Genomic DNA, 72,089 nt, shown 5'->3' on the forward strand with positions numbered 1-72,089 from the left:
GGCCCTGGGGTCTGGGTGGCTCCCATCATTATCTTTTCTCAATGCCCTGGGAAGGTGACTGCAGGGGGGGCTGGGCGAACTCCTTGCCTTGTATTTTATTATTGCCCCAGGGAAGTGATAGTCCCCAGTGCTGCAGAGGGGCCAGGTGCCCCTGTATTCTATTTACTTAATGCCCCGGGTGGTAGTGGTCTCTGGGGCTGGGGAGGGCCAAGCACCACCCCACATTATCTTTAATCAAAGCCCCAGGGAGATGGCAGCCCCAGGGCTGCAGGGGGGCAGCACTATCTCCACATTCTATATTAATAATGCCTTGAGGAGGTGGAGGTCCCAAGGGCTGCGGGTCCACCAAGCCCCTGAATTATCTTTACTTGATACCCCGGGGTGGTGGTGGTCCCTGGTGCTGTAGGGTGGCCGGGTAGCCCCCGCATTACAATTACTTAAAGCCTCTGGGAGTTGGCAGTCCCCGGGACTGCGGGGGGCCAGGTGACTACCCATATTGCCTTCTATTAAGGCTCCAGGAGGTGGCAGTCCCTCGGGTTGCAGGGGATCTGCACAGCCCCCTGTTCTATATTAATAATACCCAGGGTGGGTGGCAATTCCCGGGCTGCAGGTGGGGTTGGGCCACCCCATTGAAAATTATCCTAATGAGGCTGCTGGATTCAGGCGGCATCATCAGCTGAATTGTGGGGAATTGAGCCCCATCCAACTCCATGTGACAACGGTCAGCCTAATCCATTTCAGGCGAGCTAGCAGCGTCTCATCTCTACTCAAGAGCAGGGATGATTTGTGGCAAACGGAAGCATGACCAAATGACCTCTCAGGGAAATCATGGTGTATCACATCTCATCATTTTCTCTCAGTTACATTAGTCTCACACATGCAAAGACAAACAGCGGAAGAAAATGGTTCAATAAGATTTATTGAAACAACTGTGTCTTAGATCAAATGCCATGAATTGCAATAATTAGAATGATGAAACATGCTAGAAGCAAAATGGTGACAAGAAAATTGCAACACAAGAAAAGTCCCACCATACTGTCATTGTGCCTAATATATGCAGTTCCTTCTTAAACTATGTTAGAGCAAAGCGTGATAAGTCCTAATCTGGCCTTCAGAATTCCCCTTGGGAAGAAATCATCTCCCATACCTGGTCAAGGAAGCCAGTTGTCTATAAAGACACCATCCCCATGTAGGCCAGGGAAACGGTAGTCTCAGGCAAGCAGCTGTGCAAAGTCAATCAGCATGTGGTCGTGGTCATCTGGCTGGAGCCTCCCTCTAACGTGCATGGGACAGAAAAGTGTTTTTATAATAAAACAGCTGAAGGTCTGGGAAAATGTCCTCACGTAAGGTTATGTGTGTTTCTGTGAATGTTGGAGAGGCAGTGTACCACTTTGTCAGCAACCATATCTCGCTGCAGCCTTAAGGAAAGTGCAAAGTGAAAAGAATGTCTTGCTAAGAAATGCAATGCTTTCCTAGGCGAAGGATCAACTAGAAAAAGACAATAAAACAACACCACGAATGTGGCTGATTCTGAAATAATACAAATGAAGCAGAATAAAGCATAGCTGGGCTAAAGGGCACAAGCTGCAGGCCTAGTTGCTAAAATAGCATGCCTAGAGGCATCTCTGAACTTGCTATACAACAGGCCCACCCAGGGGCTTTGTACAAAACAAATGAGAGATCTGCGCCAACATAAAAAAAAAATGCTTTTTAGCTCCAGGGGGAGCCATCTGGGATCCCAGCACCAGATCTAATGGGCCATGGTGACCCTACCATGGCCCCTTTTATTTTTTCAGAGACTTGGCTAAAGCCAAGTGCCAACATGGCTACCAACACTTCCTTGTTGAAGTGTTGGCAGCCAATCAGATCTCAGCACAAGATCGGAAGAGTTCACTGAGCCTTCACATCCCTATATACAAGTTAGATTTGTTTTTAATATTTCAAAAACTACTGAACAGATTTACAGCAAATAACACAAAATGTGCTTTCTGGACCAAGAGCTACCTGTTTGCCAAATGTGGTGTAGTTCCGTCCAGTGGTTGGGGCTGTAGACCTGTTCAAAATCCCTATGACAATTAACACTGGAAACGCATCTTTTTGGACCCTTTCTTTCTCTCTACCCCCGCTTGATGGATCACCCCAAAACTTTCCAGGCAGCAGCTGACGTGACTTTCAAATTTTTGGGGAAAATTTAGTGAAAATTCGCCAAGCATTGCCAAAGATATAGGCAAGTCAAAAAACACTTTTTCTATACAAACTAGGTCCTAACTATAACTACCTAGCGACGACCACCGCTAGGTAATATGTGTTTGTATGTGTGATATATATCGCGTAAGTGCATATATAGTGAGTGAGGTATATTAAATATATAATAACAGATATTTTAGATTTTATGGTTTGTCCTCAAAATTCCTTGCCATTGAAATTCTTGTTTGAACTTAACTAGTTTTTTTTATGGTGTGCATTACGTAATTCACATTCAAGGACTTATGTTAATTGTATTTTTAGCCGCTCAGACTGTGGAGGGACAAGAATCATCACTTCAGATTTTGATGCAGCTGATGGCTCAGTTTGCAGAAGTGTCAGAGTTTGTCTTTGGCTTACCGTCCAGGCCAGAGGGAGATGGCGTGCGGCCTTGGTTCTTGCAAGTCCGGCTCTGGCCGAGGTAGGGGCGACCCCTTCCGGTAGCCACGGTGCTGCTGACAGTAATACGCCACCACAGTCCATGCCCTCCAGAAGGAGTCCCAGAGGAAAAACTTCGTAGGGAAGAAACCTCCAGACAGGAACTCCCTGGAAATAAAGGAGGACACAAGAAAAATCAGAACATCCATGCCAGGAAAAACTCAGGAGGAACAGAGGGAAAATCAGGAGCAAAACTGGATTCTGAATAGAAGACTAGCCGGAGTGTGACCACCACAGGAGAAGTGTTGCAATGCAAAGAGAAGATAATTCAATCTCTTATATACCCCTAGACAGGAAGTGACAAACAGGAAGATGAAAAACTGCCATCTTGGATTGGGAAAGGTTTAAAGAACTAGATAGGAAAAGCACTATAAAAAGAAGGGAAGCAGATTCATGCAGGGAACAAGAAAAGAGAAAGGTGTGCTGGGATAATAGGAAAAAATGGCTTCCAGAAAAAAAAGAAAAAGAAGAAGGCCATGTAATGGGCACCAGGTGAGTGGAAGGCCGAGGGGGGCCCAAAACTAACATTTGCGCCTGGCACAACGTGAGGCGTGAACCAAAGCCCAATTCTGGGCCCGCCGCAGCAGAGAGGACGGCGCGAGGTCCCCGCACCGTGACAGCAAGTGGCCAATACATAAAACCCACCCAAGCTAAATATATTTCAAGGATAAAAAGGTTGGCAGTGATCAGAAAGTGTCAGGTAGACAGACAAAATTCTTTGTGCTAGTCTCAATGGCACCCTACAGCAAAGCTACATTTCCCAGTCAACTCTCACTATTTTTGGATGTGGAGTTGTTTATCTTGGATTATCATTTATAATTTTCCTCATTCTTCTTAGGAAATTGTGATAAACTATAACTGCAACCACATGCTTGCTTATGGATTCATGATTTGTTTTGGTAGAACAACTATTTTATTGGGAGTTTGATGATGACAGTTTGAATGAGGAGAAAAATTCTAGAAACAAAGTCATATTTGAAAACAAACGTTGATGTATTTGGGAACATTTGGGTTTAGTAGGTAAAGAGTTTAGGATAGTTTGCATTATTTTAGGTTTTTCCATGAAGGAGTGGGAAGGTCTTCAATCACAAGTTGTATTACATATGGTATGACTATATGAACATGTAATTTAGAAAGTAATACATGGGTTGCTAAAACAGGTACCACAGAATAATAATGAATGTTCATTATTTTCCCAGTTGCACAGAAGACAAGCCTGTCATTATCATGAAGTACATTAATCATGTTGGAGCTAGTTGTCCAGACAATAGAGAAGAAGAGTTAGCGAACACACAAATAGTTGTTTCTTTTGGGAAACTCAACTTCATACCAAACAACAAGAAGAGAAAGATAGTTGGTCATATAGAGATTTATTTAAGGTATGTCATTTCACTTTTAAGGTTGTCTGCAATGGAGATCCGAACATTCCAATGTTCTAATATCCATTGTCTCAGTAGTTTATTTTATCCCAGTCCTCACTACTTCTTTCTATTATTGCCAAACATTATATTGTGTGTTGTCAATGGTGGTTTTGATAATGGATAGATCCTTTTGAATCCAGAGTGTAAGTTTAGTGCTTTCTGATAGTGATAGGCAGTTGCAGTGTTTCCTTCATGGTTGGATGGTCTTAACTTTGAATTACCAGCACAATAGGAGATAATTAATATGGTGTCCTGAATGTTGGAATCAATGGCAAAGTATCCTACTCTTGTGTCTCTGAGTTCACCAAGAATTTGGCCTCTGCCTTTCTTTGATGTACCGCCACACCTTCCACCGTTTTTCCTTTTCACTCTCCCATTTCTTTCTGGTACAGTGCACTCTGACTGTTGAACTGCTACAGGCTTTTACAAAGTTTCACATTGTGATAAGACCTTTAATAAAATATAAATATGTTATGCATTACAGAATTACAGGTGCAGTTTAGAATACATAGTTCAATGTACCCTCTTTATGAAAGTGCTCTGTCTTGGGTTGATTCCCATTCTGCTTTCTTAAAAAATAGGGTTTTGTTCACTGTTGTCCAACAATGGAAATACAATGCTTGGTACTAGGTGAATGGTTGTTGGTAAACTATGACTACATAACTATACAGTCCACTAGGGAGCATTATTTTTTTCATTACATGCCAATGTAATAAGCAAATTAATCTCCAATTGAAAGTAAGAAAGATTATTCTGTGCCAAGGTGTGACGCTGATGATGCAGTTAATGTCCACAAATGATTCGTCTGTGGTCATTTAGGCAGAGAATTGTCAAGCAACATTTAAACCTTAACAATGTCTAGAATTTTGAGAAATTATGAAAATGCACTGAATTATATATAATTTCTAATATGTATTACATATGGACCTGATTGTGATCCAGATGCCTTTTCTGGTGCACTGCTCCCTCTACCAACAGTGAACAGCCCAATATTATTACTTATGTGGCATTCTAAATTTGATGGTATACTCTACTATTCACAGATCAGATAATCCTCCTTATTGTTCTTACAACTAACATTATTTAAATTTAGGAATAGTAACAGTTATTAGGTATTTAGTGATTTTCTGTGAATCAATGGTAAGAAATGTAAATTCTCTTGTGGTCCTGAATATATTTTCTCAAGGTTTGTTGGTTTTCTGTATTTTTCATTGTACATAAAGACCTTCAAACCTCATCACCTGTTGCAGTGTGGTCATTTTTATGTATCCTTTGCGCGTTTGCTTCTGGCGTTAGGCCTTTGTGCACTTTGCCCTGGATGTATTTTATTCCTTTGCTTGCAGCATAGAGCCTTTGTGCACTTTGCTCTAAATGCATTTTATTCAGCTTTGTACTGTTATTTTTCAAATAGCCAGTTCTACGGTCTTGTTTTATTTTTCATATCACACTGTTTAGCCTACCTCAGCACTGGAGTTCTCAATAACACATTCTTGCTCACTCTGTGCTTCAGTCAAGGATACAGTCTGGTACATTGCCGATAGACGTGGTAGGAGTTTAGTCTCTGGATACATTCTTGCGTAGGGACGTTTTGTGATCACACTGACATGTTAGTTATAAAAATACTTCCTTGTCGTAATAGAAGGGAGAGGGATATTCCGACCAGGGAACCACAACTAGACGCTCACTGCCTCGTTGCAGATGCTAAACCAGATCACAGGCCTTTGCTCACGTATGAGGGTTGATGGCTTCCCGGGGAATCTGAAAGGCAAGTTAGTAGCTTAACATGCTGTGCTCGAAATATAACTAACTGAGAGAGAGAGAATAGAATCCATTAACACCATGATAGCGTTGTTTTTATGTTTCACTCTCATCATGACTATTTCAATCCTACTGTGTTGTATGGTTCTGGTTATTGCGGCTCATGCCTTATTATCTAAAATGCAGTTGTTTTATTAAAAGCAATATATAAAACTCAAACTGCCTTTGTCATTTGTATATGAGATCATACTGTAAATGAGAGAGCTGGTTTGGATCTGAGTGACCACGACTTCCCTGAGAAGTTCCAAAGATGTCATGCGTTCGGCTGCCCAATCATCTCTCCCCCTTGGGAGAAATGAGGCACTGCTAGTTAGCCGGAGCAAAACCAGATTGAGGGTGACAGAGGTCCTTCCAAGTGGGTCAGACTCAGTCCCCCACACCAGGAACGATCCTGCTACCTAGAAATCCAGTAGTCTCATTTAGGATGAGAGCCCACGCTCTACACTGTATCTGTGGATGGTTGTCAACCAGAGGGGTAAGCCTGCATTTCTCTGAAGTTACAATCAGATGGGTGTTCCTTTTACTAAAGATTTGATTCCTGCTTTGGTTGCTTAGTTTTAATACATATAATGCATTCCCTAGCAAGAATTTGCTTAAATATGTCATGGTTCAGAACGTTTGTGTTGTTCTTCACACAAAGACTGTTGGGGGGATATGCTACTCTGAAAATACCATGGTGGAGGACATTCATAAGAAAACTGAGTTGTCAGCAGGTGCCAGTGCGTGGTGCTTAATTTGATTTCCTGAAACATAACCACACCATTAAAAATGTGAAGGGTATTAATATTTGAATCTGAGGAACAATTAGTGAATCATAATGATTGGATGTCTAGTGCAGTAAAACCTCTTCTACTGTTTGCTTTGATATTCTCCATACTCCTGTCTTCTCTCAAGTTTGTAATGGATGTTATAAATGTATTGCTGTGGCCTGGTTATAACCCCGCAAAAGTAGTTTTTAAGTCCCTCTTTTCATATTCCCGTCTTTTTTTGTTATGTGAATGAGTTCAAAAAGTGAATGGATCAATATGCGTCGATCATACATTTGTGTTTGTTATTGCTGCAGTTAGCTTTTGTGATAGCCTGCGATTTTTAACTCAAACCGAATCTGGTGTGATCTCGGCTAAGTGGCACATGTTCCGATGAGTAACATTTTTGTTGATTGCTATAAGCTTGTATTTGGATGATTTCAAACTTCACTGTATTTTCTTCCTTACTTTCTTGTGTTCTATAACAATATTAACAAAAAAAAAAAACATTTGAATTAGATGACCACTGTCTTCTAACCAACACCTCTTTGAAATGCGTTGAAAAGACACGCTCACACACATACACACACCTTTTCATAAGACCTATTGTCAGTAGGATAATGCATACACATTTAATGAAAATAATACTGCTCTGAAAATATAAGATTCTTCATCGCTGCTTCAAAACACATTAAATTCGGATAAGGGCAGAAGATTTTTTTTTTTTAATGAATAAAAGCAAGGGACTTTTGGAGTAATATAACTTTTTAATCTTATAAATAATCCTTAAATCCAGTTTTCTCTGGCTGTTGTTCGGTGATGTGAAGTGCAGTGTTAACATTATCATAATCCCTTTCACCTAATGATTTTCTGAACATTCTTGCAAGATGAGTGCTGCAATAAGACTATGCACATGCCCAGCATCGAATGTGCAATGCACTGAGCCAGAAAATAACAAATGATAATTAAAGCTAGGTATTTTAACTTGTACACGGTTGTAGAATAAACCATGTTTACTTTATAAAAGTCAATTTACATCCTCATTTGTACTGGTTGATGCATATACTGTTGTCAAAAACGGATGTCTGCATAAAAAGTTGAAAAAGAAAACAAAACAATCCCTTTTGTCCCATCTTCCCTGAAAATGTTTATTGGTGGTCTGATAATCTGCTGTTTTCAGCCCAAAGCAAAATAAAACATGTTATCTTGTAGCTCTGTAGAAAAAGATATGTATCTTCCACTAACTAGGAGCCGGCTTCTGAATTGTGTTGAATAAGATTATAGCTGAAAGTAAAAGTTCATTACTGTGCCCTTATTTGGAAAAAAAACCTTCGAAGGAAAAATGTCACCACTCATTTTATCACTGAACTATTTAGAGTGTTTTTTTTGGAGGCATATTTTTAAGACTTAGATTAGGATAGAAGAATTAAGTTTTCCATGGAAGGTGTCAGGAGCATAATGTGAGAAATAACCACTGCATTGGTAAAACCATTAAAATAATTGGTGACATTTTTCCTTCGAAGGTTTTTTTTCCAAATAAGGGCACAGTAATGAACTTTTACTTTCAGCTATAATCTTATTCAACACAATTCAGAAGCCGGCTCCTAGTTAGTGGAAGATACATATCTTTTTCTACAGAGCTACAAGATAACATGTTTTATTTTGCTTTGGGCTGAAAACAGCAGATTATCAGACCACCAATAAACATTTTCAGGGAAGATGGGACAAAAGGGATTGTTTTGTTTTCTTTTTCAACTTTTTATGGCATGAGATGGAGAGTTAGGAGGGGTTCACCATACAGCAGTAGTGTATTGCATGCATTACTGTGACAGGACAGTGGGGATACAGACACTGAGGTGAGGAGGATGGTGATTGGGGTCTTTTTCAGTCAAGGGCCTGCTGATAAACATTTCTGAAGCATTGCCTCATTGCAGATAGTAGGGAGAGGGGCAGGAATTAAGAGACTGTTTGTGCAAGGTGAAGGGGACCTTTCATGGAGACTCTGCCTTTTTTTCCTTCTTGATCACAGCCAAATGCAGAAACGCACATCCTGTAGTGTGTGCTCCGGGGGTCAATGTGTATTGTTGGACTCAACATCACAGCTACCAAGGCCCATCAAATGCCATAAGTCGAAATGGTGCCTGTAGGTCTTTCAATATACAAAAAATCAACCCAGGGCTCATTGTATTACTCAACATGTAAATGTATGCTCAAACCTAAATGCAGTCTGCCTACAGATATGTAATATTCAATATTTGTCAAGTGTTGTGAAATAGAGGGAGTGGCCTGACTGCAACTCCCACATGGCCCTATGTCTGTAATTCCAACCACCAGCCCAGTGTTCACTTGCCCATATACACCTGTTGGTGGTTAACTCTCAATTGAAGTTTACTCACCTGGGAGGATCCTATTTGTCAAGTGTTGGGAAGTAGAGGGAGTGACCTGACCTCAACTCCTAGGAGGCCCTGTTCCTCTAACTCTATCCGCCAGCCAAGTGTTCACTTGCCCATACACCCCTGTGTTAACTCTCAATTGGGCTTTATTCACCTGGGAATATACCATTTGTCGAGTGTTGGGAAGCAGAGGGAGTAACCTGACGGCAAAGCCCAATAGCAAAAAGAAGAGATGATGGACGGAATGCAGAGCAAATCAAACAAACACCTCCAGTCACAAAGATCTGGATTTAATCCATCGTTTTTTTGCTCACCACACCACCCCAGGTTGGACCCAGCCATATGCAAATCATTCTTGACCCTGTTCCTCATGGGAACAGTCCAGCCCGAACTGCCAATGCAGGTCCTCCCTGGACCGGAAACAAGCATCCTAGGACCGGTTTCAGGGTATCACCCTTCATCAGCTAGGCTAGCTTGAATCCAGTAGCACAGTGAGCACGGGACCCACATCTGGGCATACCCTTCCCACTTGGGGCGACAAATGCAAAAAGAAGAAATGATGGATGGAATGCAGAGCAAATCAAATATTCACCCCCGGTCACAAAGATCTGGGTTTAATCCATTGTTTTTTTGCTCACCACGCCACCCTAGGTTTGACACAGCCATATGCAAATAAGTCTTGACCCTGTTCTTCCTGGGAACAGTCCAGCCTGAACTGCCAAGCCAGGTCCTTCCTGGACCGGAAACAAGGTTCCCAGGACCGGTTTCAGGGTATCACCCTTCATCAGCTAGGCTAGTTTCAATCCATTAGCACAGTGAGCACAGGACCCACGTCTGGGCATACCCTTTCCACTTTGGGTGACAAACGCAAAAAGAAGAGATGATGGACGGAATGCAGAGCAAATCAAACATTCACGCCAGTCACAAAGATCTGGGTTTAATCCATTGTTTTTGTGCTCACCACGCCACCCCAGGTTGGACCCAGCCATATGCAAATCAGTCTTGACCCTGTTCCTCATGGGAACAGTCCAGCCCAAACTGCCAAGCCAGGTCCTCCCTAGACCAGAAACAAGCATCGTAGGACCAGTTTCAGGGTATCAACCTTCATCAGCTAGGCTAGCTTGAATCCAGTGGCACAGTGAGCACGGGACCCACGTCTGGGCATACCATTCCCACTTGGGGGGACAAATGCAAAAAAGCCCAATAGGCTCTGTTTCTCTAACTCCAACCATGAGCCTAGGATTCGTTTGCTCATAAACCCCTGTTTATTAACTCTTAAATTAACTTTACTCACCTGGGAGGATACCATTTGTTAAGTGTTGGAAAGTAGAGGGAGTGACATGACTGCAACTCCCAGGAGGCCCTGTGTCTGTAATTCCAACCACCAGCCAGTGTTCACTTGCCCACATACCCCTGTTTACTAACTCTTAAATTAATTTTACTCATCTGGGAGGATACCATTGGTAAGTGTTAGAAAGTAGAGGGAGTGACCTGACTGCAACTCCCAGGAGGCCCTGTGTTTGTAATTCCAACCATCAGCCTGTGTTCACTTGCCAATATACCCCTGTTTGTTAACTCTCAATTGAAATATAGTCACCTGGAAAGATACCATCTGTTAAGTGTTGAGAAGGAGAGGGAGTGACCTGACTGCAACTCCCAGAAAGCCAAGTCTCTCTAACTCCAACCACCAGCCCAGTGTTCCCTTGCCCAGGTACCCATGTTTTTTAACTCTCAAATGACGTTTACTCATCTGGGAGGATACCATGCAGACAACCACTACTCCCCTGGATTAGGGCCTCACTGATGACAACACCCCTGGACTTGTGGATGTGAACGATGTTGGGAATCAGAGGGAGTGACCTGACTGCAACTCCCAAGAGGCCCTGTATCTCTAACTCCAACCACCAGCTCAGGGTTCAATTTCCCATATTCGCTTTTGTTAACTCTCAAATGAAGTTTACTCACCTGGGAGGATACCATTTGTTAAATGTTGGGAAGTAGAGGGAGTGACCTGACTGCAAGTCCCAGGAGGCCCTGTGTCTGTGATTCCAACTACCAGCCCAGTGTTCACTTGCCCATGTACCCCTGTGTGTTAACTATCAATTGATGAGTACTCACCTGGGACTGAACAATATACAGATCATGCTCAACTCAGAGGCATGTCTGTCTACCTAGCCCCATCTTGATCTGCTAATCCAAGATGAAACTATTGAGGAGGGGAATGACACCTTATCAAGTGTGTACAACAAGTATTCCTAAAGCCTTAAGCTGCATCACCAGATTGGTATCAGCAGCAAACACATTGACACAGCACTGCATACATGATGACTGCACTCACATATAGAACACAGTTCTGTGTTTGCCTGTATCTCACTCAACTAGGCCTCCAAATGGACAAACACATATGTTGGCTCTCCATTGTGTTGACTTCACTGTTGGTAAGATGTCATTTTCATTCCATCATCCAAAGTGCAATTCATGTGCACATCTCATCGGCTGCTTGAGTCTAATAGTTTAGGGAAGCTTACATTTTTCATGTCAAATACTCCAATACTAAGGTAACATGGCACTATAGGCTAACCTATAACTTAAGAATGTCCAATAGCTCTGCTTACAGTAACACACAACCTTTGGAGGTAGATGTCACACTTCAACCAGTAACAATGTACTTCTTTTATCAGCAGGTCGAGCTGCTACTGGGCACATAGAGGCCACCGAACAAACAACCACAACCCTCTTGGATTAGACCCTCAGTGACGATGACACTCCTGGACTTGAGGATGTGGAGGGTGGTCCTGGTACATCTGGGCAGCCTGGTCACCTCCCAGCCTTGTTGCTTCAACGTCACAGGCAACCATCAGTGTACCTAGCACAGTTTCTTTCACTGTGCCCCCCCCCAATCCTTGACCCTGAGGTGCAACTCGACACTCTGGACACTGAGGGTCTAGGACCCAGTTGGGGAGGACACCATGTGCTAAGGGCACAGGCTTGTGGGGGTAGGGTGCATTGGAGGAATGCTGTGGGCTGAGGCCACTGGGGCTGCTATCAGCCAGGACACCATCAGCCACATCTTGGGGGTCTATCAGAAGTCATAAGGAGTGATGTGCCATGTGTTAACAACACTAAAGGAAATGAAGCAGCAGCAGAGGGTCATGATTGACAAAAAGGATGCCCATAATAATGAAATGGGCACTTAACATGGGCACTGAAGGAAATTAACACCACCTTGAGCAGGGATTTACTCCCAACATCTACCTCTTCCTATGTGGCAACTACATCATACCAAACTACATCTGTGGCAGACACAGGAAGGGAGGCCTTGCCAGAGGCACAGACAGCCCAGACACCCCTGCTTCTGTAACAGCTGCCAACATTAATCCTCTTCCTCAATGTCACCCTTTGTGTGTCACACATACACTCTGTGGACTGATCCTGAACCACATTCCATTTCCAATTGGAGGAATACTTTTCGACTTTTGACTTCCAATGGTGTGGAATGCACTCCAATGGTTTCATTCACCATTACTGACCCCTTCACATTTCAATTTGTGTTAATTTATGTCACAGATATTTTCTATTACTTGTAGCATTGCAATAATTCAATAATTTCACCTGTCACAAACTCATTGTCTGCTGTCTACAATTTTACAATGTGCCATGTAGATATGTCAGACCATGAGAACCCTATGATGATGATCCAAGGTGCTTGTGCAAGATGGAATATGTTGCATCTACACAGTGTCCAGATAAGGATCACAACAGTTCTACAAAAACACATACTTACAAGTGTCTTGTCAAAGAAGACATTTTATTACATTGTTCAGCACATATGTCTCAAACATAGCTAAGTATACGTGATTGAATTATACTGGGTAAATGAACACATTTACAGGTATAGACATCCAGACTAAAGATGGGATTTGTCAGACATTGTCCTGTAGAATAGGCAAACATTAAAGAGGTTGATGTCATCAACTGGAGCCATATTGCCTACAACACAAATGTAAGCCAACATCATATTACGCAAGACTAAGACAGATGGCAGTACAACAGTTTCTGTCACAGGGTCATTACAATCCTGTGCTTATGCATCTGGTGGTATGACTCAAACAAATGATAGTGATGTGGCCCAGGCACCTTGGCCTACAATGAAGGAACACATCAAAAGCTATACGCAGGTCATACAAAAAGACTGTTTAGCCAATGTGAAAGGTAACTAACATGATTGTGGCCTACAGCGACATATTTCTACACCAAATGATGACACACATGATGCATCAAGGCCACCACACAACAAGGAACAAGTCCAATGGAGTCCTCTAACCTTCCATCATTTCACTGTGCAAGCTGCATTGCCACAGGTCTCCTAAACCTAAAGTCTGGGGCCTACATTCCCTGGAACAATCCATGTCCACTTCGAATGTATGAACAACATCATGTACCAGCCAATGTCACAGCTCTGAAAACCCAACATGAAGATGTCATGGTGAAGGTACCTGAACAAATAACAATACAAGGCATACAGGTATGAAACCATACCTACAATACGTCACATAGCAAGAATCTGGAAAGCAAAGTACATTGGAATAGATCTAACACAAACAAAGCAACATCAGGGGGCGTGGCCAAGATGGCGACGTGAAAGGACGCTCTAAAGTGAGCTCCGTCCACAGCCAGCAAAAGATCCTGATAAAGCAACGAAATCCCAGATATTGCACATGAAAACTGCTGTAAATGAGCGCAATATGGAACACACAATAGGTAAGACCGAACAACGGAAACCCATGACACAGTGAGCGCAGACCGGACGACTCGCAAAGGAGCCGATGCGGCGCCAACACGCGGACCTACTCGAATCGGGAGAAATCCGACCGACGGAGCGGGACGTGAAGGAGGTGAGGAGCGCACGACCCCGAGACATATATCGGGGCCCTGACTCACACCGCTACTAATGCCACTACCAACGCCGAGACCACTTGCGGAGCTAGGCCCTGGATGAGCGGAAACACCTAGCGACGAGAGCTCAGAATCGCTTAAACATGGACGTGATTGGCGGGGTGAAACGGAGCAAAGGGCCTAAAGAAACGATGGAGGTGAGATCGAGCCCCGGCCGCTAAACGCGCTGAAACCCGTAGACGACGCCGACATCGGTGGACGTGCGCAATAAGCACCAACGCTTAAATCAACTTGATAAATCGAACGAGGCATGCGGCGCCGCTCCACTATAGTTGCGCATTTCCACAGTTCTTCTACGGCTGACACGAAGAGGCTCACTAGTGTAGAAGTTGTCGAGGGGCACGGGCCAGATGTCACAGGATAGACACGCCTGAGAGGGGAGCGGGGTGACCGCTGCATGCACGCGTGGAGTGGCGGGGATCTCGACCTCTCCTAGCCCAAAATCGGTACATAGCACCAAACACACGTGCAGTCACAACTATAAAATCAAGACCACCGGATAACGCGACGTTGTTGATCAACGGTCCCATGAAGGTTGCTACCGCGGAGAACAATCTGCACAAACATAGAATCAGATACTGACACTTGAACTTAAGGATAATATAAAAATGGTGAAACCGAAAACACAAAAAACACAAACTGAAACTGGACCCTCATCAGCCTCAGAAATGGACATAGAACCTCACCCAAATGTCCTACACAGAGTAACAGAGACCTTAGCCGCCCACTCCGTGCAAATGGAAAAGGTACTCCAAGCAATACTTGACACCAAAACATCGTTAGAAGGAAAAATAGACACTGTAGTGGCTGAAGTCAACACGCTTCGAATGGAGCAACGAAAACTCACAGAAAGGATTGCAACAACTGAAATAACCCTTAAATCAACACAACCAGACATATCAGACCTAAAACAACGGCTTCAACAACAGGAAACTGAAATACTACGCCTAAACAAACGGGCAGACGAGGCGGAAGGACGCTCTCGCCGCAATAATGTGAGATTCCTCAGTTTCCTGGAGAAGATCGAACTCCCAAACGCAGAACTATTCCTGGAGCGCTGGCTTAGTGAAAACATATTTACAAGCGACCCCCCACCACTGTTGGTGGTGGAGCGTGCACACCGAGTTCCAGGGCCCCCCCGTCCGGGAGCCCCACCAAGACCCCTAATCGTGAGACTTCTCAACTACAGAGACAGGGACCAGATACTACGAAACTTCCGCACAACAGGCCCAATAGACATAGAGAATACAAAAATCACGGCCTACCCAGACTACACAGCTGAAGTCCAATGCAAACGTGCTACCTTCAACACAGCAAAACAAATATTGAGAGAAAAAAACTATTCATACTCATTGATGTACCCAGCTAAAGTGCGGGTAGTGTACGCTGAAAGGTCGTATATATTACCAACATCAGAAGATGCATGGACTTGGATACACGCGAAAGGACTGATAGACCCTACAGCTGAGACCAGAAAACAAAAAGAGTGGCTGACTCCACAACCGCGACGCAAAAGAAAATCAACACGTAAGACAGAATCGGGTCCAACGAAATCGCAAGTAGAGGCGGAACAACTCCAAGTCTTAAAACTGGCAAACAGGTTTTCATCCATTCAACCACGATCCAGCCAAGATACAAACAATTAAGAGTCCGTCTCAACGAACAGTCAACAAGGCCTAACTGCGTCAGCACTCACCACGGGACCAACGTCTACCCCACGCTCGGCGGATGACCTTTAACTCTGTATTAGTAGGACTTCCTTAGTGCGCACTTAAGAACTCAAGGAACAAAAGCAGAATAATGAAAATATCATAGAAACTCTTCCCCCAAAAATCAAGTAAGCCTGGAGCAACAACCAGACTTGACACAAATAGAACACGTGAGGGGATGCAAGTACAAACAACCGGGCTGGAAATCGGAGACACTCTGGGAAACAGAACAACGCCCCTTCCCCCAACCCAATGGGTAATCGAAAGGACCTTGTAGTAGCAAATGTAAAAAGTTGCACCAGTTGTGCCTTGCAGCCCCCAGTAAGATTAACCAATGTAAGTTCTACTCTCTCTTTTACTTTTATTCTCTCCCACAAGATGCTTAATATCCCAGACAAAGGAGATTTTGGGCGTAGCGTGTGTAACAGCCTGTGATCCTGGACACGTGAAACACACTATACTAAGCAATCCACACAAAATGACGGTATATAATATAGTAACCTGGAATGTTAGGAGACTAGCAAATATGACTAAAAGACATAAGATACACTCAAACCTTAAACGACACAAAATACACATAGCTATCCTACAAGAGACGCATGCTACAGCACACGAACTGCGTGAAATAGACAAAAAATGGTCGAGAATAACACACAGAACCAAAACCTCGACATATGCGAAGGGAGTATTAATATGGATAGCTCCGGGTGTACCTTACACAATCAAAAATGTACATACAGACAACAATGGAAGATACACTAGTCTAGATGGAGAGTTAGACGGAAAGCACCTAACGATAATTGGACTATATGCACCCAACATGGGACAGGGTGAATTCCTCCGAACTATCACCACGCAAATCCCATATGACCCGACCATACCCACTATTTGGGGAGGTGACTTTAATAGTGTAATTGAAATGTCATTAGATAGATCACACACCCCAATGAGAGACACCCAGTGCAAGACACTGTCCTGTGCATTCAATAAATGGATACAAGAAAGAGAACTACAAGACATATGGCGACGCTTACACCCGACAGATAGAGAATACTCTTTCTACTCACCAGTACACCATCTCCATACGAGAATAGATTTATTATTATGCACTAACGGGCTAGCACATATGATACATAACGCAACATACCTCGCCAAAACCCTATCAGACCACTGGCCGCTACTAGTAACATTAAAATGGGGCAGACAAACAACATGCATACCAACATGGCGCCTACAACCCACCCTATTACGTGATCCCCCTTTCTGCGCTAAAATAGCAGAAGAAATAGAAACATACTTCGCAATTGATACAAAGACAACAACATCACGTGCTGTAGAATGGGACGGTTACAAGGTAGTTATAAGGGGCATGTGTATAGCAATGGCAGGTGGGGTCCGCCGAGCATTAAGTGCAGAACTACACGAAACAGAAAGCAAAATTCGCAACACAGAATGTGAAATGGCTCTGGGAAGAGGCAATAGTAACAAACTAGCTAAGCTCAAAAATCAATGGAACGAAACCCAGACACGATTGCGTAAATTCGATCATAAACACTACATAGCATATCTACACGCTGAAGGCGACCGCTCTAGCAGATTGTTAGCGTGGCTAGCAAAAGGGACACAGAAAGTCACTCCCATAAACGCTATACGCCAAGACACAGGCACAATGATAAACACACAACAAGAGATTAACGACACATTCAAACAATACTATAGCACACTGTACACAGCTGAACCTCCCCCACATCCGACACAACTGGCAAAGTTCTTTCAACAAGCCCCAATGAAAAGACTAAGGGGGTCATTCTGACCCTGGCGGTCTTGGACCGCCAGGGCTACGAATGACGGAAGCACCGCCAACAGGCTTCAATCCCCATTCCGACCGCGGCGGTAAAGCCGCGGTCGGATTGCCGGGGCCGCCAGTCATCCGCCGTTTTTGCCCCGGCTGGGAGAATCCGCCAGGGCAGCGCTGCAAGCAGCGCTGCCCTGGGGATTCTGATCCCCGTACCGCCAGCCTGTTTCTGGCGGTTTTCACCGCCAGGAAGAGGCTGGCGGTAACGGGTGTCCTGGGGCCCCTGGGGGCCCCTGCACTGCCCATGCCACTGGCATGGGCAGTGCAGGGGCCCCCTAACAGGGCCCCGGCCTGCTTTTCACTGTCTGCATGGCAGACAGTGAAAAGCGCGACGGGTGCAACTGCACCCGTCGCACCGCCGCAACACCGCCGGCTCCATTCGTAGCAGGCTCCTGTGTTGCGGCCTCATTCCCGCTGGGCCGGCGGGCGCTAACTTAGTTAGCGCCCGCCGGCCCAGCGGGAATGTCAGAATGGGGGCCGCGGAATTTTCGCCACGTGGCGGCCAAATGGCGGTACCGCCGCCCGCCAGAGTTGGAATCACCCCCTAAATGCAGAACAAATAACTAACCTTGATAGACCAATCGAAAGGGAAGAGATACTACAGGCATTAAAACAGTTGGCACACAATAAGACTCCAGGAACAGATGGTCTCCCCATCGAATACTACCAAACTTTCACACCACAGATAATCACATCACTCCAAATTATGCTACAAGAAGCATATGAAAGAGGACAACTCACAGAAACGCAAAGGGAAGCGACAATTGTAGTCCTACACAAACAAGGTTGTGATCCTTTAAACGTCCGCTCCTACAGACCCTTATCTTTATTAAACTCGGATTATAAAATTCTGGGGAAAATCCTAGCCAATCGCCTCCTGCCGCTAATGACTACCCTAATACACCCAGATCAATCTGGCTTGATAACAGGGCGAAATACCGCTATTAATATAAGAAACTTAATACGCATTATGTCCATGACTCAGGAACTGGATCAATCCAGCGTAGCGGTGTCACTAGATGTGGAAAAAGCCTTTTACACTCTGGGCTGGCCATTTCTGATGACAACGTTACAAAAAATTTGATTTGGTGCTGGCTTTACACGCTGGATATCCATAATATACACTAACCCCAAAGCACGGAGTAAGACCGTCGCAATCATCTCAGAGAAATTCGACATAGGAAGAGGAACGCGACAAGGTTGCCCGCTATCACCACTACTCTTTGCACTCGCAATAGAACCACTCCCGGCAAGACTACGCAATGAAACAGTACAATGGGGTATCCCAGATGGCGAAGAATTCCGCATAATATCACTATATGCAGACGATGCACTAATATATTTACGCAACCATACAGAATCTCTACCACATGTATTACAACTACTTAACACTTCGGAGACTTATCTGGTCTGCGTGTCAACTGGTCAAAATCATGCATATTCCCCATGTGCCCGTCCCCAACACCACACACTGAAACGTCAACTGAGGATACATTACAATGGGAACATACCGGTTTTAAATACTTAGGAGTCCACATCTATCATAGCGCTATAGACCTAAAGGAAGGCAACCTGGACAGAGCCATCAGATCAATCAAAAGCTCAATACCCTTCTGGTGCTCACTGCCCCTCTCACCTATGGGAAGAGTGGCTCTGGCCAAAATGATAGTACTACCTCGACTACTATATTACTTCACAGCACTACCACTAATATTACCAAAAACACTCTTTACACAATTAACCAAACTATTGATTGAAGTGATATGGGCGAATGGTCGCAGAAGGGTAGCTATTGAAAAACTCTACCTCCCAATGGAAAAGGGAGGAATGGGGGTGCCGCACCTCGAGCATTACTATGCAGCAGCACAGTTACATTGGATCATGACCTCGCTACAAGACCCCCCAAGTCCGGAGGGACATAAAGTGAGAACACAATTAGGGAGAACAAAGATACTAGAATGGCTCATAGGTGGGACACACACCTCACATCACAAAAACGCACTAATGACAGTTGCCGTACGCACCTGGAATCAATATGTATCTCAGGGAACCTGCGCACCACAATACTCACCAAAGATTCCCCTACTAGCCCTACCAGGAATTAATAAACTGCACGAAACACTGTATCTAGCGTCGTGGATAACAAAAGATATACAGCAGGTCGGCGACCAATATGTAGACGAGCAATACATAACATATACAAAATTGGCAGAGACATACAACTTAGGACCAGGGGAATTTTTAACATACGGGGCAATCAAAGGACTGATACGCAAAGTATGGGGTCAAGGCAACTCAGAACCACCAACAGCCCCCGCCCTACACGAACTACTAGCAGATATTAACACGCCACCAAGTATATCTCTAATATACCAAATACTACAAGCCTACCCTGCATAAACACAAGCACAAGCCAAATCGCACTGGGCTAAGGCTCTGCAAACACCTCTCACAGAGCAACCATGGACCATGGCCCAAACGACCACGTGAGAAATTTCTTGCAACGCCCGCTTCAGATACACCCAACTAAATTATTTACACCAGACATATTTAACCCCACTTCGCATAAAACGCATGTTCCCACAAGCAACATCTGAATGTCCACGTTGCGGAACCATGGAAGCAGATTTTTGTCACATGACCTGGAGCTGCCCACCACTACTTCGTACATGGCACACTGTCATACAACAGACAAATAAATGGACGGGACTAAAGCTGAATCCTACACCCGAATCCTGCATATTGGGCATACGATACAGACGCAATAAAGACAGGCAAAAACATAGATGCGCAGATCTAGCGTTTATTATCTTTAAACGCCTCATCGCAACACATTGGAAGTCTCCTGGCACCCCGGATATAAACAGATGGCATAAAGACCTAATACACTGGGCCAACACAGAAAAACCCGTATTGGACTCATTAAAAGATATAGGGACTGTAGTAAAAAATGCGGAGACATGGGACACCTTCCTAGAGCAGTTACTCGAAAAGGATGATACCCGCCCACCGTAGAAAAATGTTGCAAGATAACGGCAAATGACTGTTGCAACAAGACACTACAACCGCAAACCATATACAAGTACTCGCAATACTCCTCTAAAAGAAACACCAAGACTGAAATATAGAACCCCCCAAACCCACACGGACCACGGCAACTTAACAAACATCCACAAAGAAACCATCAACTCCCCCACCAACGCATCTTTATCACTAGCATCTTTCCCACCTCCCCCCAACCCATTACATATATAACCTTGTTTCCACAGCCCCATTCTGGCTTCTTTATCTTTTGTTTTCCTCCTTCCAGTTTTCTCATTACTTTTACAATGCTCTTAGAACCAAATGCAATAAAGATTCTATCTGTAAAATATGTAGAACAAAATGTATAAAATGATCAGAAGTAAAATAATGGAAAAAAAAAACCTCACAATTGCATAAAAAAAATACACTGTTTATTAATCAATGTAAGAGCTGCTAACTGTAAAATTCAATAAAGAGATTAAAAAAATAAAACAAAGCAACATCATGAAGCTGTGAATGTGTCAAACACTATCTCATCAAACAGCCTTTGGCTGATTTTCTCCGAGCATCAGCTCCCTATTTCAAAAATGTACTACACACATCATCACATCTACAGTTTATTGTACAGTCCAAATCATGACAACACATGACATTCATATACTCATGAGAAGAAGCTGTTGATGAGACCTTGTCACTTGGCAGCTCCTTCCTTTTCACCACTATTATCTTCATTTGGAATTTCAGGATCCTCCCCCAGAGGCACTGCAGGCTCCCCCTCCTCTATGATATAATGGGTATTCCTCCACAGAACGATATTGTGGAGCATGCAGCATGCCCCAGTCATCCCACACACTTTCCCGGGTGAGTAGAGGAGGGCTCCTCAGACATTGAAATCTGGCCTTCGAGATCCCAAATACCCAATCCACTGTCTGCCATGTTCTTCCATGGGCCTCATTGAAGCAGACTTCCCCTGGCGTAGTTGGATTCTTCAGCGGCATCAGTAATAAAGGACGACTTAGATATGCTGAGTCTCCTGTTTAGAAATGAGACATAAGTGTAACAATGAGTCAGTCACTTCATGATTGTAGCACCTGACATCACTTACACAAAAACAGGACAGATGTGACTTACTAACCAGCCAGACCCTCTCTGGTTGCAGTTGTGACATCAGTTGAGCTATGGTGCTGTTCCGCATCACAAAGGAACCATGGGCTGAACCAGGAAACCGGGCACATACTTTTGAGATGTAAAGATCTGACAAGCAGACTGCTTGCACGTTGATAGAATGGAAGATTTCCTGTTGCAATAGAGTTGTTCACTGGCCTACGGTGACACCGAGGCAACATGTGTGTCATCAATAGCTCCCACCACATGTGGGAGGTGAGCAAAACCAAAGTAGTCAGCCTTCACATTGGCTAAATCCTCATGGTGGGGAACCTAATATAGCTGTCAATGTTTTCGTCATTGCTGCTAGAACATCTCTCAACACATGACTGAACAAAGGTTGGGATATATTACCAGATATGGCCACTGTATATTGGCAGGACCCTGTGGGGAGGAAGTGCAATACTGCCATGAGTTGAACAATGGGTGGCATACAGGTTGGATTACTGTTTGCAGACATTAGATCTGGCTCCAAACAACAGCATAAATCCACTATTGGTTGCCTATTCAGACAGTACAATTTTATGTTGTGGCATTCCTCCATAATTTGAAGGTTTATCAATTGACGGTACATTGGAGGGTCTCCCTCCTCCCTCTCCTAGGTACCTAGTGTGAAAATACAAGGGGGGAGGGAGCACACTGACTCTCATCCCAGCACAGTTCACCCCATTGCTTCCTTGTAAATGCACTATGCTTACTTCAAAGTTGCTGCAGTTTTTCTCCAAAGTTGGTGCAGGTAGTGCTGTATACTCTAGACATGTGTTTCTGGATTTAGCCCTTCATCAGTAGAGAGCAGAAGTAGCAGAGAGCAGAGAACAGTCATCAGGGTTGTTAGAATGCTGCCAAGTCTTCACAGGTGACAGTACCACTCCACAGGCACACAGGTGCATTCCAGGGGCACTCATCACCTCATTGGCTCAAGATAGCCTTTTAAATACAAGAGGGAAAGGAGCACACTGACTCTCATCCCAGCACAGTTCAACCTATTGCATTCTGATAAATGCAGTACACTTGCTTCACAATTGCTGTAATTGTTCACCAAAGTTGGTGCAGGTATTGCTGTTATCTCTAGACACGTTTTTCTGGGTTTAGCCCTTCATCAGTAGAGAGCTGAAGCAGCAGAGAGCAGAGAACAGGTGTCTGGGTTGCCAGTATGCTCCCTAAATCTTCACAGGTCAGCTGAAGTAAGTGGAAATTTGTTCTGCATTTACGAAAATACAGTGAGGCACACTGCATGCTGGAATATGAGGAAGTTGACCTCAACTGTTTCCTGTTTAAAAAAGCTCCCTTGAGCCAGCAGGCTGACAAGCTTTAGTTGATGCACCTATGTGCCAGTGAATGGTACTGAAACCTCAGAGGACGTTGGCAGTATTTCCAGAAAACCCAGGAACAGGTGTCTAGAGATATATAGCACTAGCTGCACCCGATAAGGTGAAAAACTACAGACTACAAATGAAGTAAACACAAATTTGTCATGCATTTACCATAAAGCAATGGGGCAAACTGCACGATGGAGTGTGAGGCAGTGTGCTCCCAAATGTTTCCATTGTGAAAAAATACATGCGTTGGATCATTAGTCACTAGGACCACACCAACATACATGATGTATACCAGCACAAACATGTGAAAAAGCATTTTTGACTGGAAATGCATTACACCCAATTTATCACAGCTTTCAACTACACAAAGGTCAAATGTGACCCCCATGGTTTTCAACACATGTCCACAACATGGATTTCGGCAACACCCAAATACCTGTTTGTCAATAGCCCCTAGAAATTAAACTGTCTGTTCTGACTGCCAAAAATATCATCAAGCGGTGGACAGTGCAGCGCCGTCATATGCCATCTGTGCCCAGCAACATACAACACTGGTGGTTGTGTAGTACAACTTACACAACAAGACTGCTTTAGGATGTTTGTGATGATCCAGCATATATATTGGTGTTTTGACGCATTCAACAGGGTGCTATACTGTATTTCCAAATGTCAAAATGGAGGATGCCTGACCTACTTCACTGGACATTAGGACCACCTGGAAGTCATCCGCGCAGTGGGTGATTCCAAATGCCACGAACACAGCCATAGGTTAACGTTGTTGCCTGTGGCAGTCATGGGCCAATGGCTGTGCCCGTCGGTGGTGTTGACAGCTTATGTGGCATCAGTCACTTGAATCCTGACACTACTGCCATCAATACTTTCCACTATCTCAGCTGCTGTGTGCCGTCTCTGGAGGCAATCACGCCACATCCAGTAGGTGAAGGGACCCTAGTCTTTTCTCCAGAGGACCAGGAGGACCTCGTGGATGAGGTCCTTCCCCTGTATGGTCAGTTATATGGCTTACCAGAGGCAGGTAAGGACCTCCTAGGCACAATTGACTCTTCAACGCCAGGCACACCATCGTTTTCCTCCTCACATGCTACAATGTGCCCCAGTGTGCCAGTTCTTGTCTGCCTGTTGTCTCAGTTGTGTGGCATAAGTGGGATGTACATGGTGCAGGTATTGGAGAAAAACACTATGGCCCTCATTACAACCCTGGTGGTCAGTGTTAAAGTGGCAGTAACACCCCCAACAGGCCGGTGGTAAAAAGAAATGGGATTACGACCACGGCGGAAACTGCCAACATAGACAGCCACCTTAACACTCCGACCATCAGGGCGGTAGCAACAAACACTGCGGCGGTCACAGGCAACAGACAGGCGGAGGACAATGTACCACCTACCATATCATGAGAGGCCAATCCGCCAGCTTTTCCGGGACAGTACCTACGACATCAAAAGCATGAAGGAAAGAGTACATTGAAGGGGAACCACTAACCTTCCGACACTCCACGCAGAACCAGGACACCATGGAGCCCAAATTGCAGATCCTCCCCATTTTGGTGTGTCTTCTCATATGCCAGGAAGTAGAAAGACGGCAGCGGCGGTGACGACGGTGAGTACTGCATCTACCACACAGGGGAGGGGGGAGGGAAAAGAGAGTGACACACACACACGCTGCACGCAACACCACCACCCCCCTCACCCACAACACCATGCACACTAACACATCCAACAACATTACTGATACACCCCATCACCACCTGGAAGAATGCAAGGACAAAAGGAAATTAGTTTAACCAGTGTTATATTGGAAAATTAAGATATAGCAATAGAATTTTAAATAATCAGTTTATACAAAATTTTACATTATGTACACAAGGCCATACACTGTCCCTTGTAAATGTCCGTGGACCAGTGGTCCCAAAAAGCATGGGCGAAGCCCACACATGAGACCTGCCTCAAAACAGAGAGAACACTGCAGAGGCATCAGGTCGAAAAAACACAGGCACCTCAGGGGGAAGGGGAGGGGGCACCTCAGCCGGAAGATGGTACGATGCCAATGATCCTTGAGGGGGCTCCATGCCCACTGCCTGGTCCTGGGGAGTGCAAAGCCTCAGTCTCTCAAGTCTCTCAAGTGGGTGAGTTGCCCACCGCTTGGTCCTGGGGAGTGCAGAGCCACAGTCTCTCAAGTCTCTCAAGTGGGTGGTTTGCCCACTGCTTTGTCCTGGGGAGAACAAGGCCACAGACTCTCAAGTGAATGGCTTCTTCCACTGGTTCTGGAGGGGGCATTTTGCCCAGTCTGCTTTATCCTGCCAAGGATAGGGGGAGTGGATGCCTTTCTCCACTGGTTCTAGAGGGGGCATTGTGCCCAGAGTGCTTAATCCTGCCAAGGATAGTGATAGTGGATGCATTTCTCCACTGGTTCTGGAGGGGGCATTGTGCCCAGTGATGCTGCACCTGGGGTGTGGCAGTTAACATTCTCTCACCTAGGTGTCTGAACCATGAGATGTACATGGAATAGGTAGCATGATGCTCCATGGAGGCAGAGCCATACTCCATCCTGCGGCGACTTAGGCTGCAAACTGCTGGTAGTGCCAGTGCTGGTGCCTCATGTGGTGTCTCCAGGGTCCAGGATGTCACCTGCATCCTCGGATGGCTGCCCACTGGTGATGCTGCTGACGTCCAATGTAGTGGCACCGGCTGGGCACCTGGCAGTGCAGATGGTGGTGGCTGCGGTGGTGGCTGCGGCGGGGATGCTGCCTGTGCTGCCCGTGGTGCAGGTGTCTGTAGTGGTGGAGGGAGACACCAGACCGTCTCCGGCAGCCTCGGATGGCTGATCCTTGGGGAGGATGCCGCAGAGTGATGTGGCAGTGGCGGTGCAGGTGGCAGTGCAGGCAGCAGTGCAGGTGGAGGTGCAGGTGGCGGTGCAGGTGGTGGTCGTTGCAGCGGTGGTGACCGTGGTACAGGTCGCTGGCATCCCCGGGGAAATGGTGGTCACCAGCCCCTCTCCAGGAGGCTTCTTGCCCTGAGGTGACTTGGCCTTTGTCTTGTGCCCCTTCCCAACTTTGGTAGTCGCTGCTAGGACCTTGGCACTGTCCTCTTTGTGTTTCGATGATGCCTTGCTGGGTGGGTGGTGCGACTTTCCCGTGCTGCATGTCGGCCCCTTCTTGACCTTGGCAGGTGGTGGAATCGGGTGGTCCTTCTCATCTGTAGGTGGCACACTGGCAGCTCTGACAGGTGCCCCCTTCGATCCTCCCGGACTTGCAGGGACCACAGCGGACGCAGATTAGGTGGCTGATGTGCTGGGCTGGGATCTAGACATTCTGGCCCTAGGGGAAGGTTGAGGGGGGAGGTGAAGGGAAGAGGTTAATGTTAGCTAGGAAAAGTTTTTTTGACACACTGGGACAGGAAGATGAAGGGGTGTGGGAGTGGAGGAAGAGGTAGTTGTTGTGGGAGGTGTACGTCTGCTGAGTTTGGGTGAAGGTGCATGGGCTGGAGGCTGTTGTGAGGTGGAGGGCTGTTGAGTTGGTGTGTGCCTGCGTTTGTGTACTTTCGGAGGAGAGCTCACAGACACACTGAGAGAGGACACAGGGGACGTGTGAATGGTTGTGGGGGTAGTGATTGCTCGTGAGCAGTGTGTTGTGAGGGGCGTGCTGGTGATGGAGGCAGTGGCTGATGATGTAGTGCATGCAGGTGTGAGTGGAGACAATACTGGGAGGGAGGTGGAGGACGTGGAGGAAGGGGACACAGTGGGGGAAGTGGATGTTAGTTTGTGTGCATGGGTATGGTGCTTGTGTGAGTGCCTATGTGATGATGTGTGGTGCTTATGTTTCCTGAGCCACTTTTGTGTGTTGATATGTGTGCCTGCTGGTCTGAAGGTGTGCTTGGGATAGGCTGAGGTAGAGGGGAAAGTAGTGGAAGTTGGAGGGGGGAGGCTGGGCACAGGGACAATGGCTGCCGTCAGTGCTGAGGCCAGAGCCTGAAATGCTCTCTGTTGGGCCACCACGCCAGAATGAATGCCCTCCAGGTATGCATTGGCTTGTTGCAAATGCCTCTTGACACCCTGGATTACATTCAGAATGGTTGACTGCCCAACAGTGAGGGATCTCAGGAGGTCAATAGCCTCGTCACTGAGGGCAGCAGGGCTGACTGGGGCAGGGCGTTTGGTGCTTGGGGCGAAGGAGATTCCCACCCTCCTGGGTGAGTGGGCACGGGAAACACTCTGAGGGGGTGTTGGGAGGGCGGTGCTGGTAGGGGGGTGTCGGCTGTACCTGTTGTTGGGGTGGGCACAGACGTGTCCACCACCACCAGGGAGCTTCCATCAGAGGAGGAGTCGCTGTCACTGGTATCCCCTCCTGTCCCCGTCCTGGAGCTCCCTTCGTCCTCCGTCCCACTGGTGCCTTCAACCTCCGTGGATTCACCCTCATGGGCCATGTGAGATGCAGCTCACTCCATCGTCGGTGCCTCAGCTCCTCCGCCAGATGATGCTAATACGCACAAGGACAGGGTGACAAAACAAGAAGGGTGGGAAAGACAGAGGACACACATGGTCAGTGCCAGCAATACCACTACCGTTGGTGGACACAACGCACACTGAGCTTCCCTATGTACTAGGACTTTCCCAACCACTCACTATGGCAGTCACCAGCCCATGGGGTACAATGCCTATTGCCAGCACCTGGACACTGGACACCTACAGGACCCTGCACACGAGTAGTTGCCCAATTGTACCATTGGGGTAGGGGTGCTTCTGAGCCTGCAAACAAGGGACATGGCATGGCATGGCATGATCGCCCTGGCCTAAGGGCACCCAGAGCCCACACACCCCACCCAGCTAGTTCCTAAAGCGTGCAAAGTCAGCTTTCTGAAACTGTACTCACTTCGAGACATCCCGCAAATTAATCAAGAGCGGGAGCTGCCGAGAATAATAGCAGAAACATATTCGAGTATCGGTCATGATAGCCTAGGGGCTAGACCGCAAAAACCACAGTTACAGGGTAAGAATAGTAAAGATACTACTAAAATACAGCAACCTGAGGGTACTAAAAAGCACTGGGAGAAAAAACAACAGACACATAACAAAGATAGGGGACAATCTCCGCAACCGGAGACCCCGCAGAATAGGTATAATCTCAGGAATAGGGATAATTTGAAGACGCCTGATAGATATCAATATACTGATACACACCAATCTTGTTCCTTTCAGGACTCATCGGAAAAGAGAAATGAGAGAGGTGGGCGGTCATAGCGGAGAACAGAGTATGAGAAACCGAGACAGGAATCACAACGCTCAACGGAGGTTTTTGTCAAGAAAGAAGAGAAACCGATCCAACAAAAGCAGCAATTTAAAAAGAAGAAGGTGGCGGAAGTCTCAGTTAGACATGCCACTCAAGAAGAGAGTTCTCTTGAAGAACAAGACATGGGCGTTAGCACTGTTAGACAGCGCGGCAGAGGTCACAATAGTTCGCCGGAATCTTCTAGAGCATCTGGAGGTGAAAGCAACTGATGACTTCATACAAGTCGAAACAGCAGATATGCGTGTCTCTGATCCCGATAGAGTTTATACAGTAACTTTACAATTAGAAGGGGACATTGAGCGCACTATAAACGCCATCTTTTGGGACTGTGTGGTCAAATTGTATGACATTCTGCTGGCCGAACAGGATTGGCCCCCTGACTTTGTTCGTGACTGTCCAGTTGGGGAGGAGGTTATTACACCTTCGTTCTCACCACTTGTTCCGGGAGAACTAGCAGAGTCCTATAGTAAAACATGGGCTCTGGCACAGGCTCCCGCCTTATATAGAAATAATGTGGGATGGGATAGGGATTCGCCTTATCATGTAATTCCGATAAAGGGCGAACTTCAGCTGCAACCCAATATCCTATAAAATTTGAAGCAAGGGCATCGGTAAGGAAAATACTTACACAATTGGAGTACCAGGGAGTAATTGAACTCTGTGTCTCGCCGATGAATAATCCCTTATTTCCAGTAGCTAAACCGGACCATTCTTATAGGATAGTGGTGGATTACAGACATTTAAATGGACATACACGCACATATGCCATACAAAATTCACACAGTGCAGCGCTCATGAATAATATTGTGCGTAAGAAATACAAAACAACATTAGATATCTCGAATGGATTCTTCTGCCAAAATATAGCACCCGAAAGTAGGGACTATACGAGCTTTAGTGTGTTTGGCTCACAAAAAAAGTTTTGTCGTTTGCCTCAGGGGTATAAGAATAGCCCAGGACTATTTTCGGCTCGTGTAACTGAAATTCTGCACGAGTTGGACCCTGAAGCTTTATCATATGTTGATGATATATATCTAACGGACGATGAGTTACTGCAACATTTAAGGCGGGTAGCGCGCATTTTTGTGGGATTTGCTGAAATTGGCTACAAATTTAATTTAAAAAAATCAAAGATTGCCTTCCTCAGCGTCATTTTCCCGAGATATGAGTTGTCGAATGAGGGCAAGAGCTTAGCGCCACACTTTTTGGAAAAATGTGCTCAGTTGCAACCTCCTAATATGATTCAGAAACTCCAGTCGTTATTGGGGTTTCTAAATTTTTGGCAGAACTTACATTCCTGATTACGCTACACGTATAAAACCATTATACGAGTTGATTCGCCCGAATTTTTCGAGTAGATTTTGGTCGAATGAGCATACACATATTCTTCGAGATTTGCAAACTGATCTCTTAGCAGTAAAGCATTTACACACTCAGGACAATAAAACGCATCTGGTCATCAGGGTTATACCTGGGGCCGTTGGGTTAACATATGTCACCTCTAATGAGGTCAGTCCCGATAGCATACAAGTCCCACTTGTATTCGGCTGCAGAACAACGTTTTGCACAGACTGAGAAAATTCTCACTGCTGTACAGATGGCTGTGAATAAAGAACGACCTCTTGCCCAGGGCCAACGCATCATTGTAGTTTCCCCGATTCCGGCCCTAGAGGCTGTTACTAAAGCGAGTGTTCCTAATTCGAAAGCTTTACACCCGCAATGGATACAATGGGCAACGTCTTTGACAGCCACTGATGTAGATTACATATTTGGCCCTAAACTGCAGACTCAAGAATTTCTTCAATATGAAATGGAGTACCCAGTTCCCGCTGGCACATTGCCTATTGACCAATATCAGGTGGTCATGTATACCGATGGCTCTGCGCAACCAGCGGTTGGGACTAAACAACAGTATTCTGCTGCATGTGCGGTGGTGAGCGGCTATATGGAGGGGGAAGTGTTCTGCCCCCAACATACTTATACACAGACTTTGGGAGATTGTACGGCACAGTTGGCTGAGCTGAAAGCTCTATTGTTAGCCTTGGAACATGCGGATCTGGCAATATTTACATTGCTGGTTTGTGATTCCTATTACTTTGTTCAGTCTTTCAATGAATATTTACACTACTGGAGGTTGAATGGGTTCAGAGATTCAAAAGGTAACACCATTAAACACAAATTGCTGTGGGGGAAGGTTGTGGATCTGAAGGGAACGCTTCCTAAAGTCCATGTTGTGCATACACTTGGACACCAGCGCGTTGGAATACACGTTGCTGGGAATACTTTGGCTGATGAAGCCGCAAAATCGGCAGTGGCAGTTGCCACTGTGGCCGGAGTAACTTGTTCGAGTTCCAAACCAGACACAGAGATTTTGGCTGCCATAAAGGCCACGGCTGATGGCACGCCATTTCTTAAAGGATTCCCTTCTAAATATAGTTACTGCATGGGTGGTATGCTAAACGCTGTAGTTAAAATCCCAGGCGTTGGTGTACATGAAATGCCCAATAAAATTGAGCGACCTCGATTGATTACTGCAGCACATGAGGGAGCGGCATCTGCACATGCCGGCATGGCTGCCACCATTTCACTATTACAGGCTCGTTATTGGTTGCCTGGTCTCTATAAGGAGACGAAGCAGTATGTCCTTTGTTGTGATGTCTGCCAACAAATTAAAGTTTCCACGGCTAGATGCCCGCAGCAGACGCCCCTTCTGATATCAAATAAACCTTTACAGTGTGTGTACTTGGATCAATGTGGTCCGCTGACACCAGATAGTACATACAAATATAGATTGGTTGCTGTAGATTCGTGCTCCAGATTTGTGTGGGTCTGGCCACAGCGCTCGGCTGACGCTCTAACTGTTATTAAAGATTTGCGCATCTTTGTCGATACATATGCAGTTGTGGCTTTTCATTCGGACCAGGGCCCTTCTTTTGCCTCTAAAGCATTCAGGGATACCATGGCTTTGTTGGGGGTCCAGCTCCAGTTCTCGTCTCCATTTCATCCCGAGGGAAATTCTGTCGTGGAGCGTTTAAATCGCGATTTAAAGCAATCCTTAACGGCCAGAGTTATAGGTACGGGTCGTAGTTGGCTAGCCCAACTGTATGGAGTACAGAGAGCCCTTAATAACTTGCCTAGAAGGTCCCTGGGGGGTCGTACTTCATATGAGTGCCTGTTTGGAACACAAATGTATGTTCCTGATCTAGATAGTCCTGGTGTGGAGACGGCAGATATGCCCTTTGATATAAATGATTGTGTCACTGTTTTGCAGGATTTACAACAATTCCGTGAAGATAACTCTTCTGCCAGAACTGCCTCAAAAGGAATTAAGGAGGAACCAGTAACGTCTACTGGTTGGATTCCTAGGATTGGGGATCTTGTGCGTGAAAAGGTCGCAGTGAAAAAATAATTTGGTCCTTCCTATCGGGTGCCTGTCTCTGTGCTAGGGATTCAGGGTACAAAAACTGTCATTTTGCCACCGTTGCAAGGGGCCAAAGGAAATCGCTTTGTTTCCATTGATAATGTCAAGTTACAACATGTGGCCAATTCTGCACAGCAGACCAAGAGGGACGCCCAGTAGTTCCGGAATCCCTCTCACTACTGGGGAAGAAGTTCCACTGCAGGTGATTTGCACCGACGCTATTTCCTTTCCGAGCTTGGGGAGGGTGGAAGCTGATCTTGCGATTGTTCTACTGACGGTGAATAATTTGGAATATTTTGATCAAGTTGCTGTACGTTCTACTGATATTGCTGAACATGTGGTTTATAGCTTGCCAAGGCGAGAGCCACCATCTACTTCTTTGTTTACGGTTGCACCTTTTGCAAGAACTGCCTCCGGCTGCTTCGACACCACTGATGATACCGTGTCGGACTCCTCGTCCTTTTCAACACCAGCCCTGGGTCCACGTAAGCTGCTGTGTTGGCTCAAACACACATATTTTGTTGTTCCTTGGAACTATTTGTGGCTTTTTATGACTGTGATGACTCTTTTCCTATGGCAGGGGTTTGTAGTTACCTTTTTTCTGGTAATACATGGTCATTTTCTTCCTGAACGATCTGACATTGAGCACGTGGAGACGGTGTTGAAATCACATTTTTCGTCACATATGGTTCGAAGAGACTTGTCCTTTGTGAACATTTCTGCTGTGCCGATTCCAGATGGGATTGTGTGGGATAGAGTGATGTTTGATATATATGGTCCCACTGAAATATTTCAAATACTGTATGTTCTCAAATTGTCAATGAATTATATCGTTATACCAGGCATTGTTTCTGATGATTGGGACGTAAAGACAGTGGATTCTATGTTGACGGAATTGCAATATTATACTGTTTATGAAAATGAAGATGCTTACCTGTTTAGAGATAATTATGGTGACATGTTTTGCTACAATTATTATGGACACCACTTTATTCATAAAGCTAGTAGCCCTAAATCGATATTTGAATATATGCAATGGGAACATTGCCCGACTCCTCCACAGGGGAGTTCTTAAACTTATTCTGATAAATTTGCATATTTTTCTAGGCATAATCAACAGGGTGCTAAGTCTTACTATTATAAGGTTACTCCGCATACTAATAAGCAAATGTTATTGACTGATACTAAATTACTATATTCAAATTTGTTTGTATCCAAACTTTCAGTTGAGGGGTATGAATACTGGTCCAAAACTGTTGATTTGAAAAGTGTCTGGGGAACGAAAAATTGGCAAATGCGGGGTAGGGACACATTGTTTAGGGAATGTATTATTCCTGTCCAAATGATTTTCCTGAATGACACTGTACAACAGACTAGCTGTTCGGGCTTAGCAACAATTATAGACTTGAGTTTGCCTAGCATACCTGTCCCTTCCAAATTGAAAAATTGGCAGCAATATATTAATGCCACGTTTAGTGAGCTTACGGACTGGGTCCAGAATGGTACGCTTAACACTTCATTGATACGTCCGGGCGGGTGGTTATTGTGGCCCATAGACACTAATGGGTGTCATCAGCGTTTTGTCACCTCTTCGGGGGGTTCAGGACTAGTAGGGCAGACCCTCGCTACATATCACCAGAACATGCTGATATCATTACTACATACAGCGTGGGGAAACTTTGTCAACAATGGTTGAAGTCATCCACGCTGGATGCAGTTAAGACACATCTCACGTTACTGTCTAATGATACTGACTTACAAGATTTTTTGTCAGGACCAAGAGTACCACGGAAGAAATGTTTTTTGTATGAGGTATATAATGAGATTTGGAAACTTTTTCAACCAGAGGCAGCGGCAAATTGATCAGGAAAATTTGATACAGGCTTTGTCTGTTGTGGATAATGGGATGCATACCCTTTCAGACCATGTATATACAATTGACAACATTGTTTCCTCTGCTTTAGACATTATTAAATCTGATATGTCTTCTTTATATCATGGGCAGAGTCAAACAAGGTCCATCATGCAGTTGGGTTGGACTCTACAGACCTTGAAGGCAGGTCGCGTTCCGTGGCAGCACATTCGTGCCAGGGAGATATTTATTTCCTTTAATTTGACACGTCAACAACAACTGATGGCTAAGAAGGAAGCGACGTATGTTATGTTAAATATTGAAAAGTTGGAGAAATTGCCTTTTACTGTGGCTGAGATTCCGTCGGCTGAGTGGTTGATTCACAGGGTTATTAATTTGCCTATCTCCACTCTGCAATTTACCTCTTGTTTAAAGCACATTCCGGTGGGTAGATATGAACGGTTGGGAGACAGTTACATACATGAGGTGTGGGAGCTTTCCTTTCTATACAGATGTCTTAATGGTATGAGGAAGGTTTTTCTTAGCAGTAGCGAATGCGAAACTTCTGTCAGCCATTCGATGGTTTCTAAACAGCTGTCTTTGCACGGGGCGTGTAATGCCTCGATTGCTAACTTAGCTTGTTATCTTAAGGGACTTCCAGTCCCGGTAAATAAAAACATTTTCCAGGTGCTTTCAAACGGCAGCTACGTCCTTCTTAACAGTGAACCCTGTTGTGGCATGCGTGCAGGAATAGTTTATGTGGTCGTTGTCACCAAGGCCGTTACATGCTGCGGGAATGTGTTGTTTCCCCCCACTCAAATTAGGGAGGTAGCGGACATCTGGCCTCATATTGCTACTTCCAAGGTGAATTTCGACAAGTTGAGTCGACTGAAAGCTCCATTGTTTCAGAAACATGTGGCCCTTACATCTGCTAGCGAGAGCTACGCACTTCAGGTGGCGAGGTCATCAGCGGAAATACAGTCCCTTTTAAATACTAACTTTCCGAGTCACTTTGGTGAACTCGTGGGACGTATATTTAATGCGTCCAGCACTGCTGGAATTGCACATTTTTTCAAAGCCGTTGGTGTTGGTTTTGCTCATACCTTCTCCTCCATATTCGGTTTGATACCTTCGGCTATTCATTCTATTTTCGGAAGCCTTTTTGGGGGATTTCAGATTACTTTGGCTCTGTTGGCTGGTGTTTTGCTGTTGCTGTTGTTCTTCTACAATGGCTGTCCCACCGCAACGAGATCCCGTATTGGCGCTCCCGTCAGCGCGGCTGTGTCGTGACTGGATGATGCAGCATTTTGGAGCAACACTCCTGGGACAGTTGGAGTGTGACTGGTCTCTGTCATTCCGACCGGTTTTGGATTGTGTGCACCCGTGTTTTGGTGCCTTTGGTGCTCATTTGAACATGCACTGTCTCTCTGTCTCTCACTGCAGTGCCCCCCAGTGGTCGATACTAATCTGTTGATGTTCCCAATTAGGGCTCATTCCCAGACTTGTGCACTACGGTTGTATTTGCTTCGTGAGGCAGTTTATGAGGTTCCCTTCCTGGAGGAAGATGGTATTGTCTCATTCATAGGCCCTGCACGGGGTGCCGCCCTGGATGGTTCTAGGGCTTTGGAACACACCTGCACCATGATAGTTTTTGGCGTGGATTTTCCGATGTTGACATCTGTCGAAGTGGAGGATCTCCTCCTTTCCGTGGCTTCCGTCTAAGAATTGGACTTTTTAAAATTGACATTGTATCAAATTTGGCTTTAACGTCACATGCTTCCCAATTTGATTTAGTTTTCTGCTTTGCTGTCCTCTGGACTTGTCGGAATATATTTGGTGTATTTTCTGTATCTGGGGCATTTTTTTGTATTATTAGAACCACTTGCTACCGACAAGGAGAGGGTGTAGTGTGGTCAGTTTTACGTATCCTTTGCGCTGTAGCTTCTGGCGTTAGGCCTTTGTGCACTTTGCCCTGGATGTATTTTATTCCTTTGCTCGCAGCTTAGAGCCTCTGTGCACTTTGCTCTAAATGCTTTTTATTCGGCTTCGTACTGTTATTTTTCAAATAAACGGTTCTACAGTCTTGTTTTATTTTTTATATCACACTGTTTAGCCTACTTCAGCACTGGAGTTCTCAATAACACATTCTTGTTCACTCTGTGCTTCAGTCAAGGATACCGTCTGGTATATTGCCGATAGACGTGGTAAGAGTTTAGTCTTTGGCATTCTTGCGTATGGACATTTTGTGATCACACTGACATGTTAGTTATAAAAACACTTCCTTGTCCTAATACACACAAGAGGGAGATTCCGACCAGGGAACCACAACTAGACGCTGACTGCCTCATTGCAGATGCTGAACCAGATCACAGGCCTTTGCTCAGGTATGAGGGTTGATGGCTTCCCAGGGAATCTGAAAGGCAAGTTAGAAGCTTAACATGCTGTGCTTGAAATAGAACTAGCTGAGAGAGAGTAGAAATTGTTAACACCATGATAGCGTTATTCTTCTGTTTCACTCTCCTCGTGACTATTTAAATCCTACTGTGTTGCATGGTTCTGGTTATTGCGGCTCACGCCTTAATATCTAAAATGCAGTTGTTTTATAAAAACAATATATAAAACTTAAACTGCCTTTGTCATTTGTGTATGAGATCATACTGTAAATGAGAGAGCTGGTTTTGATCTGAGTGACCACGACTTCCCTGAGAAGTTCCAAAGATGTGATGCACTCGGCTGCCCAATCATCCCTCCCCCTTGGGAGAGATGAGGCACTGCTAGTTAGCCGGAGCAAAACCGGATTTAGGGTGACAGAGGTCCTTCCAAGTGGGTCAGAGTCAGTCCCCCACACCGTGAACGATCCTGCTACCTAGAAATCCAGTAGTCTCATTTAGGATAATGAGAGCCCACGCGACATGGTGCGGCCAACGATTGGTCTGGCTCTAATTTTCGGGTCCGGCTGACTCTCTCAGTCTCATATATATATTGACTCCTCGGTTCCGTTAACGGAGACGTCCGTGGCACTGAGGATTTCCGCCACCACGAGATAGGTACATCCTATTACTTAGTGGTCGGTTGTTCAAGCTTGAACTTTGAAAGGAAAACCCCGATATTGGTGTGCCTTCTCTTCCCTAGTGCTATTTTTATAATGGCGAATCCTCAAGTAGTGAATATAGTGCTTAATATGCGCCAACCGCTCACGGGACATCTGATAACACATGGTCTCACGAACCAGGGGGGTCCGGTCACGTTTGTGGTGGACGCCCATGCAGCTTATAGAACAGAGCTTTTTTATTCTTGGGTCGTATTTCCAGCAGTTGATGGGGGTACAAACACTTTTCATGATTACACTATTGCGAATGTCCCTGGACAATACAGGGCATATGCATACTTAGAGATACCTTTATCTTATCAAGAACACCATAATTGGCTTGATGGCGCCCTCCCACACACAGTAGCACAAGTTAAGTTAGGTCCACAGAGTAATGATGGTCCTACCTGGCCTTTATTGGCTACATACACACCATATCCTGCGGTTGCTAACTTGGCAGTGGCTGAAGTTCTTCGTTTATATATAGACTTAGCTACTACATACAGAAGACTGGTTCAATTTGTGATGCAGACTTTAAATACTAATGAAGCGCCTGCTGCTCCAGCGCACCCACATGCAGTGGTTCCGGGTATCAATCTGGCCACTATACACTCAGTTATGGGTAAAGTACCGGCTAAACGTGAGGAAACTCCATTTTGGCTGGCGCAAAAAATGAATACGCTGGAAGCAGTGTTTCCCCATCGGGACCTCAGGATAAACATAGAATATTGACGATGTGTTTGCCGTATGGAATGGTTCCTACTGTGGATCATTGTAATACTTGGGGCACAGTGTTTGCCGCGCTCTACACTACAGCACACGGTACACCAACATTGGCTAATCTACCGGAAGTGCTAAAACAAATTCAAGATGAATATGGGGCAGCCCCAGCCTTAGATTTAGGGATGCAGCTGATGGGCAATTTTGCCACAGTTTCTTCTATTATTTTGAGTAATCTCAAAGGAGAGGCAGTAGCGCTAGCAGTGCGTATGCGTCTTCGAGACGTCCCGCAAATTAATCAAGAGCGGGAGCTGCCGAGAATAATAGCAGAAACATATTCGAGTATCAGTCGTGATAGCCTAGGGTCTAGACCGCAAAAACCACAGTTACAGGGTAAGAATAGTAAAGATACTACTAAAATACAGCAACCTGAGGGTACTAAAAAGTGCTGAGAGAAAAAACAACAGACACCTAACAAAGATAGGGGACAATCTCCGCAACCGGAGACCCCGCAGAATAGGTATAATCTCAGGAATAGGGATAATTTGAAGACGCCTGATAGATATCAATATACTGATACACGCCAATCTCGTTCCTTTCAGACCTCATCGGAAAAGAGAAATGAGAGAGGTGGGCGGTCAGAGCGGAGAACAGAGTACGTGAAACCGAGACAGGAATCACAACACTCAACTGAGGTTTCTGTAAAGAAAGAAGAGAAACCGATCCAACAAAAGCAGCAATTTAAAAAGAAGAAGGTGACGGTAGTCTCAGTTAGACATGCCACTCAAGAAGAGAGTTCTCTTGAAGAACAAGACATGGGCGTTAGCACTGTTAGACAGCGCGGCAGAGGTCACAATAGTTCGCCGGAATCTTCTAGAGCATCTGGAGGTGAAAGCAACTGATGACTTCATACAAGTCGAAACAGCAGATATGCGTGTCTCTGATCCCGATAGAGTTTATACAGTAACTTTACAATTAGAAGGGGACATTGAGCGCACTATAAACGCCATCTTTTGGGACTGTGTAGTCAAATTGTATGACATTCTGCTGGCCGAACAGGATTGGCCCCCTGACTTTGTTTGTGACTGTCCAGTTGGGGAGGAGGTTATTACACCTTCGTTCTCACCACTTGTTCCGGGAGAACTAGCAGAGTCCTATAGTAAAACATGGGCTCTGGCACAGGCTCCCGCCTTATATAGAAATAATGTGGGGTGGGATAGGGATTCGCCTTATCATGTAATTCCGATAAAGGGCGAACCTCAGCCGCAACCACAATATCCTATAAAATGTGAAGCAAGGGCATCGGGAAGGAAAATACTTACACAATTGGAGTACCAGGGAGTAATTGAACCCTGTGTCTCGCCGATGAATAATCCCTTATTTCCAGTAGCTAAACCGGACCATTCTTATAGGATAGTGGTGGATTACAGATATTTAAATGGACATACACGCACATATGCCATACAAAATTCACACAACGCAGCGCTCATGAATAATATTTTGCGTAAGAAATACAAAACAACATTAGATATCTCGAATGGATTCTTCTGCCAAAATATAGCGCCCGAAAGTAGGGACTATACGAGCTTTAGTGTGTTTGGCTTACAAAAAAGTTTTGTTGTCTGCCTCAGGGGTATAAGAATAGCCCAGGACTATTTTCGGCTCGTGTAACTGAAATTCTGCACGAGTTGGACCCTGAAGCTTTATCATATGTTGATGATATATATCTCACAGACGATGAGTTACTGCAACATTTAAGGCGTGTAGCGCGCATTGTTGTGGGATTTGCTGAAGTTGGCTACAAATTTAATTTTAAAAAATCAAAGATTGCCTTCCTCAGCGTCATTTTCCTGGGATATGAGTTGTCGAATGAGGGCAAGAGCTTAGCGCCACACTTTTTGGAAAAATGTGCTCAGTTGCAACCTCCTAATATGATTCGGAAACTCCAGTCGTTATTGTGGTTTCTAATTTTTTGGCAGAACTTACATTCCTGATTACGCTACACGTATAAAACCATTATACGAGTTGATTCGCCCAAATTTTTCGAGTAGATTTTGGTCAAATGAGCATACACATATTCTTCGAGATTTGCAACCTGATCTCTTAGCAGTAAAGCATTTACACACTCAGGACAATAAAATGCATCTGGTCGTCAGGGTTATACCTGGGGCCGTTGGGTTAACATATGTCACCTTTAATGAGGGTGAGACAGTCCCGATAGCATACAAGTCCCACTTGTATTCGGCTGCAGAACAACGTTTTGCACAGACTGAGAAAATTCTCACTGCTGTACAGATGGCTGTGATTAAAGAACGACCTCTTGCCCAAGGCCAACGCATCATTGTACTTTCCCCGATTCCGGCCCTAGAGGCTGTTACTAAAGCGAGTGTTCCTAATTCGAAATCTTTACACCCACGATGGATACAATCGGCAACGTCTTTGACAGCCACTGATGTAGATTACATATTTGACCCTTAACTGCAGACTCAAGAATTTCTTCAATATGAAATGGAGTACCCAGTTCCTGCTGGCACATTGCCTATTGACCAATATCAGGTGGTCATGTATACCGATGGCTCTGCGCAACCAGCGGTTGGGACTAAACAACAGTATTCTGCTGCATGTGCGGTGGTGAGCGGCTATATGGAGGGGGAAGTGTTCTGCCCCCAACATACTTATACACAGACCTTGGGAGATTGTACGGCACAGTTGGCTGAGCTGAAAGCTCTATTGTTAGCCTTGGAACATGCGGATCTGGCAATATTTACATTGCTGGTTTGTGATTCCTATTACTGTGTTCAGTCTTTCAATGAATATTTACACTACTGGAGGTTGAATGGGTTCAGAGATTCAAAAGGTAACACCATTAAACACAAATTGCTGTGGGGGAAGGTTGTGGATCTGAAGGGAACGCTTCCTAAAGTCCATGTTGTGCATACACTTGGACACCAGCACGTTGTAATACACGTTGCTGGGAATACTTTGGCTGATGAAGCCGCAAAATTGGCAGTGGCAGTGGCCACTGTGGCCTCAGTAACTCGTTCGAGTTCCAAACCAGACACAGAGATTTTGGCTGCCATAAAGGCTACGGCTGATGGCACGCCATTTCTTAAAGGATTCTCTTCTAAATATAGTTACTGCATGGGTAGTATGCTAAACGCTGTAGTTAAAATCCCAGGCGTTGGTGTACGTGAAATGCCCAATAAAATTGAGCGACCTCGATTGATTACTGCGGCACATGAGGGGGCGGCATCTGCACATGCCGGCATGGCTGCCACCATTTCACTGTTACAGGCTCGTTATTGGAGGCCTGGTCTCTATAAGGAGACGAAGCAGTATGTCCTTTGTTGAGATGTCTGCCAACAAATTAAAGTTTCCACGGCTAGACGCCCTCAGCAGACGCCCCTTCTGATATCAAATAAACCTTTACAGTTTGTGTACTTGGATCATTGTGGTCCGATGACACCAGATAGTGCATACAAATATACATTGGTTGCTGTAGATTCGTGCTCCAGATTTGTGTGGGTCTGGCAACAGCGCTCGGCTGACGCTCGAACTGTTATTAAAGATTTGCGCATCTTTGTCGATACATATGCAGTTGCGGCTTTTCATTCGGACCAGGGCCCTGCTTTTGCCTCTAAAGCATTCAGGGATACCATGGCTTCATTGGGGGTCCAGCTCCAGTTCTCGTCTCCATTTCATACAGAGGGAAATTCTGTCGTGGAGTGTTTAAATCGCGATTTAAAGCAATCCTTAACGGCCAGAGTTATAGGTACGGGTCGTAGTTGGCTAGCCCACCTGTATGGAGTACAGAGAGCCCTTAATAACTTGCCTATAAGGTCCCTGGGGGGTCGTACTTCATATGAGTGCCTGTTTGGAACACAGATGTATGTTCCTGATCTAGATGGTCCTGGTGTGGAGACGGCAGATACGCCCTTTGACATAAATGATCGTGTCACTGTTTTGCAGGATTTACAACAATTCTGTGAAGATAACTCTTCTGCCAGTACTGCCTCCACAGGAATTAAGGATGAACCAGTAACGTCTACTGGTTGGATTCCCAGGATTGGGGATCTTGTGCGTGAAAAGGTCGCAGTGAAAAAATAATTTGGTCCTTCCTATCGGGTGCCTGTCCCTGTGCTAGGTATTCAGGGCACAAAGAACTGTAATTTTGCCACCGTTGCAAGGGGCCAAAGGGAATCGCTTTGTTTCCATTTATAATGTCAAGTTACAACATGTGGCCGATTCTGCACAGCAGACCAAGAGGGACGCCCAGTAGTTCCGGAATCCCTCTCACTACTGGGGAAGAAGTTCCACTGCAGGTGATTTGCACCAACGCTATTTCCTCTCCGAGCTTGGGGAGGGTGGAAGGTGATCTTGCGATTGTTCCACAGACGATGAATAATTTGGAATATTTTGATCAAGTTGCTGTACGTTCTACTGATATTGCTGAACATGTGGTTTATAGCTTGCCAAGGCGAGAGCCACCATCTACTTCTTTGTTTACGGTTGCACCTTTTGCGAGAACTGCCTCCGGCTGCTTCAACACCACTGATGATACCGTGTCGGACTCCTCGTCCTTTTCAACACCAGCCCTGGGTCCACATAAGCTGCTGTGTTGGCTCAAACACACATATTTTGTTGTTCCTTGGAACTATCTGTGGCTTTTTATGACTGTGATGACTCTTTTCCTATGGCTGGGGTTTGTAGTTACCTTTTCTCTGGTAATACATGGTCATTTTCTTCCTGAACGATCTGACATTGAGCACGTGGAGACGGTGTAGAAATCACATTTTTCGTCACATATGGTTCGAAGAGACTTGTCCTTTGTGAACATTTCAGCTGTGCCGATTCCAGATGGGATTGTGTGGGATAGAGTGATGTTTGATATATATGGTCCCACTGAAATAATTCAAATACCGTATGTTCTCAAATTGTCAATGAATTATATTGTAATACCAGGCATTGTTTCTGATGATTGGGACGTAAAGACAGTGGATTCTATGTTGACTTAATTGCAAAATTATACTGTTTATGAAAATGAAGATGCTTACCTGTTTAGAGATAATTATGGTGACATGTTTTGATACAATTATTATGGACACCACTTTATTCATAAAGCTAGTAGCCCTAAATCGATATTTGAATATATGCAATGGGAACATTGCCCGACTCCTCCACAGGGGAGTTCTTAAACTTATTCTGATAAATTTGCATATTTTTCTGGGCATAATCAACAGGGTGCTAAGTCTTACTATTATAAGGTTACTCCCCATACTAATAAGCAAATGTTATTGACTGATACTAAATTACTATATTCAAATTTGTTTGTATCCAAACTTTCAGTTGAGGGGTATGAATACTGGTCCAAAACTGTTGATTTGAAAAGTGTCTGGGGAACGAAAAATTGACAAATGCGGGGTAGGGACACATTGTTTAGGGCATGTATTATTCCTGTCCAAATGATTTTCCTGAATAACACTGTACAACAGACTAGCTGTTTGGGCTTAGCAACAATTAGAGACTTGAGTTTGCCTAGCATACCTGTCCCTTCCAAATTGAAAAATTGGCAGCAATATATTAATGCCACGTTTAGAGAGCTTACGGACTGGGTCCAGAATGGTACGCTTAACACTTCATTGATACGTCCGGGCGGGTGGTTATTGTGGCCCATAGACACTAATGGGTGTCATCAGCGTTTTGTCACCTCTTCGGGGGGTTCAGGACTAGTAGGGCAGACCCTTGCTACATATCACCAGAACATGCTGATATTATTACTACATACAGCGTGGGGAAACTTTGTCAACAATGGTTGAAGTCATCCACGCTGGATGCAGTTAAGACACATCTCACGTTACTGTCTAATGATACTGACTTACAAGATTTTTTGTCAGGACCAAGAGTACCACGGAAGAATTGTTTTTTGTATGAGGTATATAATGAGATTTGGAAACTTTCACAACCAGAGGAAGTGGCCCGGTTGAGGCAAATTGATCAGGAAAATTTGATACAGGCTTTGTCTGTTGTGGATAATGGGATGCATACCCTTTCAGACCGTGTATATACAATTGACAACATTGTTTCCTCTGCTATAGACATTATTAAATCTGATATTTCTTCTTTATATCATGGGCAGAGTCAAACACGGTCCATCATGCAGTTGGGTTGGACTCTGCAGACCTTGAAGGCAGGTCGCGTTCCGTGGCAGCACATTCGTGCCAGGGAGATATTTATTTCTTTTAATTTGACACGTCAACAACAACTGATGGCTAAGAAGGAAGCGACGTATGTTATGTTAAATATTAAAAAGTTGGAGAAATTGCCTTTTATTGTGGCTGAGATTCTGTCGGCTGAGTGGTTGATTCACGGGGTTATTAATTTGCCTATCTCCACTCTGCAATTTACTTCTTGTTTAAAGCACATTCCGGTGGGTACATGAGGTGTGGGAGCTTTCCTTTCTATACAGATGTCTTAATGGCATGAGGGAGGTTTTTCTTAGCAGTAGCGAATGCGAAACTTCTGTCAGCCATTCGATGGTTTGTAAACAGCTGTCTTTGCACGGGGCGTGTAATGCCTCGATTGCTAACTTAGCTTGTTAACTTAAGGGACTTCCAGTCCCGGTAATTAAAAACACTTTCCAGGTGCTTTCAAACGGCAACTACGTCCTTCTTGACAGTGAACCCTGTTGTGGCATGCGTGCCGGAATAGTTTACGTGGTCGTTGTCACCAAGGCCGTTACGTGCTGCGGGAATGTGTTGTTTCCCCCCACTCAAATTAGGGAGGTAGCGGACATCTGGCCTCATATTGCTACTTCCAAGGTGAATTTCGACAAGTTGAGTCGACTGAAAGCTCTATTGTTTCAGAAACATGTGGCCCTTACATCTGCTAGCGAGACCTACGCACTTCAGGTGGCGAGGTCATCAGCGGAAATACAGTCCCTTTTAAATACTAACTTTCCGAGTCACTTTGGTGAACTCGTGGGACGTGTATTTAATGCGTCCAGCACTGCTGGAATTGCACATTTTTTCAAAGCTGTTGGTGTTGGTTTTGCTCATACCTTCTCCTCCATATTCGGTTTGATACCTTCGGCTATTCATTCTATTTTCGGAAGCCTTTTTGGGGGTTTTCAGATTACTTTGGCTTTGTTGGCTGGTGTTTTGCCATTGCTGTTGTTCTTCCGCAATGGCTGTCCCACCGCAATGAGATCCTGTATTGGCGCTCCCGTCAGCGCGGCTGTGTCGTGACCGCATGATGCAGCATTTTGGATCAACACTCCTTGGACAGTTGGAGTGTGACTGGTCTCTGTCATTCCGACCGGTTTTGGATTGTGTGCAACCCGTGTTTCGGTGCCTTTGGTGCTCGTTTGAACATGCACTGGCTCTCTGCCTCTCACTGCAGCGCCCCCCAGTGGTCGATACTAATCTGTTGATGTTCCCAATTAGGGCTCATTCCCAGACTTGTGCACTACGGTTGTGTTTGTTTCGTGAGGAAGTTTATGAGATTCCCTTCCTGGAGGAAGATGGTATTGTCTCATTCATAGGCCCTGCACGGGGTGCCGCCCTGGATGGTTCTGGGGCTTTGGAACACACCTGCTCCATGATAGTTTTTGGTGTGGATTTTCCGATGTTGACATCTGTCGAAGTGGAGGATCTCCTGCTTTCCGTGGCTTCCGTCTAAGAATTGGATTTTTTTAAATTGACATTGTATCAAATTTGGCTTTAACGTCACATGTTTCCCAATTTGACTTAGTTTTCTGCTTTGCTGTCCTCTGGACTTGTCAAATATATTTGGTGTATTTTCTGTATCTGGGGAACTGTTTTGTAGTATTAGGACCACTTGCTACCGACAGGGGGAGGGTGTAGTGTGGTCAGTTTTACGTATCCTTTGCGCCGTAGCTTCTGGCTTTAGGCCTTTGTGCACTTTGCCCTGGATGTATTTTATTCCTTTGCTCGCAGCTTAGAGCCTCTGTGCACTTTGCTCTAAATGCTTTTTATTCTGCTTCGTACTGTTATTTTTCAAATAACCAGTTCTACGGTCTTGTTTTTTATTTTTCATATCACACTGTTTAGCCTACTTCAGCACTGGAGTTCTCAATCACACATTCTTGTTCACTCTGTGCTTCAGTCAAGGATACAGTCTGGTACATCACCGATAGACGTATTAGGAGTTTAGTCTTTGGCATTCTTGCGTAGGGACATTTTGTGATCACACTGACATGTTAGTTATAAAAACACTTCCTTGTCCTAATACACGCAAGAGGGAGATTCCGACCAGGGAACCACAACTAGACGCTGACTGCCTCGTTGCAGATGCTGAACCAGATCCCCGGCCTTTGCTCAGGTATGAGGGTTGATGGCTTCCCAGGGAATCTGAAAGGCAAGTTAGAAGCTTAACGTGCTGTGCTCGAAATAGAACTAGCTGAGAGAGAGTAGAAATTGTTAACACCATGATAGCGTTATTCTTATGTTTCACTCTCCTCGTGACTATTTCAATCCTACTGTGTTGTATGGTTCTGGTTATTGCGGCTCACGCCTTAATATCTAAAATGCAGTCGTTTTATTAAAACAATATATAAAACTTAAACTGCCTTTGTCATTTGTATATGAGATCATACTGTAAATGAGAGAGCTGGTTTGGATCTGAGTGGCCACGACTTCCCTGAGAAGTTCCAAAGATGTCATGCGCTCGGCTTCCCAATCATCCCTCCCCCTTGGTAGAGATGAGGCACTGCTAGTTAGCCGGAGCAAAACTGGATTTAGGGTGACAGAGGTCCTTCCAAGTGGGTCAGACTCAGTCCCCCACACCGTGAACAATCCTGCTACCTAGAAATCCAGTAGTCTCATATAGGATAATGAGAGCCCACGCAACAGTATGAGTAGATGTCTGGGTATGGGGTTGTCCCTAAGGGTTAGTGTGTGTCTCTCAATTTTCCCTCGATATTTGCAGGTGACTCTGATTATCCCAACCTCTCATGGCTGCTGACCCCAGTGAGGAATCCCAGGACAAGAGCAGAGGAACGCTACAATGAGACACATGGGTTAACTAGGCAGATTATTGAGAGGACATTCGGCCTTCTGAAAGCCATATTCCGGTGCCTCTATCTTACAGGTGGCTCCCTGTACTACTCACCCAAAAAGGTGTGCCAGATCATCGTGGCATGCTGTATGTTGCACAAACTGGCATTGAGACACCAGTTGCCTTTTCTGCTGGAGGATGAGCCTGGTGATGGACTGGATCTCCTCTTTCCTCTCCGACAGAACACAGAGAGTCCGCCTTCCGCCCTACCTGTCTGAATCCTCCAAAATTGTCTGTGGCGTCCCTCAAGGATCCTCCCTCAGCCCAACACTTTTCAATGTTCACGTGGCTCCCCTCGCCAACATTGCTCGATCCCACAACATCCACATAGTATCCTACGCGGACGACACCCAGCTGATCATCTCCCTCACGAAAGACCCCACAACAGCAAGAAACAACCTCCACAAGGGACTTCCCGCTATCGCCGACTGGATGGAATCAAGCCGCCTCAAGCTAAACACAGACAAAACAGAGGTCCTTATCTTCGCCAGCAACCCCTCCGCCTGGAACGACTCCTGGTGGCCTACCTCCTTCGGAGCCGCCCCCACACCCACCACCCAAGTACGGAACCTTGGAATCATCTTTGACTGAGCACTCAGCATGTCTCAACAGGTCAACGCAGTCTCCTCTTCCTGCTATAACACCCTCTGCATGCTCCGCAAGATATTCAAGTGGATTCCTGTTGAAACCAGAAAAACAGTCACCCACGCTCTAGTCAGCAGCTGACTGGACTTCAGCAATGCACTCTATGCAAGAACCACGGCCAAACTACAAAAGAAAATGCAGCGTATCCAGAACGCCTCCGCCTGACTCATCCTTGACGTCCCACGCCGCAACCACATCTCAGCCCATCTCAGAGAGCTACACTGGCTACCCGTATTGAAGAGGATCACCTTCAAACTACGCACCCACGCACACGAAGCCCTCCACAACACAGGTCGGGCCTACCTCAACGATAGACTCACATTCCACACCCCCACCCGCCAGCTCCGCTCCACCAGCCTCGCACTTGCCTCCGTCCCCCGCATTCACCGCACCACTACCGGAGGAAGATCCTTCTCTTACCTCGCTGCCAAGACCTGGAACTCCCTGCTGCTCCAAATACACCAGACCCAAGACCTCCTGGCCTTCAGAAAATGCCTCAAGACATGGCTTTTCAAACTAATAGTCCCCCCGCGCCTTGAGACCCTAACGGGTGAGTAGCGGGCTTTATAAATTCTGTGCACCCCATTCTGCCGTCTGCTATGTGTACTGCTGCCCAACAACTGCCATACATTGGTATGAGTAAATGAACATATACCTTGCAATGCTTTGCTAATGTTGTAGTAATCCATTTGTGAATCATAAGACTAACTCAAGGTTGGTATTTGACTAAAGGGTGCTTATTTAGGTGCTAACGAGTATAGGAGTATGTGCAAGGGGCTGGGGTTATGGTGGAGGAAGGTCCATGGTAGAGTCCAGTCTCTTGGTGTCACATGTGCATTTTCCAAGGGGGCATAGGAAGTGGAGCAATGTCAGTTCAAGGTGGACAGGGAAACAGAGTGGGATAGAAGGGTGACAATCAGGAGGGTCCTATTCTCTGCCGGGGGTCTTGCCAATGTTATCTGTCTTCTGCCTGCATCGCAGGGACCATTTGTGGGGTGGTTCTCCTTCTGCAGGGGGTGGGATGCTGGTGGCCTGTTGGTCCTGTGGTGGTGTCTCCTGTCCACTAGCGCCAGCGGAGGTGGAAGGCTGTTCCTCGGTTTGGCTGGTGTCAGGGGCCCTTTGTTGAGCCACTGACTCCCTCATGGTCTTATATCAGCCAGCACCCCTGCTATGGTGACCATAATGGTGTAGATTTTGGTGAGGTCATCCCTGATCCCCATGAACTGTCCCTCCTGCAGCTGCTGGTCTCCTGAAACTTGGCCAGTACCGTGCCCATGGTCTCCTGGGAATGGTGGCATGCTCCCATGATTTTGGAGAGTGCCTCCTGGAGGGTCGGTTCTCTGGGCCTGTCCTCCCCCTGTCGCACAGCAGGCCTCCCAGCTTCCCTGTTGTCCTGTGCCTCTGTCCCCTGAACCGTGTACCCACTGACCCCAGGTCCCTGATCGTCCGGGTTTAGTGGGGTTGCCTGGGGTCCCTCTAGTCGTGGACAAACTGCTGATTGACGTGTCCTGGGGACAGTGGCATGGGCCAGTTGGATGGGTGCTGTGCTGGTGTTTCCTGAGGGGGAAGGGTCTGTGGTGGGTTGGGACTGTGGCAGGGGAACCGACTGTCCAGAGGTCCCAGATGGGCCAGGCTGGTCATCCTGATCCATGTGTGCAGAGCTGCTGTCATCACTGTGGGCCTCTTCTGTGGGGGGCTGGATGTAGCTGGCACCTCCTGTCCGGTGACGTTGGGTAGGGGTCCTGTTGGGATGCAAATGCATTGTTATTGTATCTGCGTGTGCCATCTTGTGAAATGGGTGTCTTACCCTATAGAATTGTGTTTTCCCTGACGCCTTGGCCTTGTGTGATTGCTGATTGTGTGGGGTGTGTGAGTCTCTCAAGTGTGCATGCTGTGATGATGGGTGTCCATGCAGGTCTGTGATGGGGGTCCATGCATTGCTGGAGCATCCAGGGCTTGGTATTGGGATGTGTGGGTTGTGATAGTGGGGTATATGTGCGGTGGTGGAGTGATGGGGGTGAGGGTAGGGATAGGAGTTAGTGACGGCATGCAGGTAGGGTGGGGGAATACAGTAGTAAAGTTTTGACTTATCAGAGTCCAGTCCTCCTGCTACTCCTGCAAGGCCCTCAGGATGCATGATTGCCAAGACTTGCTCCTCCCATGTTGTTAGTTGTGGGGGAGGAGGTAGGGGTCCACTGCCAGTCCTCTGTACAGCAATCTGGTGTCTTGATACCACGGAATGCACCTTCTCCCGTAGGTCGTTCCACCTCTTCCTGATGTCATCCCTGGTTCTTGGATGCTGTCCCACGGCATTGACCCTGTCGACGATTCTCCGCCATAGCTCCATCTTCCTTGCAATGGAGGTCTGCTGCACCTGTGATCCGAATAGCTGTGGCTCTACCCAGATGATTTCCTCCACCATGACCCTTAGCTCCTCCTCAGAAAACCTGGGGTGTCTTTGAGGTACCATGATGTGGTGTGAGTGATATGTGTGAGGTGATGTGTGGGGTGATGTGTTGTGATGTATTATGTGATCTGCGTGGATGGTGTATGAGTGATGGTGTTCTGTGCCTCTGAGTGAAGGTGTGCTCTCTGCTTTTCTCTCTCTGCTTGTTCTAATTTTTTAATTGAAATGATTGTAGGTAATGTGGGTGTGTGTTTTATAGTGGTATGAGTGTGAGGGTGTTGTGTGTGTATGTGTGTCAGGTGTGTGTATTTCGATTTGTCCAATGTGTTGTGGTTTTGTAAGTCTGTGTGCATTTTGAGCCCGGCGGTGTGTACCGCCAATGGGTTACCACAATGGGTTGCTGCGTTGATTCGTGGGTCGTGATACTGTGGGCGTGTTCCTGTTTGCATGACGGTGTGGGTTTTGCTATTGCCAGTTTATCACTGACCTTTGGTGTGGCGGACTTGTGTGGGTGTCTGTATTGTGGTGGTATTCTCTGTGTGGGTCATAATAACTCTGGCGGTTTACCGCCGCGTTCACAGTATGTTGGCGCCCGTCAGCACGGTTGTAGGCGCCATTTACTGCCAAGGTTGTAATGAGGGCCAAAATGTACTGCACATTCACATTGTGTTGTGTGATTTGTATTGAGGCATAGATAATCCTTGTGTTGCATTCATATATCTAGGAAAGGAAACTTTACAGCTGTACAATGACACATCAATGGATATGATGGTTGTAAATGTCAAACAACATGTCTGTGAATGAGCTGTGTATAAATTTTGTTTGAGTTATTCGAGGATCTTGTAAGCAATGTGCATTGTGCCACAGATCATTCAGACCACATCTGGTCTTGCCAAACTATTGTATGAGAGGCATATCATGACTCACCGTGCCCTTAAGAGTGCCACACAAGCCACATTGATGATGGCCACATGTAATACTGTCATGAATGGAAGTGATGGAAATGTGAGTGTCATGTAGGTTCCGTATGCTCAGCCTGCAGAGATGAGGACCTATCAAATGTATCTCCCAGTATGGGACCTAAACCAGGCTGGTGTAGAGTTACTGTGGCAATTGAACTGCAGCACTGTGCCCACTCCCTGTAGACCTGAAGATCCTGGCATGTGGCCAATATGTGTCTCTAGTGGCAAGACTTGACCTGAATGTCTTAGTGCATTGACTAGATGAGGAATGGGTACTGAGGTAAATCCCTGAAATAGTACAAATGTGCATTTTGCATTGTTATCGATGTGTGCCATTGACTTATAACAGGCCCCTTACTCCCCAGCTCTGTTGTCACCTTTACATTAGTCACATTTGTCCAGTACAGGTGTATTGAACAAGTGACAAACCCACAGTGCATATAGTTTGTAGATTCCAGGGATGCCATGACATGTGACTCAGCAGCTTGGTTACATGCAAAAGATTAGACCAAACATACCTTTGTATGTTAGATGATATTTCTTTAGGTTAAACACATATGGTCAGCCCCACACAAACCCACCCTGAAGTGGCATGAGTCTACATTGGGTAGGCCACATGTTGAGACATGCACAGGGAAGAGACGTTCCATGCCCACCATGGCAGCCCTTTCATTGTCACTCAAATTTTAGGCTGCAGTCTGTGCTATGGGAGTTGCCTGTAGGGACTATATACAGTGAGTCAATGTTGCAGAGTATAAATGTGTCTGTCCAGTCAGGCCCATGAGGTTTACCCTTCAGAAGGCCACAATGGTATGGTGTGTGTTGTTGCAGCTCACATCACAGCACATTGCTTGAGCCTGGGCTACCTGAAATCAGTACGCTTGTTTAGTCATTGTACGCTATGAGTAGGGTAGTGGTTAGTCTGCAGATGAATCCAAAAGTATGTATTCATGTTCCTGAACACATCAACATGTGTGTTTTACACTTGTAGTGTGTTGGCAAGTTAAAAATGTAGTGCTTGATGTTTCTGACGTATTTGTAGCGCAACCGTTTTGGCAAAAACTTGAATTTGTAACCTTTTGATTTGCCTCTTGCTTCCATACAGCTCAATGACCATCAGAAGAAGTGGATTTAGAGAGCCATCCCCCGGAATGTGCAGACCTAGGGTTCCATAACAGGCTGAGCAACCACTGTTGCAAGAGGTGGGGGGACCTGAGACGCTGGGCCCAGAGGATCGCTGAGGCCCAGCTGGGGCTGTCCTCCCAATGTGGGTAGGGCACAAGTCAGAGCCTGACCGCCCTAATTGTATGCATTCTGGCAGTGGCCTACCCGGAGCTTCATGAGCATTTGAAGAGAGCACAGCAGCTACAAGGGGGTAAGTCAAGGGCATATTCCTGCCTGTTACATTGCCAAGTTGATATGTTAGGCTTTGCCATCTACCCCTGCCATATGTGACACAAAAGATGAGTAACTATTTCTGTAGGTATGACAGTTGGTGCATACTGATATGCCTTGCCTGTTAGCCCAGTGCCCTAGGACACAACAGAGTATAGTCCACAACCAATTTACTCTCCAGCACCAAAACATGGCTGAGTATAGTGATCAATCAGGTCATGTTGTTTGCTGTTGTCGGTGAAATTTGTATGCAACAGTCCACTGCTGTTCAGTGTGAAAGCCCAAACAACATGAAATGCTAGATCACTGTTCCCAACCATGTGTCTACTCAAGTGAGTATATTGGCATCTGTCTCCAATAGGCCACTTGTCTTCAGTGTGTCACAAGTAATGGTACCTCACTACTGTCTGTCATGTGAAGGTGACCATCATACATGTGACAGAGCATACATTGCTCTTTGGGTGCAGTGCCAGAGCAAAACCTACCCTTGGTAAGTGGTGAATGTCCATTGACATGGCTTTTATGACATCACTATTACCATCATTCCTTGTGCCTACATGTTAGCATGTATTAGTTTAATTTTGCCAAATCATTCTACTGCTGTTTCATGCATGGTCTACCTGTCTTCATGGGATGATTCCTGACTTCCCTCACATTTGTGTGCATGCAAACATGTGTTTGGTGGGGCTACAGTTCATGTTGTGCCACAGACAGGAGTGTGTCACAATTGATTGGTGGCTCACACATACCCTCACCCATCATTGCATGTAATTTGGCAGGTACAACGGTAGTAACAATGAAGGGCATGACAGGTAGGACACAATGTTTACCCACAATGTGCATTTTGATGCCAATAATGTAGAATTATGTGGCAAAGTGTTTGCACATGTGAAAAGAGGAAGGTTTGTTAGCAATGTTTTGACATGCATCAAAGATTGACTTGCAGTTATGTGGGAATCATATGTGGTAGTGCACAAACATTCAGCCAAGGGAATCTGTGTTTGCATGGCAAAATGATACAGTGACATGACTTCCCATTTGGGAACATGTTAAGTGCCTTCTACAAGTACGTGAGAATCCCTGGGCAACAGTCAAGGACTATTAGCTTCTACTAATGCAATCAGAGTATGGTATTGTTAGGAGTAGCAATCAAGAGAGGTGTTATTCAGGGGGCTAGCTGATTCATTGTGGGGTGGAGTTTTGTAAACATTTCTCCCTGACATGTCATACTTGTCTCCAGCGTACATTTTCTTGAAAGATGTGTTATCTATCTGAGCAACATTTTGTGCAACCTTCATGAGCCAATTAAGACAATGTACACATAGTTAAGTGAGCCTTGTTGATGTGTTTCCAGTGAGACATGGGTGTTTCCATGTCACCTTCTTCAGGCTACTGTACTTCTGTCAGCAACATGGCTGGAATTTTTTGTGTCATTATTTCTTAATGATGTGGCATTGGGTATATGAAGATTAGCTCGATGCATGACTTTGTGTGGGATCTGTGTAAGTGAACTTAGCATTGCCCTACTATTGTATGACAACAGGTAACTGAGCTATACAGGCTAAACAGACATTAAGGGACGTTTATATTTTGGAAGAGATCAATAGCTTTGAAATGTTTCTGCAAAAGCATAATAAAGAAAGTCAGCTGTTGGGTAAACTGCTGGCCTGGTCAGCATGTCTTAAACAAGATGCCCTGCACATTGGGGAAATTAAAGATCCTGAGTCTGATGTAAGACACAAAGACAATCTTAAAAATAGCACAGATTTTTTTGCAGCACAATAACAACATCTATGGGAATGATGAAGCTGTTTCCAGATCCATTCTCGAGGATTTTTACAGGCAATTCAGGCTTCTATGCTTGACCGAGCAGCACGTAGAGGCACTACTGCAGGATAGATCACTTGGGGGGCTGTTGTGGCATTGCAAAAGATGCAGAATGCAAAAGCAACTGGCACTAATGGGATCCCAATTGAAGTATACAAAACATGTCAGACAGAATTGTTTCAGCATCTGGTGCAATTATTTAATAAAATAAGAGATGGGCTGAACATCCCCTTGACTTTTAAAGAATATGTGGTGGTAAGCTTTTTAAAAAGAGATAAAGATCCTATGAGCACAAACTCTTACCGCTCAATAAGCTAACTGAATAGAGATTTTAAATTATTTTCCAAAATTTGTGCATTACTTATTGTTGAAGTTGGACAGACCTTAGTGCGTAAGGAGCAGAATGGGTTTTTACTGAAGCGAATGATTGCAGCAAATACACAGGGGCTGATTTAAGAGCCCTGGAAGCCTCCTTGGGCCACATTAGCATATTTTTTTTACGCTAATGTAGCCCATCAAAGCCTAAATCGCAGTGCCAAATTTACAAAGTGGCGCAATGCATGCATTGCACAACTTTGTAACCCTTTGTTCTACATTATGCTTGGGGGCCTTCCCCCATTAGAGGGTCTGAAAAAATGGCACAAAGAAATCTAAGAGATTTATTTGCATAATTTTTTTTAGCACTTTTAACATCTGCTCAGAGAAGGCGTTAAAAGGAGACACCATTGTATTCAATCGGCCTCAATAGGCTTCACAGGATTAGCATCAATATTTTTGACACTAGTCTTGCAAAACACCGAAATAGCATCAAACATTTTGATGTTAGTGTCTCTAACTACTGCCATTGTGTGCCGTATCTCAGATATGGCGCATTGATGGTGGCGTTAGCGGGCGCTAAGGGACACTAGAAAAGTGGCACTTCACTGGGTGGATCGACACTTTTCTTATGTCAGGGCCACAATATTTGGTCCAGGTTATTGGCTTTTTCAATTGTACTCAGATTAAGGCTGCAATTGTCCATGAAGAGAAGGCATTCGATCTTGTGAATTGGGATGCCTTTTTTTTTTTTTTGCCTTGGTGCTATTTGGATTAAAAGCTAGAATGGTGACAATGCTTAAAAAACTTTACTAAGGGGCAGAAGCACCTGTTCAAATCAAGTGTGGAACCCGACAGGGCTGTCCAATGTGCCTGATACTTTTCACGATTTTTATTGAGCTGCTAACTGAACGAATATGCAGCGCTGAGAGTATTGTTGCCCCTCTGCAAGGGATGTTGAAACTTAAACTGTTTGCGGATGGTTTGGTTTTATATCTGAAAGCTGACCAAGTTAATATTAAGGGGGCTTTAGAAACTATTCAAGAATGTACAAATCTGGGAGGGCATAAGGTTGTTTAGGATAAAATAGAGACTCTGCTCTTAAATTCCCATCCGTCAGTTCTGCCAGTAGAATTAATGAAGAACCCACCACTACACTCAATGCCTGGGCCCCCATTAGCTCTTTGGAGACCAGAATCACCATGAACACCATCCACTCCGGCTCCCCCTTGGACCCGTGTCCCCATCACATCTTCAACAAAGCCGACTCCATCATCGCCCCCTATCTCCGGAGCATCATCAACAGCTCGTTCTCATCTGACACCTTCCCCGAGAGCTGGAAACATGCGGAAGTCAACGCCCTCCTGAATAAACCCACGGCTGACCCCAATGACCTGAAGAACTTCTGCCCCATCTCTCTTCTCCCCTTCCCAGCCAAGGTCATCGTGAAAACCGTCAACAAGCAGCTGACCAATTTTCTTGAAGCTAACAACTCGCTCGACCCTTCCCAATCAGGATTTCGGGCCAACCACAGCACAGAAACCACCCTCATCGCAGTCACCGACGAAATCAGAACTCTGATGGACAACGGAGAAACAACCGCCCTCATCCTCCTGGACTTCTCGGCTGCCTTCGACACCGTGTGCCATTGCACCCTCATAACCCCCCTCCGCTCCACTGGAATCCTAGGACAGGCCCTTGACTGGATCATCTCGTTCCTCTCCGACAGAACCCAAAGAGTCTATCTCCCGCCCTTCCGCTCAGAACCCACCGAGATCATCTGCGGCGTACCCCAAGGTTCCTCGCTCAGCCCAACCCTCTTCAACATCTACATGAGCCCCCTCGCCGACATCGCACGCAAACACAACATCAACATCATCTCCTACGGCGACGACACCCAGCTGATACTTGCCCTCACCAAAGGCCCAGCCACCGCCAAAATCAACCTACAGGAATGAATGAAAGACTTTGCGGAATGGATGAAGTTCAGCCGCCTAAAGTTGAACTCAGACAAGACGGAGGTCGTCATCCACGGACAATCCCCTTCCGCCTGGGACGACTCCTGGTGGCCCACGGATCTGGGCACCGCACCAACCCCCTCAGACCACGCACGCAACCTGGGATTCATCCTGACTCCCTCCTCACTATGACCAAGCAAGTCAACGCCGTCTGGTCATCATGCTTCAACACCCTACGCATGCTCCGAAAAATCTTCCGATGGATCCCCGCCGAAACCAGAAAGACAGTTACCCATGCCCTCGTCACAAGCCGTCTGGACTACGGAAACACCCTATACGCAGGGACTACCGCAAAGCTACAGAAACGTCTTCAACGCATATAGAACGCCTCCGAACGCCTCATCCTTGACATCCCCCGCCACAGCCACATATCCGCCCACCTGAAACACCTGCACTGGCTCCACGTCAACAAGAGGATCACCTTCAGGCTCCTCACCCACGCACACAAAGCTCTCCACAACATGGGCCCTGAATACCTCAACAGCCGCTTCTCGTTCTACACGCCCACCCGTCAGCTTCGCTCAGCCAGCCTCGCCCTCGCCACCGTCCCACGTATCCGCAGAACCCCCGCAGGAGGAAAATCTTTCACCTACCGGGCAACCAAAGCATGGAACTCCCTCCACGCACACCTAAGAACTACCCAGGACCATCTTGCCTTCAGGAAGCGCCTCAAGACATGGCTTTTTTCGAGCAGCAGTATCCCACCCCCCCTCCCCAGCACCTTGAGACCCTCTCGGGTGAGTAGCGCGCTCTATAAATGCATTGATTGATTGATTGATTGATTGAACCGCAAGAGTAATCGTCCCATTTGTTAGCTGGGGGTTTATGTGACGGATAAGTATACTGATTTATTTAAGCTAAATTATGAGAAAATGCTGGCGAAAGTGAAAGGGCTGCTAAAAAGATGGTCCTTGCTACCACTTACTTTAATAAGGAGAGTGTTGCTAATCAAAAAGTTGGTTCTGCCACATTTTTTTTTTGCAAGTCTTCCAATGAAAGTTAATAGAGTTGCTTTTAAAAAGCTAAACTCTCTTATAGTTAAGTTTTTATGGAAAATTAAACATTCTAGAGTAAGGTATTCAATTCTCCTTCTGGATAAGGAGCAAGGAGATTTGGTTTTACCCGATTTCATTTTGTATTTCCATGCCGTTTGGTTGGATACTATGGTTAAAATGGGTGTATTGGAAGGAGATTTTGATCTGTTTTTTTTTTAATGAAGGAGATGGTACAGGAGAGTGGAGTCAGTTTCCGGTATTTTTAAAAATGGCAAGACTGTCGAAAAGAACACTATATAAGGTTGTGGGTGCAATTATTTGGTCAGTGCACAGGTTTTTCAAAATCAGCCCTATCCAGGTATGTCATCGTCTGGTAATGCTGCAGGATTGTCAGGGCTTAGAATTGGTGATTCCAAAAACCATCTGCAGGATATGGGACTCAAAATGGTATTGGTCACTAGGCAATTTTTATCTAGGTACCCGGCTTGCAAATTGGGAGGAGGTAAAAGTACGAGTAGGGACGGAACACAGGAAGCTTTGGCATTGTTTTGTCCAAGTTAAAAGCTTGATAAACAGTGGCCTGCAAGAGATGAGCCAATCCTCAGAGAAATTAGGAAATTACGGTGTAAACCCTAATTGCAGGGAATAGGCAACTGGTATAGGTCTCTTCAGAAGTAGACAGATCCCTCTTTTATTGCAGGCCAGCTGAGGAAGATAGAGCGGGAGACAGGATGTAGGTTGACAACTAAAGAATTGGAGCACCTCTCGATATTAGGATAGAAATCTCTCAGGCTGTAAATTTTAAAAGAATGAGTTTCCTATCTCATTGGATGGCTTATTTTACTCCAAAAGCTATTCATAAAATGTACCCGTCTGTTACTAATGAATGTTTTAGATGCGCTCAAGAGGGAAAAGGGGATTGGCTGAACATTTTTTTAACTGCTCCAAATTGCAACAACTCTGGGTGGCAATTTTTCAAGCACTAAGGCCCTCATTACGACCCTCGTGGTGAGTGATAAAGTGGGGGTAGTACCGCCAACAGGCTGGCGTACGTATGGCCTAATTATGACCATGGCGGTGATAACTCCCATAGATAGACAATGTACCACACCAGCCACCAGGGCGGAAATGACACTCACCACAGCGGTAGTCAACAACAGCCAGGCGGGAGCAAAAGTACCGCCCACCTTATTATGAGACAGGAAACCGCCACCTTTTCTGCCATCAAAGCCTGGTGGAAACAGAGCTCTGAAGTGAAAGGACTCACTAATGGAGACACAGGGAAGAACCACACCTCCATGGAACCCGAACTGCAAGTCTTCCCAATAATCTTCTATGTCATGCTCCACCTGGAACACCAACGAAGACGATGACGGTGAATACAGCCGCCTAGCACACAAGGGAGGTAGGGAGGAAAAGGAGAGTGACACACACACGCTCAGCACACACCAGACACACACACACCATACACACAATCAGCTGCAGATGTAAACCAATGGCACAGGACACACAGCATTATAAAACACAGACCATAATGCTGGAGTAACGACAAAGTATTCGAATAGCAAAATCCACCACACACACCAAATATTTACAAATTTCCATGAAGGGCCAATGCCCAGTCCAAAGTCATGAGGGCACACAAGGCCACAGGGCACAGTCCAAGGCCCAACCTGTTTACTGACACAGCTGGAGAGAGCACTGCAGGGGCATTATTTTGCAAGTGGGAAGGCACCTCAGGGGAATGGGGGGGGCACCTCAGCCCACTACGGGAACATCCCCACTAGTCCCCACATGCCCATTGCTTTGCCCTGGGGAGTGCAAGGCCACAGTATCTCAAGTGGGTGACTTGCCCACTGCTTCTTGGGGGAGGGCAACATGCCAATTGCCTTGTGCTGGGTAGTGCAAGGCCACAGTCTCTCAAGTGGGTGACTTGCCCACTGCTTCTGGAGGGGACAACATGCCCATTGCTTTGTCCTAGGGAGTGCAAGGCCACAGTCTCTCAAATGGGTGACTTGCCCACTGCTTCTGGAGAGGGCAACATTCCCATCGCTTTGTCCTGGGGAGTGCAAGGCCACAGTCTCTCAAGTGGATGTCTTGCCCTCTGGTTCTGGAGGGGGCAGGCCCACAGCAGCCCCTGGAGGGTGGCCTACATAGCATCCGCTGGCAGTGACGGCTGCACTGTGGTGGTGGTTGGCAGAGCCCCGTGGGCGGCCCCTGCACAGTCCGATAGCTGCAATGTGGTGGTGGTTGGTTGAGCCTCCTGGGCAGCCCCTGCACTGTCCGATAGCTGGATTGTGGTGGTGGTTGGTGGAGCCTCCTGGGCAGACCCTGCACTGTCCGATAGCTGCATTGTGGTGGTGGTTGGCGGAGCCTCCTGTGCAGACCATGCACTGTCCGATAGCTTAATTGTGGTGGTGGTTGGAGGAGCCTCCTGGGTAGATCCTGCACTCCCTGATGGCTGCATTGTGGTGGTGGCTGGAGGAGCATTCTGGGCAGACCCTGCACTCACTGATGGCTGAACTTCCACAGCTGGTGGTGGCTGTGTTAGCCTGACAGCTTCCGCAGGCGTAGAGTGTATGGTCTCCTCCTGTCTATGGGTTGTGGATCCCTTACCCTTCCTGGCAGGGGTGGATGGGCTCTTTCCCTCTCTGCCTGGTGGTACAGGCTCCTTTCCCTTCTTCACAGCTGGTGCAGGCCCTTTCCCATTCTTCACATCTGGTGCAAGCCCCTTCATACTCTTCCCTGGTGGGGCAGATCTATTTACACTCTTCCCTGGTAGCGCAGGACTCTTCACACTCTTCCCTGGTGGTGCAGGCCCCTTACTCTTCTTCCCTGGTGGTGCTGGCTCCTTCCCCTTCTTTGTTGAAGGTCTGGTATCCTTACCACCATGAGTAGGTGGTGCTACCACTGTCCCTGTGAACTGTTTGGCTGAGGTGCTGGGCTGTGTCCTTGGTACACTGCCCATATGTGCAGGATGGGGGAGGGCAGGGAAGTGGTCAATTTGGGAAAGGAAAAGCTTTTTAGGGTACCTTGGGGCAGGAGGAGGGAGTGGTTGTTAGAGGTGTATATCTGCTGGATTTGGGTGCAGGTGCTTGGGCTGTATACTGATGTGAGGTGGATGGCTGTTGGGTGTGTGAGTACTTGTGTTTTTGTCCCTTGGGGGGGCAGACACAGTGGGAGATGACACAGGGGACCCGTGCATTGTGGTTGTGGAGGTGTCTGCCAGTGAAGTGTATGTTCTGCTTGGTGTGGTGATGCTGATAGTGGATGTAGATGTAGTACATGCAGGTGTGAATGTGGACATGACTGGGCAGGAGGTGGAGGAGGAAGAGGAGGGGGGAGACAGTGGAGGTAGTGGATGTTGTCGTGTCTGCAACTGCATGGTGTTTGTGTGAGTGCCTGTGGGATGAAGTGTGGTGCTTGTGTTAGTCTGTGCCACTCTTGGGTGTTGCCTTGTGTGTATGCTCGTCTGTATGTGTGCCTGGGGTGGGTTGGGGTTGAGGAGAGTGGGACTAGGAAGTGGTAGATCGAGGGGGGGTGGTAGAAACAGGGATAATGGCTGCCATCAGAGAGGATGCCAGAGCCTGAATTGATCTCTGTTGGGCCGCCAGTCCACTGTGAATGCCCTAGAGGAATGCACTGCATTGCTGCATCTGGGATGCCAGCCCCTGGATGGCATTGAAGATGGATTTCAGGAGGTCAATAGCCTCCTCACTCAGGGCAGCAGGGTTCACTGGGGCAGGGCCTGAGGTGCCTGGGGCGAAGGAGATGCCCACCCTCCTGGTTGAGCGGGCACAGGCAACTCGCTGAGGGGCTACTAGGAGGGCAGTGCTGGTACAGGGGTGGCAGCTGTACCTGCTGGTGGGGTGGTCACAGAGGTGTCTGGAACCACCAAGGAGCTCCCATCGGAGGAGGTATCAGAGTCTGTGTTTCCCCTCCAGTCTCTGCCGTGGTGCTCCCCTCGCCCTCCATCCCACTGGTTTCCTCGGCATCGGTGGACTCTGCCTCCAGGGTCATGTGAGATGCAGCTCCCTCTGTCGCCGGTGCCCCTGCTCCTCCGCCAGATGATGCTGATGCACAGAAGGACAGGATGACAAAACAAGAAAGGGAGGAAGCGAGACAAAGGATACACTCGGTCAATGACTGCACCAATACCACCTGTGGCATACACAGCACCCTCACACACAGGGAACAGGCCTACGCAATATGCATTGCACTACCAGTGAAATGGCTAGTTACCAAGGCATGATGAGGAGCACACACCACTAACTGCAGCACACCTGGGACCCACGATGCCCTGCCTGGAAGTGACTACTAACAAGCTAGGTTACCTACATTTGCCATGCAGCCATTCGCTTCAGAGGACCTACACTGCAATGTCAGGCATTGCCTTAGGGGCACCCATTAACACACAACTACCATCCATATACCTCCCCACCAGCCACAAATTGTTTTGATACCCACTGTACTCACCCCCATGTGGCTGCTGTGATTCCCTCAAGTGCCCATCCAGCTCAGGGTATGCCACCATCAGTATGCAGGCCATGAGGGACGTCAGGGTCCGACGGGCACCCCTTCCACTTTGGGAGGCCATCCCCAGCTGGGCCTCCTTAGTGTTCCATGCCCAGCATCTCAGGTACTCCCACTGTTTCTGACAGTGGGTGCTCCGCCTGCCATAGACCCCCAGGGTCCGCACCTCCTTGGGGATGGCACGCCATATTCCCTTCTTTTGATGGGCACTGACCTGCAGAGGCAGTACAGACAGGAGAACACCATTAAACTAACAGTCCAGGCTGTCACACACGTGGCCCACCATACCCGTTTCCATCCACATTGGCAAACCCATTGCCCAGGGCACGACATGTAAACCACCAACAGATAATCCACCCACTTAAAAATAACTTCACACAAATCTCCATGCATCCATGCCACATGCATCGTGCCCACAGTTTACTTGCCTGTTGGTCTCGCGGCCAATACAGCAGTCCGCACTGTGGTAGGACCCCATCCACCAGTTGCTCCAACTCCTCCGAAGTGAAGGCTGGGGCCCTTTCCCCAGTCACACGGGCCATGATAGGTTCCAAACACAGGTCACAGCAGCACATGCAGTGTAGGTCTTCACCTGTTGGAGGTCAGGAAACAAGTGAGGAATAATTTAAAAAATGGTGGTCATGTCCACTGCGGTGTACACCATCACCGCCGGCGTACTTCCCCATTGGCCACTGTACTCCACAGGGCCCAATATTATCCATTGAGGAATTGCACAGTGGTTCCCAACCACCTACCTCCATGACGCCCAACGTCGGCGGAATTACCTCACTTCCACCTGTCCCTCCACAGAGGACAAGTGGTCGCCATTTCATGGGGGGCTGACCAGGCCTATCGATAATTGCTGCGTCACAGGATAAATAGGCACATACTTTGAAATTTACACTGTCCCAATACGGAATTGCACACTGTGAACTGCTGTTGTGCTTTAGTTGTTCAAATTGTGACGGCCTACACACTCTTGTGTCCCTTATCTACCTACTGCTGCAGATGAATAGGACATGGAGACGTACTCCTGTGTACAGACCCTTGGTGGACTTAGCTACACTGGAGGACAGGCACATTGTACTTGCCTATGGACTGGACAGGGCCAGAATCACAGAACTGTGTGTCCAGTTGGAGCCTGACATGACATCAGCTATCCATCGTCCGACTGGGATCCCCCCTCTTCTGTAAGTTCTGTCAGTGCTCAATTTCCTGGCAACTGGTTCTTTCCAAATGACAGTGGGCTTGGCAGCAGGAATGTCATAGACAATGTTCTTAGTTGTGCTGGCAAGAGTCTTGTCTGCCCTGGTAAAACACATGTGCATCTACATTGCTTTCCCCCAGGTGGAAGATTTGGCCACAGTGAAGGCCGGATTCTATGCAATGGCACATAGCCCCAATATTATTGCTGTGATTGACAGTACACATATTGCGTTTGTCCCGCCCACGCCAGAATGAACAGGTGTACAGGAATCATAAACGTTTCCACTACATGAATGTGCAGATGGTGTGCCTGCTGGACCAGTACATCTCCAATGTCAATGCCAAATATCCGGGGTCGGTGCATGATGCCTTTGTCCTGAGAAATAGCAGCATCCCACATGTGATGGCCCAACTAAAGAGGCACAGGGTGTGGCTTATAGGTGAGCCTTGGTCCCTACCTGGTGCATGTTAGTGTATGCCTCTGATGTTTACTTAATATGATAGTGTGTGGCTAAATGTTGGCCCTCAATGCCTGCAGGTGACTCTGGCTACCCAAACCTATCGTGGCTGCTGACCCCTGTAAGGGAATGCCAGGACAAGGGCTGACGAACGTTATAATGAGGCACTTGGACGAACCTGAAGGATCATTGGGAGGACCTTCAGCCTCCTGAATGCCAGGTTAAGGTGCCTCCATTTGACAGGTGGATCCCTGTGCTACTTACCCGAGAATGTCTGCCAGACAGTAGTCGCATGCAGCATGTTGCACAACCTGGCCCTCAGATGCCATGTACCTTTTCTGCCGGGGGAGGTGACTGGATATGCCTCTGTGGCAGAGGTGGACCCTGAGGACAGTGAGGATGAGGAGGCCGAGGATGAGGATGTGGACAACAGAACATCAGTTATCCGTCAGTACTTCCAATGACACACAGGTGAGACAGTGCAACTTCACATTTCTATGGCTATTGGTGTATTCTGTGTGGCAGTTTCATGCTGGCACTATCCGCTTGTTACCTCTACTTACTGTCACCTATGGATTATCATTTTACAGATGTCGGTGATATGACAACAATGTCCCGATCTGATCACTACAACCAGCTACAGGTCATTCTTTCTATGCTCTCACTATGTACAGTTAATTTGCAGTGGATGCAGCTGTTTCCATCAATACAAATTTTCACTACATGAAATACTAGTAGTTGTGTTTTTTCCAAGGGTGTTTATTGTAGTGCTAAGAAATACAGTAGAGGGAAAAGTGCAATGGAATGGGGTGATGATGGAGGAAAGTCCAGGGTATTGTTCCAGTCTGTTTGTAGCACAGGTGCACTTTCCAAAGGGCCATATGAAGGGGAGCAATGGCAGTTCAAGGTGGACAAGTTGACTGAGTGGGACACAAGGGGGTCAAACAGGAGAGTCTCATTTCCTTGTGGTGGTCTTGGCAAGTGTCTATGGCTTCTTTCTAGGTCGCAGGGAATGTTTGTGGGGTGGTTCACCTTCTGCAGAGGGAAGGGTGCTGGTGGCCTGTGAGTCCTGTGGTGGGGCCTCCTGCCCACTAGCTGCAGCAGAAGCAGAGGGCTTGTCGATGGATTGGCTATAGATAGGGGCCCGCTGGTGTGCTGTTGCCTCCCTCATGATGCTGGCCATGTCTGCCATCACCCCTGCAATTGAGATCAGGGTGTTGTTAATTGCCTGCAAGTCCTCCCTGATCCCCTGATGCTGTCCCTCCTGCAGCCACCAGTTTTCCTGCATGTTGTCTAGGATCTGGCCCATTGTGTCCTAGGAATGTTGGTAGGTTCCCATGATCTTGGAGAGTGCCTCCTCGAAAGTCGGTTCCCTGGTCCTGTCCTCCCCCTGGCTCACAGCATTCCTCCCAGTTACCTTATTGGCCTGTGCCCCTGTCCCTTGAACGGTGTGCCCACTGCCACTGACGCCAGGTCCTTGATTTTCTTGGCTGTGAGGTGTGCCTGGGGTCCCTGTAGAGGTCGGCACACTGCTGATTGACGTGTCCTGGTGACAGAGGTTTGGATACGCTTGGTGGGTGCTGTGGCATTAGATTCTGATGGGGGAGGCTCTGTGGTGGTCTTTGAGTTGGCTTGGGTGGCCGGCTGTCCAGTGGTCCCTGATGGGCCAGGTAGGACATCCAGAACCAGGAGTCTAGAGTTACTGTCATCACTGGGGGCCTCTTCTGTTGGGGGACTGGATAGTGATAGCACCTCCTCTAAATCAAATCAAATCATTAACATTTATAAAGCGCGCTACTCACCCGTGTGGGTCTCAAGGCGCTATGGGAAAGGGGGGGTTACTGCTGCTCAAATAGCCAGGTTTTTAGGAGTCTCCGGAAAGCGGGGTGGTCCTGGGTGGTCCTGAGGCTGGTGGGGAGGGAGTTCCAGGTCTTGGCCGCCAGGAAGGAAAAAGATCTCCCACCCGCCGTGGAGCGGCGGATGCGAGGGACGGCAGCGAGTGCGAGACCAGAAGAACGGAGGAGGCGGGTGGGGACGTAGAAGCTGAGGCGTCGGTTGAGGTATTCCGGTGCCTTGTTGTGGAGGGCTTTGTGTGCGTGGGTGAGAAGTCGAAAGGTGATCCTTTTGCTGACTGGGAGCCAATGCAGGTGTCTCAGGTGTGCGGAGATGTGGCTGTTGCGGGGTACGTCGAGGATGAGGCGTGCCGATGCGTTTTGAATGCGTTGCAGGCGATTTTGGAGTTTGGCTGTGGTCCCGGCGTAGAGGGTGTTGCCGTAGTCCAGGCGGCTCGTGACGAGGGCGTGGGTCACGGTTTTTCTAGTGTCGGCGGGGATCCAGCGGAAGATCTTGCGGAGCATGCGGAGGGTGAGGAAGCAGGCGGAGGACACGGCGTTGACTTGCTTGGTCATGGTGAGAAGACTGTCCAAGATGAAGCTGAGGTTGCGGGCGTGGTCTGTGGGGGTCGGTGTGGTGCCGAGGGGCGTGGTCTGTGGGGGTCGGTGCGGTGCCGAGGGCCGTGGGCCACCAGGAGTCGTCCCAGGCGGACGGGGTGTTGCTGAGGATGAGGACTTCCGTTTTTTCAGAGTTCAGCTTTAGGCGGCTGAGCCTCATCCAATCTGCGACGTCCTTCATACCCTCTTGTAGGTTGGTCTTGGTGCTGGCGGGGTCCTTGGTGAGGGAGAGTATAAGTTGGGTGTCGTCGGCGTAGGAGGTGATAATGATGTCGTGCTTGCGTACGATGTTGGCGAGGGGGCTCATGTAGACATTGAAGAGTGTCGGGCTGAGTGATGAGCCTTGAGGTACGCCGCAGATGATCTCAGTGGGTTCTGAGCAAAACGGAGGGAGGTAAACTCTTTGGCAACGGTTTGAGAGGAAGGAGACGATCCAGTCCAGGACCTGGCCTTGGATCCCGGTGGAGCGGAGGAGGGTGATTAGGGTGCGGTGACAGACGGTGTCGAAGGCAGCTGAGAGGTCAAGGAGAATGAGGGCGACTGTTTCACCGTTGTCCATCAGGGTTCTGATGTCGTCTGTGACTGAGATGAGGGCGGTTTCCGTGCTGTGGTTGGTTCGGAATCCGGTTTGTGAAGGGTCGAGCAGGTTGTTGTTTTCCAGGAAGGTGGTCAGCTATTTGTTGACGGTCTTCTCTATTACCTTGGCTGGGAAAGGCAGAAGAGAGATGGGGCGGAAGTTTTTTAGGTCGCTCGGGTCAGCCGTAGGTTTCTTTAGTAGGGTGTTGACTTCGGCGTGTTTCCAGCATTCGGGGAAGGTAGCAGAAGAAAAAGAAGAGTTGATGACGGTCTGGAGGTGCGGGGCGATGATGTCGTCGGCTTTGTTAAAGATGAAGTGAGGGCAGGGGTCCGAAGGGGCGCCGGTGTGGATAGAGTTCATGATGGATTTGGTTTCTTCAGTGTTTATGTGGGTCCAGTTGTTGAGGGTAATGGCCGGGGGTGCGGGTTCGGTGGTGTTATGTTGGGTCTGGTGTCCGAAGCTGTCGTGTAGGTCGCTGATCTTGCGATGGAAGAAAGTGACGAGGGATTCGCACAAATCCTGTGAGGGCGTGACGGCGTTAGCGTTGGGGTTGGAGAACTCCTTGACGATGCTGAAGAGTTCTCTGCTGTTGTGGCTGTTTTTGTCCAGTCTGTCGGTGAAAAAGTTCTTTTTAGCAGCGCGGATCAGGCGGTGGTGTTCGCGGGTAGCGTTCTTGAGGGCGGTCATGTTGTCGGCGGTGTGGTCCTTGCGCCAGGCTTTCTCGAGGGCGCGACAAGTTTTCTTTGATTCTTTTAGGGTGTCAGAGAACCAGAGAGTTTTTTTGGTGTTGGTCTGTCGATGCGTGCGTTTGAGGGGAGCAAGGTTGTCTGCGCAGTTGGAGATCCAGTTTGTGAGGCTGAGGGCTGCGTCGTTGGGGTCGGTGGTGAGGGTGGGTTGGTTGGCGGCGAGTGCTGAGAAGAGTTGCTCTTCGGGGATCTTGTTCCACTGTCGACGAGGGATGGGTTGAGTGCGGAGGTGGCGGGTCTCGCGTCGGAATGTGAAGTGGACACAGCTGTGGTCGGTCCAGTGTAGAGCGGAGGTGTGGCTGAAGAAGACGTGTTTGCTGGTGGAGAAGATAGGGTCAAGCGTGTGTCCGGCGATGTGGGTGGCGGTGTTCACCAGTTGTTTGAGGCCGAGGTTGGCGAGTTTGTCGAGCAGGGTGGTGGTGTTGGGGTCGTTGTTTTGTTCCAGATGGAAGTTGAGGTCGTCTAGGAGGATGTAGTCCGGTGAGGCGAGGGCGTGCGGGGAGATGAAGTCGGCTATGGCGTCGCCGAAGGGGGCGCGCGGTCCGGGTGGACGGTAGACGAGGGATCCTCTGAGGGTGGTCCTCGGGTCGGTGCGAATCTGAAAATGCAGGTGTTCAGCAGCGAGAGGGGTGTCTTCGGTGGAGGTGGTGACGCTGACGGAGTCTTTGAAGACGATGGCGATACCTCCTCCTACTTGGTTGGTGCGGTCTTTTCTGGAGATCTTGTATCCTTCGGGGATGGCGGTGGCGATGTCTGGAGCAGAGGAGGCGTTCATCCAGGTCTCCGTGATGAAGGCGACGTCCGGTGCTGTGGAGTCCAGGAGGTCCCAGAGTTCAACGGCGTGCTTGTGGACGGATCGAGCGTTGACCAGGATGCACTTGAGGTGGTTGATGGCGCGTGGGCTTGTGGTCGTGGTAGTTGCGTGGTGGAAGATGCGTTTGCAGGAGTTGCAGGCGAAGGGTCCATGGGTGCGTTTGGGGTGAGCTTGGAAGCAGGTGTTGGAGCGTCCTGGGTTGAGGGCGAGGAGGGTGGTGGGGTCGTAGCGGATCAGTGGGGTTTGGGAGAGCTGGGGACCAGGGGTCATGGCGCTGGGCGCGGGCCAGGCGCGGACGGGTGCAGACGGGCTTGCCTCTGGCGCGCCTCTGGCGCTGCGCGCGCCCGCTGCGCAGTCGCGCAGCGGCCGCCATATGAGGTAGGAGGGGGGGAGGGGTCAGCTGGGGGCGAATGGGAGCTGGTGGGGTGGGGGGGTGGGGGCATGCAGGAGATCGCGGCGGGAAAGCGCGAGGGAGGGGGGGACAGGTAGAGTGAGAAGAGCTGGGGGAGGGGGATTTAAGGGTGGAGGGGGGAGAGTGTTAGGAGGTTTGGGAGATTAGGAAGAGAGATAGGAGTAGGGTTGTGAAGATAGGGGAGGGGGGTTGTAGAGGTGGGTGAGGGTGAGAGGTAGAGTGAGAGGATAGGAAGAATAGGTAATAGAGGGGGTGGCGGGAAGGGGGAGAGATAGAGAAATAGATAGAGAAAATGGATAGATAGAGAAATCGATAGATAGAGAAATAGATAGACAGAGAGATAGGTAGATAGGAGGAGGTGGAGAGTGAGGGAGTTAGATAGTGAGATAGAGAGATAGAGAGATAGGTGGATAGGAGGAGAGAGGGAGGTAGATAGCGAATGGGTTAGATAGGGGTGATAGAGAGGGGGAGGCGAGTGAGAGAGGGGGATGAGGCAGGAGCAGGAGGGCAGGCGCGGGGAGAAGAGGATGGAGGGGACAGAGGAGCCGAAGACAGAAGATAGAAGACAGAAGAACAGAAGAACAGAAGAACAGAAGACCGGAAGAACAGAAGACCGGAAGAACAGAGGAACAGAAGACCGGAAGAACAGAAGAACAGAAGACCGGAAGAACAGAAGAACAGAAGAACAGAAGAACAGGAGAACAGAAGAACAGAAGAACAGGAGAACAGAAGAACAGGAGTCCAGAAGAACTCAGAAGAGCAGAAGTTCACAGAAGAGCAGAAGATCACAGATACGAAGAACAGAAGGCAGAAGAAAGGCAGAAGACCTCAGAAGAAGATGAAGAAGAAGAGAGGCGACGGGAGAGGCAGAGAAGCACACAGAAGAAGAGAGAAGATGGGGAGAAGAGTACAGAAGAAGATTACAGGCGAGGAGCGAGGAGGAAGAACAGAGAAGAAGAAAAGAAGAAAAGAAGCAGGAGCAGGAGAGAGGGTGAGTAGCGCGGGGCAGGGCGAGGGGCTGGGAGGTGGGGGGTACTTACTGTGAGGTGGGTCTCAGGAACTCAGGAACCTGGAGGAGCTGGAGGAGCTGCAGCGGCAGGGGGAGCGACCTACCCTTGGGTCATTGGCTGGGGTACCTTTGGGTATGTAAGTGATGTATTATGCTTCAGGTGTATGACATTTGTACTTCCCTGGCTTCCCCTCTATCGTTGGTGTTCCCCAGCTAGCTTTTGTTTGTGTATGGTGATGTATAGTTTGAATTTTAGTTTCCCTATGCTGTGCATGCTTTAGTGATGGGGCAGGGGTGGGAGAGGTGTTCATGCATTGGTTTTGGCATGCAGGGCTTGGCATTGGGGTTAGTGTAATGTGTAGGTGCAGTGTGTGGGATGGAGTGGAGTGATGGGATGATGGTGTGGGTGTGAGATGACATGCAGGAATTGGGGAGTGATAGGTGGTAAATATTGACTTACCAGTGTCCAGTCCTCCGGCTACTCCAGCGAGTCCCTCAGGATGCAGTATTGCCAGTACCTGCTCCTCCCATGCTGTGAGCTGTGGGGAGGAGGTGGGGGTCCACCATCAGTCGTCTGTATGGTGAACTGGTGCCTTGCTGCTATGGAACGTTCCTTCCCCCTTAGTCGTTCCACCTCTTCCTGATGTCGTCCCTTGTTCTTGAGTGCTGTCCCATGGCATTCACCCTGTCCACGATTCTCCGCCACAGCTCCATCTTCCTTGCAATGGATATCTGCTCCAAAGAGTTGTGGCTCTACCCTGGCAATTTCCTCCACCATGTCCATTAACTCCTCCTCATTGAAACAGGGGTGCCTTTGTGGTGCCATGAGTGTTGTGTGATGTGTGTTGGTGTTAATGTGCTGGCTAATGTGGTGGGGTGTGTGATGTGGAGTGTGTGAGGGGTGTATGGGTGTAAGTGGTGTGTGTGTCTAGTTGTCTCTGTGCTCTTCTTCTCAGTCTCCTGGTGGCAATTGTTGTTCATAAGGGGTTGTGGGTAGTGTGGGTGGGTGTTTTATAGTGGTGTGGATGTGCAGGTGTGGTGTTTATAGGTGTCAGGTGTGTGTATTTGGTATTGGCCAATGTAGTGTTGTTTTGTTTGTGGGTGTCCATTCTTTGCAAGGTGGTATATACCACCAATGGTTTAGCGCCGTTTAATCTACACCATGGTGATTCGTGGGTCATAATGTGATGGGCGTTGTTTTGTTGGCATAACGGAATGGGTTTTGGGATGGCCACTTTAACACTGACAATTGGTCTGGCGGATTTGTGTGTGTGGCAGTATTCTTGCGGATTGGTGTGTGTGTGTCATAATAGCTTGGCGGTAAGCCTCATTTACCGCCAATGTCATAATGAGGGCCTAAGTCATGGTATCCAGGCTACACTGGAGCCAGAGGCAAAACTGGTATTATTTGGGGTATCAAATCAAACCTTTTGGCTAAATAAGTATGCCCAGAATTTTATTTCAGTATCATGGGCTGTAGCAAGATCATTGATTTTGCAGTGCTGACGCATAATCACAATACCAATGTTTAAGATATGGCTAATGAAGTTACAGAGAACAGGGCATTTTTGAAGCATGCACTAAGAGGGTGGGCAGTTTGAAGAAATGTCGTGCTGTCTGGGCATCGTTGGAAATTATGTTCAGGCATGTGGCAATATGTTAACAAGATGGTCTTAGAGAGTTTTCCTTAGGCTAGAGGGCAAGAAAAACAGCATTTTTGATAGTGCAAAGAATCTGCATAATGCAAAGGGAACGTTTTTTTACAGCGGCATACTTTGGAAAAATTTGTACTGGACAGTGTAACTTGCTACATTTTGATGTATCAACTCTATGGAGCACAAAAGTACCTTCAGCAAATATGATAATGAACAAGATAATTGGTGTTTTTTCATCATATATTTCCTTTGCCACACTATAGCACTTTAGTTATGATAATTTTAGATTAGTTTTAGATTCTCCACATAAAAAATTAATTTTTGCTGGGATAAAGGTATAATTAGAACAATTAACGTGATTTAGCTCAGTTGTTATTTGATCAGTTGATTAATCTATGATGTGCAATATAATTCACTCAGTATGTTACTTAAAGTTTTAAAGTTTTGCTAAGCACTGAAGCACTTTATGGGGAAACATTTTATCATGCGATTATTGTCTCTGCTCTTTAGTTTGCTAGAATGTTGATTGGCACCACTGTCACGAGTAATTTGTGCTTGTCTTATGCTTGCTTTTGATCTGCAAAATCATTGCTCTGCAGGGGCATCATTTTGCAAGTGGGAAGGCACCTCAGAGGAATAGGGGGGCACCTCAGCCCAATACGGGAACGTCCCCACTGGTCCCCACATGCCCATTGCTTTGCCCTGGGGAGTGCAAGGCCACAGTCTCTCAAGTGGGTGACTTACCCACTGCTTCTGCGGGGGAGCAACATGCCAATTGCCTTGTCCTGGGGAGTGTAAGGCCACAGTCTCTCAAGTGGGTGACTTGCCCACTGCTTCTGGAGGGGACAACATGCCCATTGCTTTGTCCTAGGGAGTGCAAGGCCACAGTCTCTCAAGTGGGTGACTTGCCCACTGCTTCTGGAAAGGGCAACATGCCCATTGCTTTGTCCTGGGGAGTGCAAGGCCACAGTCTCTCAAGTGGGTGTCTTGCCCACTGGTTCTGGACGGGGCAGGCCGCACAGCAGCCCCTGGAGGGTGGCCTACATAGCGTCCACTTGCAATGACGGCTGCACTGTGGTGGTGGTTAGCAGAGCCCCCTGGGCAGCCCATGCACAGTCCGATA

The sequence above is a fragment of the Pleurodeles waltl genome, chromosome 4_1 (assembly GCF_031143425.1).
Source record: "Pleurodeles waltl isolate 20211129_DDA chromosome 4_1, aPleWal1.hap1.20221129, whole genome shotgun sequence".
NCBI classification, from domain to species: domain Eukaryota; kingdom Metazoa; phylum Chordata; class Amphibia; order Caudata; family Salamandridae; genus Pleurodeles; species Pleurodeles waltl.